The 68,748-nt window shown below is 57.6% G+C and overlaps 5 non-coding genes across 5 annotated transcripts; 1 reads left to right on the top strand and 4 right to left on the bottom strand.

Annotated features, from left to right (window-relative positions):
- Positions 1–37,129: 37,129 nt before the first annotated feature.
- TRNAS-AGA (transfer RNA serine (anticodon AGA)) lies at positions 37,130–37,211 on the bottom strand. Its single transcript has one exon. It is a non-coding gene; the product is annotated as a tRNA-Ser (tRNA).
- A 2,610-nt stretch (positions 37,212–39,821) lies between these two features.
- Positions 39,822–39,894, bottom strand: TRNAG-UCC (transfer RNA glycine (anticodon UCC)). Its single transcript has one exon. It is a non-coding gene; the product is annotated as a tRNA-Gly (tRNA).
- Positions 39,895–42,620: 2,726 nt separating this feature from the next.
- On the bottom strand, positions 42,621–42,702 carry TRNAS-GGA (transfer RNA serine (anticodon GGA)). The gene has a single exon. It is a non-coding gene; the product is annotated as a tRNA-Ser (tRNA).
- Positions 42,703–47,642: 4,940 nt separating this feature from the next.
- TRNAT-UGU (transfer RNA threonine (anticodon UGU)) lies at positions 47,643–47,716 on the bottom strand. The gene has a single exon. It is a non-coding gene; the product is annotated as a tRNA-Thr (tRNA).
- Positions 47,717–48,465: 749 nt separating this feature from the next.
- Positions 48,466–48,539, top strand: TRNAT-UGU (transfer RNA threonine (anticodon UGU)). Its single transcript has one exon. It is a non-coding gene; the product is annotated as a tRNA-Thr (tRNA).
- Positions 48,540–68,748: the final 20,209 nt, after the last annotated feature.

Below are 68,748 nucleotides of genomic sequence, written 5' to 3'. Positions count from 1 at the left end.
TCGGAGCTGGGGGTCAGGGCTGTGGGGGGATGGGGTCAGGGGGTATCCAGCTCAGAGGGACTGGGCTCGGAATTGGGGATCAGGGCTGTGGGGGGGACGGAGTCGAGGGGGTTTCCAGCTCAGAGGGGCTGGGCTCGGAGCTAGGGGTCAGGGCTGTGCGGGGGATGGGGTCAGGGGGTTTCCAGCTCAGAGGGGCTGGGCTCGGAGCTGGGAATCAGGGGAGTTGGGGGGATGGGGTCGAGGGGGTTTCCAGCTCAGAGGGACTGTGCCCAGAGCTGGGGGTCAGGGCTGTGGGGGGGATTGGGTGAGGGGGTTTCCAGCTCAGAGGGACTGGGCTCGGAGCGGGGGGTCAGGGCTGTGAGGGGGATGGGGTCGAGGGGGTTTCCAGCTCAGAGGGGTTGGGCTCGGAGCTGGGGGTCAGGGCTGTGGGGGAATGGGGTCGAGAGGGTTTCCAGCTCAGAGGGACTGGGCTCGGAGCTGGGGGTCAGGGCTGTGGGGGGGATGGGGTCAGGAGGTTTCCAGCTCAGAGGGTCTGGGGTCTGAGCTCGGGGTCAGGGCTGTGGGGGGGATGGGGTCGAGGGGGTTTCCAGCTCAGAGGGGTTGGGCTCGGAGCTGGGGGTCAGGGCTGTGGGGGAATGGGGTCGAGAGGGTTTCCAGCTCAGAGGGACTGGGCTCGGAGCTGGGAATCAGGGGAGTTGGGGGGGATGGGGTCGAGGGGGTTTCCAGCTCAGAGGGACTGTGCCCAGAGCTGGGGTTCAGGGCTGTGGGGGGGATTGGGTCAGGGGGTTTCCAGCTCAGAGGGACTGGGCTCGGAGCGAGGGGTCAGGGCTGTGGGGGGATGGGGTCGAGGGGGTTTCCAGCTCAAAGGGGCTGGGCTCGAAGCTGGGGGTCAGGGCTGCGGGGGGGATGGAGTCGAGGGGGTTTCCAGCTCAGAGGGACTGGGCTCGGAGCTGGGGATCAGGGCTTTGGGGGGGGTGGGGTCGAGGGGGTTTCCATCTCAGAGGGACTGGGCTCAGAGCTGGGGGTCAGGGCTGTGGGGGGGATGGAGTCGAGGGGGTTTCCAGCTCAGAGGGGCTGGGCTCTGAGCTGGGGGTCAGAGCTGTGGGGGGGATGGGGTCGAGGGGGTTTCCAGCGCAGAGGGGCTGGGCTCTGAGCTGGGGGTCAGAGCTGTGGGGGGGATGGGGTCGAGGGGGTTTCCAGCGCAGAGGGACTGGGCTCGGAGCTGGGGGTCAGGTCTGGGGAAGGATGGGATCGAGGGGGTTTCCAGCTCAGAGGGGCTGGGCTCGGAGCTGGGGGTCAGGGGTGTGGGGGGATGGGGTCGAGGGGATTTCCAGCTCAGAGGGACTGGGCTCGGAGCGGGGGATCAGGGCTGTGGGGGGATAGGGTCAGGGGGTTTCCAGCTCAGAGGGACTGGGCTCGGAGCTGGGGGTCAGGGCTGTCGGGGGGATGGGGTCGAGGGGGTTAACAGCTGAGAGGGACTGGGCTGAGAGCTGGGGATCACGGCTGTGGGGGGGTTGGGGTCAGGGGGTTTCCAGCTCAGAGGGACTGGGGTCAGAGCTGAGGGTCAGGGCTGTTGGGGGGATGGAGTCGAGTGGGTTTCCAGCTCAGAGGGACTGGGGTCGGAGCTTGGGGTCAGGGCTGTGGCGGGGATGGGGTCAGTGGGTTTCCAGCTCAGAGGGACTGGGCTCGGAGCTGGGGGTCAAGGCTGTGGGGGGATGGGGTCGAGGGGGTTTCCAGCTCAGAGGGACTGGGCTCAGACCTGGGGGTCAGGGCTGCGGGGGGGATGGAGTCGAGGGGGTTTCCAGCTCAGAGGGACTGGGCTCAGACCTGGGGGTCAGGCCTGTGGGGGGGATGGAGTCGAGGGGGTTTCCAGCTCAGAGGGACTGGACTCGGAGCTGGGGGTCAGGGCTGTGGCGGGATGGGGTCGAGGGGATTTCCAGCTCAGAGGGACTGGGCTCGGAGCTGGGGGTCAGGGCTGTGGGGGGATGGGGTCATGGGGTTTCCAGCTCAGAGGGACTGGGTTCGGAGCTGGGGGTCAGGGCTGTGGGGGGATGGGGTCAGGGGGTTTCCAGCTCAGAGGGACTGGGCTCGGAACTGGGGATCAGGGCTGTGGGGGGGATGGAGTCGAGGGGGTTTCCAGCTCAGAGGGGCTTGGCTCGGAGCTAGGGGTCAGGGCTGTGCGGGGGATGGGGTCAGGGGGTTTCCAGCTCAGAGGGGCTGGGCTCAGAGCTGGGAATCAGGGGAGTTGGGGGGATGGGGTCGAGGGGGTTTCCAGCTCAGAGGGACTGTGCCCAGAGCTGGGGGTCAGGGCTGTGGGGGGGATTGGGTCAGGGGGTTTCCAGCTCAGAGGGACTGGGCTCGGAGCGAGGGGTCAGGGCTGTGGGGGGATGGGGTCGAGGGGGTTTCCAGCTCAGAGGGGCTGGGCTCGAAGCTGGGGGTCAGGGCTGTGGTGGGGATGGAGTCGAGGGGGTTTCCAGCTCAGAGGGACTGGGCTCGGAGCTGGGGATCAGGGCTGTGGGGGGCGTGGGGTCGAGGGGGTTTCCATCTCAGAGGGACTGGGCTCAGAGCTGGGGGTCAGGGCTGTGGGGGGGATTGAGTCGAGGGGGTTTCCAGCTCAGAGGGGCTGGGCTCTGAGCTGGGGGTCAGAGCTGTGGGGGGGATGGGGTCGAGGGGGTTTCCAGCGCAGAGGGACTGGGCTCGGAGCTGGGGGTCAGGGCTGAGGAAGGATGGGATCGAGGGGGTTTCCAGCTCAGAGGGATTGGGCTCGGAGCTGGGGGTCAGGGCTGTGGGGGGATGGGGTCGAGGGGATTTCCAGCTCAGAGGGACTGGGCTCGGAGCTGGGGGTCAGGGCTGTGGGGGGGATGGGGTCAGGAGGTTTCCAGCTCAGAGGGACTGGGGTCTGAGCTCGGGGTCAGGGCTGTGGGGGGGATGGGGTCGAGGGGGTTTCCAGCTCAGAGGGGTTGGGCTCGGAGCTGGGGGTCAGGGCTGTGGGGGAATGGGGTCGAGAGGGTTTCCAGCTCAGAGGGATTGGGCTCGGAGCTGGGAATCAGGGGAGTTGGGGGGATGGGATCGAGGGGGTTTCCAGTTCAGAGGGACTGGGCTCGGAGCGGGGGTTCATGGCTGTGGGGGGGATGGGGTCGAGGGGGTTTCCAGCTCAGAGGGACTGGGCTCGGAGCGAGGGGTCAGGGCTGTGGGGGGATGGGGTCGAGGGGGTTTCCAGCTCAGAGGGGCTGGGCTCGAAGCTGGGGGTCAGGCCTGTGGGGGGGATGGAGTCGAGGGGTTTTCCAGCTCAGAGGGGCTGGGCTCGGAGCTGGGGATCAGGGCTGGTGTGGGATGAGATCAGGGGATTTCCAGCTCAGAGGGACTGGGCTCAGAGCTGGGGGTCAGGGCTGTGGGGGGGATGGAGTCGAGGGGGTTTCCAGCTCAGAGGGGCTGGGCTCTGAGCTGGGGGTCAGAGCTGTGGGGGGGATGGGGTCGAGGGGGTTTCCAGCGCAGAGGGACTGGGCTCGGAGCTGGGGGTCAGGGCTGGGGAAGGATGGGATCGAGGGGGTTTCCAGCTCAGAGGGACTGGGCTCGGAGCTGGGGGTCAAGGCTGTGGGGGGATGGGGTCGAGGGGATTTCCAGCTCAGAGGGACTGGGTTCGGAGCTTGGGGTCAGGGCTGTGGGGGGGATGGGGTCAGTGGGTTTCCAGCTCAGAGGGACTGGGCTCGGAGCTGGGGGTCAAGGCTGTGGGGGGATGGGGTCGAGGGGGTTTCCAGCTCAGAGGGGCTGTTCTCGGAGCTGGGGGTCAGGGCTGTGGGGGGGATTGGGTCGAGGGGGTTTCCAGCTCAGAGGGACTGGGCTCAGAGCTGGGGGTCAGGGCTGCGGGGGGGATGGGGTCGAGGGGGTTTCCATCTCAGAGGGACTGGGCTCAGACCTGGGGGTCAGGGCTGCGGGGGGGATGGAGTCGAGGGGGTTTCCAGCTCAGAGGGACTGGGGTCGGAGCTTGGGGTCAGGGCTGTGGGGGGGGTGGGGTCAGTGGGTTTCCAGCTCAGAGGGACTGGGCTCGGAGCTGGGGGTCAAGGCTGTGGGGGGATGGGGTCGAGGGGGTTTCCAGCGAAGAGGGACGGGGCTCGGAGCTGGGGGTCAGGGCAGAGGGGGGATGGAGTCGAGGGCGTTTCCAGCTCAGAGGGATTGGGCTCAGAGCTCGGGGTCAGGGCTGCGGGGGGGATGGGGTCGAGGGGGTTTCCATCTCAGAGGGACTGGGCTCAGACCTGGGGGTCAGGGCTGCGGCGGGGATAGAGTCGAGGGGGTTTCCAGCTCAGAGGGACTGGGCTCAGACCTGGGGGTCAGGCCTTTGGGGGGGATGGAGTCGAGGGGGTTTCCAGCTCAGAGGGACTGGGCTCGGAGCTGGGGGTCAGGGCTGTGGCGGGATGGGGTCGAGGGGATTTCCAGCTCAGAGGGACTGGGCTCGGAGCTGGGGGTCAAGGCTGTGGGGGGATGGGGTCATGGGGTTTCCAGCTCAGAGGGACTGGGTTCGGAGCTGGGGGTCAGGGCTGTGGGGGGATGGGGTCAGGGGGTTTCCAGCTCAGAGGGACTGGGCTCGGAACTGGGGATCAGAGCTGTGGGGGGGATGGAGTCGAGGGGGTTTCCAGCTCAGAGGGGCTGGGCTCGGAGCTAGGGGTCAGGGCTGTGCGGGGGATGGGGTCAGGGGGTTTCCAGCTCAGAGGGACTGGGCTCGGAGCTGGGAATCAGGGGAGTTGGGGAGATGGGGTCGAGGGGGTTTCCAGCTCAGAGGGACTGTGCCCAGAGCTGGGGGTCAGGGCTGTGGGGGGGATGGGGTCAGGGGGTTTCCAGCTCAGAGGGACTGGGCTCGGAGCGGGGGGTCAGGGCTCTGGGGGGGATGGGGTCAGGGGGTTTCCAGCTCAGAGGGACTGGGCTCGGAGCGGGCGGTCAGGGCTGTGGGGGGGATGGGGTCAGTGGGTTTCCAGCTCAGAGGGACTGGGCTCGGAGCTGGGGGTCAAGGCTGTGGGGGGATGGGGTCGAGGGGGTTTCCAGCTCAGAGGGGCTGGGCTCGGAGCTGGGGGTCAGGGCTGTGGGGGGGATGGGGTCGAGGGGGTTTCCATCTCAGAGGGACTGGGCTCAGACCTGGGGGTCAGGGCTGCGGGGGGGATGGAGTCGAGGGGGTTTCCAGCTCAGAGGGACTGGGGTCGGAGCTTGGGGTCAGGGCTGTGGGGGGGGTGGGGTCAGTGGGTTTCCAGCTCAGAGGGACTGGGCTCGGAGCTGGGGGTCAAGGCTGTGGGGGGATGGGGTCGAGGGGGTTTCCAGCTCAGAGGGGCTGGGCTCGGAGCTGGGGGTCAGGGCTGTGGGGGGGATGGCGTCAGGGGGTTTCCAGCTCAGAGGGGCTGGGCTCGGAGCTGGGGGTCAGGGCTCTGGGGGGTATGGGGTCGAGGGGGTTTCCAGCTCAGAGGAAGTGGGCTAGGAGCTGGGGTTCAGGGCTGTGGGGGAATGGGGTCGAGAGGGTTTCCAGCTCAGAGGGACTGGGCTCGGAGCTGGGGGTCAGGGCTGTGGGGGGGATGGGGTCAGGAGGTTTCCAGCTCAGAGGGACTGGGGTCTGAGCTCGGGGTCAGGGCTGTGGGGGGGATGGGGTCGAGGGGGTTTCCAGCTCAGAGGGACTGGGCTCAGAGCTGGGGGTCAGGGCTGTGGGGGGGATGGGGTCAGGAGGTTTCCAGCTCAGAGGGACTGGGGTCTGAGCTCGGGGTCAGGGCTGTGGGGGGGATGGGGTCGAGGGAGTTTCCAGCTCAGAGGGACTGGGCTCGGAGCTGGGGGTCAGGGCTGGGGAGGGATGGGATCGAGGGGGTTTCCAGCTCATAGGGACTTTGTTTGGAGCTGGGGGTCGGGGCTGTGGGGGGATGGGGTCAGGGGGTTTCCAGCTCAGAGGGACTGGGCTCGGATCTGGGGGTCAGGGCTATGGGGGGATGGGGTCAGGGGGTTTCCAGCTCAGAGGGACTATGCTCGGAGCTGGGGGTTAGGGCTGTGGGGGGGATGGGGTCGAGGGTGTTTCCAGCTCAGAGGGACTGGAATCGGAGCTGGGGGTCAGGGCTGGGGAGGGATGGGGTCGAGGGGGTTTCCAGCTCAGAGGGAATGGGCTCGGAGCTGGGAATCAGGGGAGTTGGGGGGATGGGGTCGAGGGGGTTTCCAGCTCAGAGGGACTGTGCCCGGAGCTGGGGGTCAGGGATGTGGGGGGGATTGGGTCAGGGGGTTTCCAGCTCAGAGGGACTGGGCTCGGAGCGGGGGGTCAGGGCTGTGAGGGGGATGGGGTCGAGGGGGTTTCCAGCTCAGAGGGGCTGGGCTCGCAGCTGGGGGTCAGGGCTCTGGGGGTGATGGGGTCAGGGGGTTTCCAGCTCAGAGGGGTTGGGCTCGGAGCTGGGGGTCAGGGCTGTGGGGGAATGGGGTCGAGAGGGTTTCCAGCTCAGAGGGACTGGGCTCGGAGCTGGGTGTCAGGGCTGTCGGGGGGATGGGGTCAGGAGGTTTCCAGCTCAGAGGGACTGCGGTCTGAGCTCGGGGTCAGGGCTGTGGGGGGGATGGGGTCGAGGGGGTTTCCAGCTCAGAGGGGTTGGGCTCGGAGCTGGGGGTCAGGGATGTGGGGGAATGGGGTCGAGAGGGTTTCCAGCTCAGAGGGACTGGGCTCGGAGCTGGGAATCAGGAGAGTTGGGGGGATGGGGTCGAGGGGGTTTCCAGCTCAGAGGGACTGTGCCCAGAGCTGGGGGTCACGGCTGTGGGGGGGATTGGGTCAGGCGGTTTCCAGCTCAGAGGGACTGGGCTCGGAGCGGGGGGTCAGGGCTGTGAGGGGGATGGGGTCGAGGGGGTTTCCAGCTCAGAGGGGCTGGGCTCGGAGCTGGGGGTCAGGGCTCTGGGGGGGATGGGGTCAGGGGGTTTCCAGCTCAGAGGGACTGGGCTCGGAGCGGGCGGTCAGGGCTGTGAGGGGGATGGGGTCGAGGAGGTTTCCAGCTCAGAGGGGTTGGGCTCGGAGCTGGGGGTCAGGGCTGTGGGGGAATGGGGTCGAGAGGGTTTCCAGCTCAGAGGGACTGGGCTCGGAGCTGGGGGTCAGGGCTGTGGGGGGGATGGGGTCAGTGGGTTTCCAGCTCAGAGGGACTGGGCTCGGAGCTGAGGGTCAGGGCTGCGGGGGGGATGGGGTCGAGGGGGTTTCCAGCTCAGAGGGACTGGGCTCGGAGCTGGGGGTCAGGGCTGTGGGAGGATGGGGTCGAGGGGATTTCCAGCTCAGAGGGACTGGGCTCGGAGCTGGGGGTCAGGGCTGTGGTATGATGGGGTCATGGGGTTTCCAGCTCAGAGGGACTGGGTTCGGAGCTGGGGGTCAGGGCTGTGGGGGGATGGGGTCAGGGGGTTTCCAGCTCAGAGGGGCTGTGCCCAGAGCTGGGGGTCAGGGCTGTGGGGGGGATTGGGTCAGGGGGTTTCCAGCTCAGAGGGACTGTGCCCAGAGCTGGGGGTCAGGGCTCTGGGGGGGATGGGGTCAGGGGGTTTCCAGCTCAGAGGGAATGGGCTCGGAGCGGGCGGTCAGGGCTGTGAGGGGGATGGGGTCGAGGGGGTTTCCAGCTCAGAGGGGTTGGGCTCGGAGCTGGGGGTCAGGGCTGTGGGGGAATGGGGTCGAGAGGGTTTCCAGCTCAGAGGGACTGGGCTCGGAGCTGGGGGTCAGGGCTGTGGGGGGGATGGGGTCAGGAGGTTTCCAGCTCAGAGGACTGGGGTCTGAGCTCGGGGTCAGGGCTGTGAGGGGGATGGGGTCGAGCGGGTTTCCAGCTCAGAGGGGTTGGGCTCGGAGCTGGGGGTCAGGGCTGTGGGGGAATGGGGTCGAGAGGGTTTCTAGCTCAGAGGGACTGGGCTCGGAGCTGGGAATCAGGGGAGTTTGGGGGATGGGGTCGAGGGGGTTTCCAGCTCAGAGGGAATGGGCTCGGAGCGGGGCTTCATGGCTGTGGGGGGGATGGGGTCGAGGGGGTTTCCAGTTCAGAGGGACTGGGCTCGGAGCTGGGGGTCAGGGCTGTGGGGGGATGGAGTCGAGGGGGCTTCCAGCTCAGAGGGACTGGGCTCGGAGCTGAGGGTCAGGGCTGTAGGGGGATGGGGTGAGAGGGTTTCCAGCTCAGAGGGACTGGGCGCAGAGCCGGGGGTCAGGACTGTGGGGGGATGGGGTGAGGGGGTTTCCAGCTCAGAGGGTCTGGGCTCGGAGCTGGGGGTCAGGGCTGGTGAGCGATGGGATCGAGGGGGTTTCCAGCTCAGAGGGACTGGGCTCAGAGCTGGAGGTCAGGGCTGTGGGGGGGATGGGGTCCAGGGGATTTCCAGCTCAGAGGGACTGGGCTCGGTGCTGGGGGTCAGGGGTGTGGGGGGATGGAGTCGAGGGGGTTTCCAGCTCATAGGGACTGGGTTCGGAGCTGGGGGTCAGGGCTGTGGGGGGATAGGGTCAGGGGGTTTCCAGCTCAGAGGGACTGGGTTCGGAGCTGGGGGTCAGGGCTGTGGGGGGATGGGGTCGAGGAGGTTTCCAGCTCAGAGGGGCTGGGCTCGGAGCTGGGGGTCAGGGCTGTGGAGGGGATGGGGTCGAGGGCGTATCCAGCTCAGAGGGCCTGGGCTCAGAGCTGGGGGTCAGGGCTGTGTGGGGGATGGAGTCGAGGGGGTTTCCAGCTCAGAGGGACTGGGCTCGAAGCTGGGGGTCAGGGCTGTGGGGGGATGGGGTCGAGGGGATTTCCAGCTCAGAGGGACTGGGCTCGGAGCTGGGGGTCAGGGCTGTGGGGGGATGGGGTCATGGGGTTTCGAGCTCAGAGGGACTGGGTTCGGAGCTGGGTGTCAGGGCTGTGGGAGGATGGGGTCAGGGGGTTTCCAGCTCAGAGGGACTGGGCTCAGAGCTGGGGATCAGGGCTGTGGGGGGGATGGAGTCGAGGGGGTTTCCAGCTCAGAGGGGCTGGGCTCGGAGCTAGGGGTCAGGGCTGTGCGGGGGATGAGGTCAGGGGGTTTCCAGCTCAGAGGGGCTGGGCTCGGAGCTGGGAATCAGGGGAGTTGGGGGGGATGGGGTCAGGAGGTTTCTAGCTCAGAGGGACTGGGGTCTGAGCTCGGGGTCAGAGCTGTGGGGGGGATGGCGTCGAGGGGGTTTCCAGCTCAGAGGGACTGTGCCCAGAGCTGGGGGTCAGCGCTGTGGGGGGGATTGGGTCAGGGGGTTTCCAGCTCAGAGGGACTGGGCTCGGAGCGGGGGGTCAGGGCTGTGAGGGGGATGGGGTCGAGGGGGTTTCCAGCTCAGAGGGGCTGGGCTCGGAGCTGGGGGTCAGGGCTGTGGGGGGGATGGGGTCGAGGGGGTTTCCAGCTCAGAGGGGTTGGGCTCGGAGCTGGGGGTCAGGGCTGTGGGGGAATGGGGTCGAGAGGGTTTCCAGCTCAGAGGGACTGGGCTCGGAGCTGGGGGTCAGGGCTGTGGGGGGGATGGGGTCAGGAGGTTTCCTGCTCAGAGGGACTGGGGTCTGAGCTCGGGGTCAGAGCTGTGGGGGGGATGGCGTCGAGGGGGTTTCCAGCTCAGAGGGACTGGGCTCGGAGCTGAGGGTCAGGGCTGTGGGGGGATCGGGTGAGAGGGTTTCCAGCTGAGAGGGACAGGGCGCAGAGCCGGGGGTCAGGACTGTGGGGGGATGTGGTGAGGGGGTTTCCAGCTCAGAGGGTCTGGGCTCGGAGCTGGGGGTCAGGGCTGAGGAGGGATGGGATCGAGGGGGTTTCCAGCTCAGAGGGACTGGGCTCAGAGCTTGAGGTCAGGGCTGTGGGGGGATGGGGTCCAGGGGATTTACAGCTCAGAGGGACTGGGCTCAGAGCTGGAGGTCAGGGCTGTGGGGGGATGGAGTCGAGGGGGTTTCCAGCTCAGAGGGACTGGGTTCGGAGCTGGGGGTCTGGGCTGTGGGGGGATAGGGTCAGGGGGTTTCCAGCTCAGAGGGACTGTGCTTGGAGCTGGGGATCAGGGTAGTTGGGGGGATGGGGTCGAGGGGGTTTCCAGCTCAGAGGGGCTGGGCTCGGAGCTGGGGATCAGGGCTGTGGGGGGGTTGGGGTTAGGGGGTTTCCAGCTCAGAAGGGATGGGCTCGGAGCTGGGGGTCAGGGCTGTGGGGGGGATTGGGTCAGGCGGTTTCCAGCTAAGAGGGACTGGGCTCGGAGCGGGGGGTCAGGGCTCTGGGGGGATGTGGTCAAGGGGTTTTCCAGCTCAGAGGGATTGGGCTCGGAGCTGGGGGTCAGGGCTGTGAGGGGGATGGAGTCGAGGGGGTTTCCAGCTCAGAGGGATTGGGCTCGGAGCTGGAGGTCAGGGCTGTGGGGGGGATGGATTCGAGGAGGTTTCCAGCTCAGAGGAACTGGGCTCGGAGCTGAGGGTCAAGGCTGGGGAGGGATGGGATCGAGGAAGTTTCCAGCTCAGAAGGATTGGGGGTCAGGGCTGTTGGGGGATGGGGTCAGGGGGTTTCCAGCTCAGAGGGACTGGGCTCGGAGCTGGGGGTCAGGGCTGTGGGCGGATGGGGTCAGGGGTTTTCCAGCTCAGAGGGACTGGAATCGGAGCTGGGGGTCAGGGCTGGGGAGGGATGGGATCGAGGGGGTTTCCAGCTCATAGGGACTGGGCTCGGAGCTGGGGGTCAGGGCTGTGGAGGGGATGGGGTCGAGGGCGTATCCAGCTCAGAGGGTCTGGGCTCAGAGCTGGGGGTTAGAGCTGTGTGGGGGATGGGGTCGAGGGGGTTTCCATAACAGAGGGACTGGGCTCAGAGCTGGGGGTCAGGGCTGTGAGGGGGATGGAGTCGAGGGGGTTTCCAGCTCAGAGGGATTGGGCTCGGAGCTGGGGGTCAGGGCTATGTGGGGAATGGGGTCGAGGGGGTTTCCAGCTCAAAGGGACTGGGCTCTGAGCTGGAGGTCAGGGCTGTGGGGGGGATGGATTCGAGGGGGTTTCCTGCTCAGAGGGACTGGGCTAAGAGCTGGGGGTCAGGGCTTTGGGGGGATGGTGTTGTAGGGTTTTCCAGCTCAGAGGGACTGGGCTCAGAGCTGGAGGTCAGGGCTGTGGGGGGATGGGGTCAGGGGGTTTCCAGCTCAGAGGGACTGGGCTCAGAGCTGGGGGTCAGGGCTGTGGGGGGGATGGAGTCGAGGAGGTTTCCAGCTCAGAGGGACTGGGTTCGGAGCTGGGGGTCAGGGCTGTGGGGGGATGGGCTCGAGGGGATTTCCAGCTCAGAGGTACTAGGCTCAGAGCTGGGGGTCAGGGCTGTGGGGGGATGGGGTCAGGGGTTTTCCAGCTCAGAGGGACTGGAATCGGAGCTGGGGGTCAGGGCTGGGGAGGGATGGGATCGAGGGGGTTTCCAGCTCATAGGGACTTTGTTTGGAGCTGGGGGTCAGGGCTGTGGGGGGATGGGGTCAGGGGGTTTCCAGCTCAGAGGGACTGGACTCAGAGCTGGGGATCAGGGCTGTGGGGGTGATGGGGTCGAGGGGGTATCCAGCTCAGAGGGACTGGGTTCGGAGCTAGGGGTCAGGGGTGTTGGGGGATGGGGTTGTCATAAGCAGATAGCTAAGGGTTAATGTCTCTTTCACCTGAAGCACCTGACCAGAGGACCAATGAGGAAACCGGATTTTTTGAACTCTGGGTGGAGGGAAGTTTGTGTCTGAGTCTTTGTCTGTCTGCCTGCTTTCTCTGAGCTTTGGAGAAGTAGTTCTGCTTTCTAATCTTCTGTTTCTAAGTGTAAGGACAAAGAGATCAGATAGTAAGTTCTATGGTTTCTTTTCTTTGGTATTTGCATGAATATAAGTGCTGGAGTGCTTTGATTTGTATTCTTTTTGAATAAGGCTGTTTATTCAATATTCTTTTAAGCAATTGACCCTGTATTTCGTCACCTTAATACAGAGAGACCATTTGTATGTATTTTTCTTTCTTTTTATATAAAGCTTTCTTTTAAGACCTGTTGAAGTTTTCTTTACTGGGAAATTTCAGGGAAATTGAGTCTGTACTCACCAGGGAATTGGTGGGAGGAAGAAATCAGGGGGGAGATCTGTGTGTGTTGGATTTACTAGCCTGATTTTGCATTCCCTCTGGGTGAAGAGGAAAGTACTTTTTGTTTCCAGGACTGGGAACAGAGAGGGGGAGTCACTCTGTGTAGTTTCACAGAGTTTGTGTCTGTGTATCTCTCCAGGAGCACCTGGAGGGGGGAAGGGAAAAAGGATTATTTCCCTTTGTTGTGAGACTCAAGGGATTTGGGTCTTGGGGTCCCCAGGGAAGGTTTTTCAGGGGGACCAGAGTGCCCCAAAACACTCTAATTTTTTGGGTGGTGGCAGCAAATACCAGGTCCAAGCTGGTAACTAAGCTTGGAGGTTTTCATGCTAACCCCCATATTTAGGACGCTAAGGTCCAAATCTGGGACTAAGGTTATGATAGGGGTCCAGGGGGTTTCCAGCTCAGAAGGGCTGGGCTCGGAGGTGGGGGTCAGGGCTGTGGGGGGATGGGGTCAGGGGGTTTCCAGCTCAGAGGGACTGGGATCAGAGCTGGGGGTCAGGGCTGTGGGAGGGATGGGGTCAGGGGGTTTCCAGCTCAGACCGACTGGGCTCGGAGCTAGGGGTCAGGGCTGTGGGGGGGATGGGGTCGAGGGTTTTTCCAGCTCAGAGGGACTGGGATCGGAGCTGGGGGTCAGGGCTGGGGAGGGATGGGATCGAGGGGGTTTCCAGCTCATAGGGACTGGGTTTGGAGCTGGTGGTCAGGGCTGTGGGGGGGATGGGGTCGAGGGGATTTCCAGCTCAGAGGGACTGGGCTCGGAGCTGGGGGTCAGGGCTGTGGGGGGATGGGGTGAGGGGGTTTCCAGCTCAGAGGGACTGGGCTAAGAGCTGGGGGTCAAGGCTGTGGGGGGATGGGGTTGTAGGGTTTTCCAGCTGAGAGGGACTGGGCTCGGAGCTGGAGGTCAGGGGTGTGGGGGGGGATGAGGTCGAGGGGCTTTCCAGCTCAGAGGGACTGGGCTCGGAGCTGGGGGTCCTGGCTGTGGGGGGATGGGATCGAGCGGGTTTCCAGCTCAGAGGGACTGGGCTCGGAGCTGGGGGTCAGGGCTGTGGGGGGGGGGATGGAGTTGAGGGGGTTCCCAGCTCAGAGGGGCTGGGCTCGGAGCTGGGGGTCAGGGCTGTGGGGGGATGGCGTCGAGGGCGTTTCCAGCTTAGAAGGACTGGGGTGTGACCTGGGGATCAGGGCTGTGGGGGGGATGGGCTGAGGGGGTTTCCAGCTCAGAGGGACTGGGCTCGGAGCTGGGATTCAGGGCTGTGAGGGAGATGGGGTCAAAGGGTTTCCAGCTCAGAGGGACTGGGCTCGGAGCTGGGGGTCAGGGCTGTGGGGGGAATTGGGTCGAGGGGGTTTCCAGCTCAGAGGGGCTGGGCTTGGAGCTGGGGGTCAGGGCTGTGGGGGGATGGGGTCTAGGGGGTTTCCAGCTCAGAGGGGCTGGGCTCGGAGCTGGGGTCTGGGCTGTGGGGGTGATGGGGTCGAGGGGGTTTACAGCTCAGAGGGACTGGGCTCGGAGCTGGGGATCAGGGCTGTGGGGGGTTGGGGTCGAGGGGGTATCCAGGTCAGAGGGACTGGACTCAGAGGTGGGGGTCAGGGCTGTAGGACGGATGGATTCGAGGGGGTTTCCAGCTCAGAGGGACTGGGCTCGGAGGTGGGGGTCTGGGCTGTGGGGGGGATGGGATCGAGGGTGTTTCCAGCTCAGAGGGACTGGGCTCGGAGCTGGGAGTCAGGGATGGGGAGGGATTGGATCGAGGGAGTTTCCAGCTCAGAGTGACTGGGTTCGGAGCTGGGGGTCAGGGCTGTGGGGGGGATGGGGTCAGGGGGTTTCCAGCTCAGAGGGACTGGGCTCGGATCTGGGGGTCAGGGCTGTGGGGGGATGGGGTCAGGGGGTTTCCAGCTCAGAGGGACTGGGCTCAGAGCTGTGGGTGAGAGCTGTGGGGGGATGGGGTCAGGGGGTTTCCAGCTCAGAGTGACTGGAATCGGAGCTGGGGGTCAGGGCTGGGGAGGGATGGGATCGAGGGTGTTTCCAGCTCAGAGGGACTGGAATCGAAGCTGGGGGTCAGGGCTGGGGAGGGATGGGATCGAGGGGGTTTCCAGCTCAGAGGGACTATGCCCGGAGCTGGGGGTCAGGGCTGTGGGGGGGATTGGGTCAGGGGGTTTCCAGCTCAGAGGGACTGGGCTCGGAGCGGGGGGTCAGGGCTGTGAGGGGGATGGGGTCGAGGGGGTTTCCAGCTCAGAGGGGCTGGGCTCGGAGCTGGGGGTCAGGGCTCTGGGGGGGATGGGGTCAGGGGGTTTCCAGCTCAGAGGGGTTGGGCTCGGAGCTGGGGGTCAGGGCTGTGGGGGAATGGGGTCGAGAGGGTTTCCAGCTCAGAGGGACTGGGCTCGGAGCTGGGGGTCAGGGCTGTGGGGGGGATGGGGTCAGGAGGTTTCCAGCTCAGAGGGACTGGGGTCTGAGCTCGGGGTCAGGGCTGTGGGGGGGATGGGGTCGAGGGGGTTTCCAGCTCAGAGGGGTTGGGCTCGGAGCTGGGGGTCAGGGCTGTGGGGGAATGGGGTCGAGAGGGTTTCCAGCTCAGAGGGACTGGGCTCGGAGCTGGGGGTCAGGGCTGTGGGGGGGATGGGGTCAGGAGGTGTCCAGCTCAAAGGGACTGGGGTCTGAGCTCGGGGTCAGGGCTGTGGGGGGGATGGGGTCGAGGGGGTTTCCAGCTCAGAGGGAGTGGGCTCGGAGCTGGGGGTCAGGGCTGTGGGGGGGATGGGGTCAGGGGGTTTCCAGCTCAGAGGGACTGGGATCAGAGCTGGGGGTCAGGGCTGTGGGAGGGATGGGGTCAGGGGGTTTCCAGCTCAGAGCGACTGGGCTCGGAGCTGGGGGTCAGGGCTGTGGGGGGGATGGGGTCGAGGGTTTTTCCAGCTCAAGAGGGACTGGGATCAGAGCTGGGGGTCAGGGCTGGGGAGGGATGGGATCGAGGGGGTTTCCAGCTCAGAGGGACTGGGCTCGGAGCTGGGGGTCAGGGCTGTGGGGGGGATGGGGTCAGGGGGTTTCCAGCTCAGAGGGACTGGGCTCGGAGCTGGGGGTCAGGGCTGTGGGGGGAATGGGGTGGAGGGGGGGTTTTCCAGCTCAAAGGGACTGGGCTCGGAGCTGGGGGTCAGGGCTGTGGGGCGGATGGGGTCGAGTGGGTTTCCAGCTCAGAGGGGCTGGGCTCGGAGCTGGGGGTCAGGGCTGTGGGGGGGATGGAGTCGAGGGGGTTTCCAGCTCAGAGGGGCTGGGCTCGGAGCTGGGGGTCAGGGCTGTGGCGGGATGAGGTCGAGGGGGTTCCCAGCTCAGAGGGGCTGGGCTCGGAGCTGGGGGTTAGGGCTGTGGGGGGATGGGGTCGAGGGGGTTTCAGCTCAGAGGGACTGGGCTCGGAGCTGGGAGTGAGGGCTGTGGGGGGATGGGGTCGAGGGGGTTTCCAGTTCAGAGGGGCTGGGCTCGGAGCTGGGGGTCAGGGCTGTGCGGGGGATGGGGTCGAGGGTGTTTCCAGCTCAGAAGGACTGCGGTCGGAGCTGGGGGTCAGGGCTGTGGGGGGGATGGAGTCGAGTGGGTTTCCAGCTCAGAGGGGCTGGGCTCAGAGCTGGGGGTCAGGGCTGTGGGGGAATGGGGTAGAGGGGGTTTCCAGCTCAGAGGGACTGGGCTCGGAGCTGAGGGTCAGGGCTGTGGGAGGTATGGGGTCAGGAGGTTTCCAGCTCAGAGGGACTGGGCTCGAAGGTGGGGGTCAGGGCTGTGGGGGGGATGGGGTCAGGGGGTTTCCAGCTCACAGGGACTGGGCTCGAAGGTGGGGGTCAGGGCTGTGGGGGGGATGGGGTCAGGGGGTTTCCAGCTCACAGGGACTGGGCTCGAAGGTGGGGGTCAGGCCTGTGGGGGGGATGGGGTCAGGGGGTTTCCAGCTCAGAGGGACTGGGCTCGGAGCTGGGGGTCAGGGCTGTGGGGGGGATGGGGTCGTTGGGGTTTCCAGCTCAGAGGGACTGGGCTCGGAGCTGGGGGTCAGGTCTGTGTGGGGATGGAGTCGAGGGGCTTTCCACCTCAGAGGGACAGGGCTCGGAGCTGGGGGTCAAGGCTGTAGGGGGATGAGGTCGAGGGGGCTTCCAGCAAAGAGGGACTGGGCTCAGAGCTGGGGGTCAGGTCCCTGGGGGGGGATGGGGCTAGGGGGTTTCCAGCTCAGCGGGGCTGGGCTCAGAGCTCGGGGTCAGGGCTGTGGGGGCGATGGGGTCGAGGGGGTTTCCAGCTGAGAGGGAATGGTCTCTGAGCTGGGGGTCAGGGATGTGAGGGGGATGGAGTCGACGGGGTTTCCAACTCAGAGGGACTGGGCTCGGAGCTGGGGGTCAGGGATGTAGGGGGGATGGAGTCGACGGGGTTTCCAACTCAGAGGGACTGGGCTCGGAGCTGGGGGTTAGGGCTGTGGGGGGATCCGGTCGAGAGGGTTTCCAGGTCAGAGGGACTGGGCTCGGAGCTGAGGGTCGGGGTGTGGGGAGGATGGGGTCAGGGGGTTTCCGGCTCAGAGGGACTGGGCTCGGAGCTGGGGGTCAGGGCTGTGGGGGGGATGGGGTCAGGGGGTTTCCAGCTCAGAGGGACTGGGCTCGGAGCTGGGGGTCAGGGCTGTGCGGGGGATGGGGTCAGGGGGTTTCCAGCTCAGAGGGACTGGGCTCGGAGCTGGGGGTCAGGGCTGTGGCGGGGATGGGGTCGAGGGGGTTTCCAGCTCAGAGAGACTGGGGTCGGAGCTGGGGGTCAGGGCTGTGTGGGGGATGGGGTCGCGGGGGTTTCCAGCTCAGAGGGACTGTGCTCAGAGCTGGGGGTCAGGGCTCTGGGGGGGATGGGGTCAGGGTGTTTCCAGCTCAGAGGGACTGGGCTCGGAGCTGGGGGTCATGGCTGTGGGGAGGATGGAGTCGAGGGGGTTTACAACTCAAAAGGACTGGGCTCGGAGCTGGAGGTCAGGGCTGTTGGAGGAATGGGGTCGAGGGGGTTTCCAGCTAAAAGGGCCTGGGCTCGGAGCTGGGGGTCAGGGCTGTGGGGCGAATGAGGTCGAGGGGGTTTCCAGCTCAGAGGGTCTGGGCTCGGAGCTAGGGGTCAGGGCTGTGGGGGGATGGGGTTGAGGGGGTTTCCAGCTCCGAGGGACTGGGCTCAGAGCTGGGGGTAAGGGCTATGGGGGGATGGGGTCGAGGGGTTTCCAGCTCAGAGGGACTGGGCTCGGAGCTAGGGGTCAGGGCTGTGGGGGGGATGGGGTCAGGGTGTTTCCAGCTCAGAGGGACTGGGCTCGGAGCTGGGGGTCATGGCTGTGGGGAGGATGGAGTCGAGGGGGTTTCTAGCTTAGAGGGACTGGGGTCGGAGCTGGGGTCAGGGCTGTGGGGGGATGGGGTCAGGGGGTTTCCAGCTCAGAGGGACTGGGCTCGGAGCTGGAGGTCAGGGCTGTGGGGTGGATGGGGTAGAGGGGGTTTCCAGCTCAGAGGCTCTGGGCTCGGAGCTAGGAGTCAGGTCTGTGGGGGGATGGGGTCGAGGGGGTTTCCAGCTCCGAGGGGCAGGGCTCGGAGCTGGGGGTCAGGGATGGGGAGGGATGGGGTCGAGGGGGTTTCTAGCTCAGAGGGGCTGGGCTCAGAGCTGGGGGTCAGGGGTGTGGGGTGGATGGGGTCGAAGGGGTTTCCAGCTCTACGGGATTGGGGTCGGAGCTGGGGGTCAGGGCTGTGGGGGGATGGGGTCTGGGGGTTTCCAGGTCAGAGGGGCTGGGCTCGGAGCTCGGGGTGAAGGCTGTGGGGGGAATAGGGTCAGGGGGTTTCATGCTCAGAGGGACTGAGCTCGGAGCTGGGGGTCAGGGCTGTGGGGGGGATGGGGTCGACGGGGATTCCAGCTCAGAGGGACTGGGCTCAGAGCTGGGGGTCAGGGCTGTGGGGGGGATGGGGTTAGGGGGTTTCCAGCTCAGAGGGAGTGGGTTCGGAGCTGGGGGTCAGGGCTGTGGGGGGATGGGGTCGATGGGGCTTCCAGCTCAGAGGGACTGGGCTCAGAGCTGGGGATCAGGTCCCTGGGGGGGGATGGGGCCAGGGGGTTTCCAGCTCAAAGGGGCTGGGCTCAGAGCTCGGGGTCAGGGCTGTGGGGGGTTGGGGTCGAGGGGGTTTCCAGCTGAGAGGGACTGGGCTCAGAGCTGGGGGTCAGGGATGTGGGGGGGATGGAGTCGAGGGGGTTTCCAGCTCAGAGGGACTGGCCTCGGAGCTGGGGGTCAGGGCTGTGGGGAGGATGGGGTCAGGGGGTTTAAAGCTTAGAGGGACTGGGATCAGAGCTGGGTGTCAGGGCTGTGGGGGGGATGGGGTCAGGGGGTTTCCAGCTCAGAGGGACTGGGCTCGGAGCTGGGGGTCAGGGCTGTGGGGGGGATGGAGTCGAGGGGGTTTCCAGCTTAGAGGGACTGGTCTCGGAGCTGGGGGTCAGGGCTGTGAGGGGGATGGAGTCAAGGGGGTTTCCAGCTCCGAGGGACTGGGCTCGGCGCTGGGGGTCAGGGCTGTGGGGGGATGGGGTCGAGTGGGTTTCCAGCTCAGACGTACTGGGCTCGGAGCTCGGGGTGATGGCTGTGGGGGGAATGGGGTCAGGGGGTTGCATGCTCAGAGGGACTGGGCTCGGAGCTGGGGGTCAGGGCTGTGGGGCGATGGAGTCGAAGTCGTTTCCAGCTCAGACGGACTGCGCCCGGAGCTGGGGGTCAGGGCTGTGGGGCGGATGGGGTTAGGGGGTTTCCAGCTCACAGGGACTGGGCTCGGAGCTGGGGGTCAGGGCTGTGGGGGGATGGGGTCAGGGGGTTTCCAGCTGAGAGGGACTGGGCTCAGAGCTGGGGGTCAGGGATGTGGGGGGGATGGAGTCGAGGGGGTTTCCAGCTCAGAGGGACTGGGATCAGAGCTGGGTGTCAGGGCTGTGGGGGGGATGGGGTCAGGGGGTTTCCAGCTTAGAGGGACTGGTCTCGGAGCTGGGGGTCAGGGCTGTGAGGGGGATGGGGTCAAGGGGGTTTCCAGCTCAGAGGGGCTGGGCTCGGAGCAGGGGGTCAGGGCTGTGGGGGGGATGGGGTCGAGGGGGTTTCCAGCTCAGAGGGGCTGGGCTCGGAGCAGGGGGTCAGGGCTGTGGGGGGGATGGGTTCGAAGGCGTTTCCAGCTCACAGGGGCTCGGCTCGGAGCTGGGGGTCAGGGCTGTGGGGGGATGAGGTCGAGGGGGTTTCCAGCTAAGAGGGACTGGGCGCGGAGCTGGAGGTCAGGGCCCTGGCGGGGGATGGGGTCGAGGGTGTTTCCAGCTCAGAAGAACTGGGCGCGGAGCTGTGGGTCAGGGCTGGGGCGGGGATGGGTTTAGGGGGTTTCCAGCTGAGAAGGACAGGGCTCAGAGCTGGGGGTGAGGAATGTGGGGGGGATGGGGTCGAGGGAGTTTCCAGCTCAGAGGGGCTAGGCTCGGAGCTTGGGGTCAGGGCTGTGGGGGGATGGGGTCAGGGGGTTTCCAGCTCAGAGGGACTGGGGTCGGAGCTGGGGGTCGGGGTGGTTGGGGGGATGGGGTCGAGGGGGTTTCCAGCTCAAAGGGCCTGGGCTCGGAGCTGGGGGTCAGGGCTGTGGGAGGGATGGGGTCAGGGCGTTTCCAGCTCAGAGGGGCTGGGCTCGGAGCTGGGGGTCAGAGCTGTGGGGGGAAGGGGTCAGTGGGTTTCCAGCTCAGAGGGACTGGTCTCGGAGCTGGGGGTCAGGGCTGTGGGGGGGATGGGGTCGAGGGGGTTTCCAGCTGAGAGGGACTGGGCTCGGAGCGGAAGGTCAGGGCTGTGGGGGGGATGGGGTCGAGGGGGTTTACAGCTCCGAGGAACTGGGCTCAGAGCTGGGGGTCAGGGCCCTGGCGGGGGATGGGGTCGTGGGGGTTTACAGCTCAGAGGGACTGGGCTCGGAGCTGGGGGTCGGGGTGTGGGGGGGATGGGGTCGAGTGGGTTTCCAGCTCAGAGGGACTCGGCTCGGAGGTGGGGGTCAGGACTGTCGGGGGGATGGGGTCAGGGGGTTTCCAGCTCAGAGGGACTGGGATCGGGGCTGGGGGTCAGGGCTGTGGGGGCGATGGGGTCGAGGGGGTTTCCATCTGAGAGGGTCTGGGCTCGGAGCTGGGGGTCAGGGATGTGGGGGGATGGGGTCGAGGGGTTTTCCAGCTCAGAGGGGCTAGGCTCAGAGCTGGGGGTGAGGACTGTGGGGGGGATGGGGTCGAGGGGGTTTCCAGCTCAGAGGGACTGGGCTCAGAGCTGGGGGTCAGGGCTGTGGGGGCGATGGGGTCGAGGGGGTTTACAGCTCAGAGGGACTGGGCTCAGAGCTGGGGGTCAGGGCTGTGGGGGCGATGGGGTCGAGGGGGTTTCCATCTGAGAGGGTCTGGGCTCGGAGCTTGGGGTCAGGGCTGTGGGGGGATGGGGTCGACGGGTTTTCCAGCTCAGAGGGGCTAGGCTCAGAGCTGGGGGTCAGGGCTGTGGGGGGGATGGGGTCGAGTGTGTTTCCAGCTCAGAGTTGCTGGGATCAAAGCTGGGGGTCAGGGCTGTGCGGGGGATGGAGTCTAGGGGGTTTCCAGCTCAGAGGGACTGGGCCCGGAGCTGGGGGTCAGGGCTGTGGGGGGGATGGGGTCGAGTGGGTTTCCAGCTCAGAGGGGCTGGGATCAAAGCTGGGGGTCAGGGCTGTGCGGGGGATGGAGTCTAGGGGGTTTCCAGCTCAGAGGGACTGGGCTCGGAGGTGGGGGTCAGGGCTGTGGGGAGGATGGAGTAGAGGGAGTTTCCACCTCAGAGGGACTGGGCTCAGAGGTGGGGGTCAGGGCTGTGGGGGGATGGGGTCAGTGGGTTTACAGCTCAGAGGGACTGGGCTCGGAGGTGGGGGTCAGGGCTGTGGGGGGATGGGGTCGAGGGGGTTTCCAGCTCAGAGAGACTGGCCTCGTAGCTGGGGGTCAGGGCTGTGGGGGGATGGGGTCGAAGTCGTTTCCAGCTCAGAGGGACTGTGCCCGGAGCCTGGGGTCAGGGCTGTGGGGTGGGTGGGGTTAGGGGGTTTCCAGCTCAGAGGGACTCAGCTTGGAGCTGGGGGTCAGGGCTGTGGGGGGGATGGGGTCAGGGAGTTTCCAGGTCAGAGGGACTGGGCTCGGAGCTGGGGGTCAGGGCTGTGGGGGGATGGGGTCAGGGAGTTTCCAGGTCAGAGGGACTGGGCTCGTAGCTGGGGGTCAGGGCTGTGGGGGGGATGGGGTCGAAGTGGTTTCTAGCTCTGAGGGACTGGGCCCGGAGCTGGGAGTCAGGGCTGTGGGGCGGATGGGGTAAGGGGGTTTCCAGCTCAGAGGGACTGGGTTCGGAGCGGGGGGTCAGGGCTGTGGGGAGGACGGGGTCGAGGGGGTTTCCAGTGAAGAGGGACTGGGCACGGAGCTGGGGGTCAGGGCCCTGGCGGGGGATGGGGTCGAGGGTGTTTCCAGCTCAGAAGAACTGGGCGCGGAGCTGGGGGTCAGGGCTGTGGGGGGGATGGGTTCAGGGGTTTTCCAGCTGAGCGGGACTGGGCTCAGAGCTGGGGGTCAGGGATGTGGGGGGGATGGGGTCGAGGGGGTTTCCAGCTCAGAGGGACTGGGCTCGGAGCTGGGGGTCGGGGCTGTTGGGGGGATGGGGTCGAGGGGGTTTCCAGCTCAGAGGGGCTGGGCTCGGAGCTTGGGGTCAGGGCTGTGGGGGGGATGGGGTCGAGGGTGTTTCCAGCTCAGAGGGACTGGGCTCGGAGCTGGGGATCAGGGCTGTGGGGGGATGGGGTCAGTGGGTTTCCAGCTCAGAGGGACTGGGCTCAGAGCTGGGGGTCAGGGCTGTGGGGTGATGCGGTCGAGGGGGTTTCCAGCTCAGAGGGACTGGGCTCGGAGCTGGGGGTCAGGGCTCTGGGGGCGATGGGGTCGAGGGGTTTTCCAGCTCAGAGGGACTGGGCTCGGAGCTGGGGGTCAGGGCTGTGGGGGCGATGGGGTCAGGGTGTTTCCAGCTCAGAGTGGCTGAGGTAGGAGCTGGGGGTCAGGGCTGTGAGGGGGATGGGGTCAGTGGGTTTCCAGCTCAGAGGGACTGCGCTCGAAGCTGGGGGTCATGGCCTTGGGGGGGATGGGGTCAGGGCGTTTCAAGCTGAGAGGGGCTGGGCTCGGAGCTGGGGATCAGGGGTGTGGGGGGATGGGGTCGAGGGGGTTTCCAGCTCAGAAGGACTGGGCTCGGAGCTGGGGATCAGGGCTGTGGGGGGATGGGGTCAGTGGGTTTCCAGCTCAGAGGGACTGGGCTCAGAGCTGGGGGTCAGGGCTGTGGGGGGATGCGGTCGAGGGGGTTTCCAGCTCAGAGGGACTGGGCTCGGAGCTGGGGGTCAGGGCTCTGGGGGCGATGGGGTCGAGGGGTTTTCCAGCTCAGAGGGACTGGGCTCTGAGCTGGGGGTCAGGGCTGTGGGGGCGATGGGGTCAGGGTGTTTCCAGCTCAGAGTGGCTGAGGTAGGAGCTGGGGGTCAGGGCTGTGAGGGGGATGGGGTCAGTGGGTTTCCAGCTCAGAGGGACTGCGCTCGAAGCTGGGGGACATGGCCTTGGGGGGGATGGGGTCAGGGCGTTTCAAGCTGAGAGGGGCTGGGCTCGGAGCTGGGGATCAGGGGTGTGGGGGGATGGGGTCGAGGGGGTTTCCAGCTCAGAGGGACTGGTCTCGCAGCTGGGTGTCAGGGCTGTGGTTGGGACGGGGTCGAGCGGGTTTCCATCTCAGAGGGACTGGGCTCGGAGCTGGGGGTCAGGGCTGTGGGGGGATGGGGTCAGGGGGTTTCCAGCGCTGAGGGACTGGGGTCGGATCTGGGGGTCAGTGTTGTGGGGGGGATGGAGTCGCGGGGCTTTCCAGCTCAGAGGGACTGTGGTCGAAGCTGGGGGTCAGGGTTGTGGGGGGATGGGGTCGAGGGGGTTTCCAGCTCAGAAGGACTGGGCTCGGAGCTAGGGGTCAGGGCTGTGGGGGGATGAGGTCGAGGGGGTTTCCAGCTCAGATGGACTGGGCTCGGAGCTGGGGGTCAGCGCTCTGGGGGGAATGGGGTCGAGGGGGTTTCCAGCTGAGAGGGAGTGGGCTCGGAGCTGGGGGTCTGGGCTGTGGGGGGGATGGGGTGGAAGGAGTTTCCAGCTCAGAGGGGCTGGACTCGGAGCTGGGGGTCAGGGCTGTCGGGGGATGTGGTCGAGGGGGTTTCCATCTCAGAAGGACTGGGCTCCGAGCGGGGGGTCAGGGCTGTGGGGGGATGGGGTCGAGGGGGTTTCCAGCTCAGAGGGGCTGGGCTCAGAGCTGGGGGTCAGGGATGTGGGGGGGATGGGGTCGAGGGGGTTTCCAGCTCAGAGGGACTGGGCTCGGAGCTGGGGGTCAGGGATGTGGGGGGGATGGAGTCGAGGGGTTTCCAGCTCAGAGGGACTGGGCTCGGAGCTGGGGGTCAGGGCTTGGGAGGGATGAGAGCGAGGGGGTTTCAAGCTCAGAGGGACTGGGCTCAGAACTGGGGGTCAGGGCTGTGGGGCGGGATGGGGTCGAGGGGGTTTCAAGCTCAGACGGACTGGGTTCGGAGCTGGGGGTCAGGGCTGTGGAGCGATGAGGTCGAGGGGGTTTCCAGCTCACAGGTACTGGGGTCGGAGCTGGGGGTCAGGGCTGTGGGGGGATGGGGTCGAGGGGGTTTGCAGCTCAGAGGGACTGGGCTCGGAGCTGGGGATCAGGGCTGTAGGGGGAATGGGGTCAGGGGGTTTCCAACTCAGAGGGACTGGGCTCGTAGCTGGGGGTCAGGGCTCTGTGCGGGTGATGGAGTCGAGGGGTTTCAAGCTCAGAGGGATTGGGCTGAGAGCTGGGGGTCAGGGCTGTGGGGGGGGTTCCAGGGGGTTTCCAACTCAGAGGGACTGGGCTCGCAGCTGGGGTCAGGGCTGTGGGGGGGATGGGGTCGAGGGGGTTTCCAGCTCAGAGGGACTGGGCTCGGAGCTGGGGGTCAGGGCTGAGGGGGGGATGGGGTCGAGGGGTTTTCCAGCTGATAGAGGCTTGGCTGAGAGCTGGGGGTCAGGGTTGTGGAGGGATGGGGTTAGAGGGTTTCCAGCTCAGAGGGGCTCAGCTCGGAGCTGTGGGTCAGGGCTGTGGGGGAGATGGGGTGAGGGGGTGTCCAGCTCAGAGGGACTGGGCTCGGAGCTCGGGGTCAGGGCTGTGTGGGGGGACGGGGTCGAGGGGGTTTCCAGCTCAGAGGGACTGGGTTCGGAGCTGGGGGTCGAGGCTGTTGGGGGAATGGGATCAGGGGGTTTCCAGCTCAGAGGGACTGGGCTCGGAGCTGGGGGGCAGGACTGTGGGGGGGATGGGTTCAGGGGGTTTCCACCTCAGAGGGGCTGGGCTCAGAGCTGGGGGTCACGGCTGTGGGGGGATGGGGTCAGAGGGTTTCCAGCTCAGAGGGGCTCAGCTCGGAGCTGAGGGTCAGGGCTGTGGGGGAGATGGGGTGAGGGGGTTTCCAGCTCAGAGGGGCTGGGTTCGGAGCTGGGGGTCAGGGATGTGGGGGGATGGGGTCGAGGGTGTTTCCATCTCGGAGGGGCTGGGTTCGGAGCTGGGGGTCAGGGCTGTGGGGGGGACAGGGTCGTTGGCGTTTCTAGCTCAGAGGGAATGGACTCGGAGCTAGGGGTCAGGGCTGTGGGGAGGATTAAGTCGAGGGCTTTCCAGCTCAGAGGGACAGGGCTCAGAGCTGGGGGTCAGGGCTGTGGGGGGGATGGGGTCGAGGGGGTTTCCAGCTCAGAGGGACTGGGCTCGGATCTGGGGGTCTGGGCTGTGGGGAGGATGAGGTCAGAGGGTTTCCAGCTCAGAGGGACTGGGCTCGGAGCTGGGGTTCAGGGCTGTGGGGGGGATGGGGTCGATGGGGTTCCCAGCTCAGAGGGACTGGGCTCAGAGCTGGGGGTCACGGCTGTGGGGGGATGAGGTCGAGGGAGTTTCCAGCTCAGAGGGGCTGGGCTTGGAGCTGGGGGTCAGGGCTGTGGTGGGGATGGGGTCGAGGGGGTTTCCAGCTCAGAGGGACTGGGCTCCAAGCTGGGGGTAAGGGCTGTGGGGGGATGGGTGTCGAGGGGTTGTCCAGCTCAGAGGGGCTGGGCTCGGAGCTGGGGGTTAGGGCTCTGGGGGGGATGGGGTCGAGGGGGTTTCCAGCTCAGAGGGGCTAGGTTCGGAGCTGGGGGTCAGGGCTGTGGGGGGGACGGGGTCGAGGGGGTTTCCAGCTCAGAGGGGCTGGGCTCGGAGCTGGGGGTCAGGGCTGTGGGGGGATGAGGTCGAGGGAGTTTCCAGCTCAGAGGGGCTGGGCTCGGAGCTGGGGGTCAGGGCTGTGGTGGGGATAGGGTCGAGGGGGTTTCCAGCTCAGAGGGATTGGGCTCAGAGCTGGGGGTCAGGGCTGTGGGGGGGATGAGGTCGAGGGGGTTTCCAGCTCAGAGGGACTGGGCTCGGAGCTGGGGGTCAGGGCTGTGGGAGGATGTGGTCGAGGGAGTTTCCAGCTCAGAGGGGCTGGGCTCGGAGCTGGGGGTCAGGGTTGTGGTGGGGATAGGGTCGAGGGGGTTTCCAGCTCAGAGGGATTGGGCTCAGAGCTGGGGGTCAGGGCTGTGGGGGGGATGAGGTCGAGGGGGTTTCCATCTCAGAGGGACTGGGCTCCAAGCTGGGGGTAAGGGCTGTGGGGGGATGGGGGTCGAGGGGTTGTCCAGCTCAGAGGGGCTGGTCTCGGAGCTGGGGGTCAGTGCTGTGGGGGGGATGGAGTCGAGGGGGCTTCCAGGTCAGAGGGGCTGGGCTCGGAGCTGCGGGTCAGGGCTGAGGGGGGGTTGGGGTCAGGGGGTTTTCAGCTCAGAGGGACTGGGCTCGGAGCTGGGGGTCAGGGCTGTGGGGGGGATGGGGTCAGGGGGTTTTCAGCTCAGAGGGACTGGGCTCGGAGCTGGGGTTCAGGGCTGTGGGGGGGATGGGGTCAGGGGGTTTTCAGCTCAGAGGGACTGGGCTCGGAGCTGGGGTTCAGGGCTGTGGGGGGGATGCGGTCAGGGGATTTTCAGCTCAGAGGGACTGTTCTCGGAGCTGGGGGTCAGGGCTGTGGGGGGGATGGGATCAGGGGGTTTCCAGCTCAGAGGGGCTGGGCTCGGAGCTGGGGGTCAGGGCTGTGGGGGGGATGGGGTGAGGGGGTTTCCAGCTCAGAGGGACAGGGCTCAGAGCTGGGGGTCAGGTCTGTGGGGGGGATGGGGTCGAGGGGGTTTACAGCTCAGAGGGACTGGGCTCAGAGCTGGGGGTCAGGGCCCTGGCTCGGGATGGGGTCGAGGGGTTTTACAGCTCAGAGAGACTGGACTCGGAGCTGTGGGTCAGGGCTGTGGGGGGGATGGGGTCAGTGGGTTTCCAGCTCAGAGGGACTGGGCTCGGAGCTGGGGGTCAGTGCTGTGGGGGGGATGGGGTCAGGCGGTTTCCAGCTTAGAGGGACTGAGCTCGGAGGTGGGGGTCAGGGCTGTGGGGGGATGGGGTCGAGGGGGCTTCCAGCTCAGAGGGACTGGGCTCAGAGCTGGGGATCAGGTCCCTCGGGGGGGATGGGGCAGGGGGTTTCCAGCTCAAAGGGGCTGGGCTCAGAGCTCGGGGTCAGGGCTGTAGGGGGTTGGGGTCGAGGGGGTTTCCAGCTCAGTGGGCCTTGGCTCGGAGCTGGGGGTCAGGGCTCTGGGGGGGATGGGGTCGAAGGGGTTTGCACCTCACAGGGGCTCGGCTCGGAGCTAGGGGTCAGGGCTGTGGGGGAGATTGGGTCAGGGCGTTTCCAGCTCAGAGGGGCTGGGCTCAGAGCTGGGGGTCAGAGCTGTGGGGAGGATGGGGTCGAGGGGGTTTCCAGCTAAGAAAGACTGGGCACGGAGCTGGGGGTCAGAGCTGTGGGGGGGATGGGTTCAGGGGGTTTCCAGCTGAGAGGGACTGGGCTCAGAGCTGGGGGTCAGGGATGTGGATTGGATGGAGTCGAGGGGGTTTCCAGCGAAGAGGGACTGGGCTTGGAGCTGGGGGTCAGGTCTGTGGGGGGGATGGGGTCGAGGGGGTTTCTAGCTCAGAAGGGCTGGGCTCGGAGCTTGGGGTCAGGGCTGTGGGGGGGATGGGGTCGAGGGGGTTTCCAGCTAAGAGGGACTGGGCTCAGAGCTGGGGGTCAGGACTGTGAGGGGGATGGGGTAGAGGGGGTGTCCAGCTCAGAGGGACTGGACTCGGAGCTGGAGGTCACGGCTGTGGGGAGGATGAAGTCTAGGGGTTTCCAGCTCAGAGGGACTGGGCTCGGATCTGGGGATCAGGGCTGTAGGGGGGATGGGGTCAGGGCGTTTCCAGCTCAGAGGGACTGGGGTCGGAGCTGGGGGTCAGGGTTGTGAGGGGGATGGGGTCAGTGGGTTTCCAGCTCAGAGGGACTGGGCTCAGAGCTGGGGGTCAGGGCTGTGGGGGGATGGTGTCGAGGGGGTTTCCAGCTCAGAGAGTCTGGGCTCAGAGCTGGGGGTCAGGACTGTGAGGGGGATGGGGTAGAGGGGGTTTCTAGCTCAGAGGGACTGGGGTCGGAGCTGGGGGTCAGGGCTGTGGGGGGGATGGGGTCAGGGGGTTTCCAGCTCAGAGGGGCTGGGCTCAGAGCTGGGGATCAGGGCTGTGGGGGGGTTGGGGTCAGGGGGTTTGCAGCTCAGAGGGGCTGGGCTCGAAGCTGGGGGTCATGGCATTGGGGGAGATGGGGTCAGGGGGTTTCCAGCTGAGAGGGACTGGGATCGGAGCTGGGGGTCAGGGCTGTTGGGGGGATGGAGTCGAAGGGGTATCCAGCTCACAGGGACAGGGCTCGGACCTGTGGGTCAGGCCTGTGGGGAGGATGGGGTCAGGGGTTTTCCAGGTCAGAGGGACTGGGCTCGGAGCTGGGGGTCAGGGCTGTGGGGGGATGGGATGAGGGGGTTTCCAGCTCTGAGGGACTTTGCTCGTACCTGGGGGTCAGGGCTGTGGGTGGGGGATGGAGTCGAGGGGGTTTCCAGCTCATAGGGACTGGGCTCAGAGCTGGAGGTCAGGGCTGTGGGGGGGATGGGGTCAGGGGGTTTCCAGCTGAGAGGGACTGGGCTCAGAGCTGGGGGTCAGGGCTGTGGGGGGGTGGGGTCGAGGGGGTTTCCAGCTCAGAGGGGCTGGGCTCAGAGCTGGGGGTCTGGGCTGTGGCGGGGATGGGGTCGAGGGGGTTTCCAGCTCAGAGGAACTGGGCTCAGAGCTGGGGGTCATGGCTGTGTGAGGGGGATGGGTCAGGGAGTTTCCAGCTCAGAGGGACTGGGCTCAGAGCTGGTTGTCAGGGCCGTGGAGGGGATGGGGTGAGGTGGTTTCCAGCTCAGAGGGGTTGGGCTCGGAGCTGGGGGTCAGGGTCGTGGGGGGAGTGGGGTCAGGGGGGTGCCTGGGGGCACTGGGGCAGCTCAGCTCTGCAGGCTGCTCTTCTCTCCAGCCGTGCAGGCACAAGGGGAGCAGCAGCAGGGACCAGCCAAGGACCAAGGGGGCAGGAGCACAGGCACCTGAGGCCAAGCTGTGGGGAATCACTTGCTCACCTTGCCCAGCGTATGAGCATCGGGGACCTCGTTCTTCCCCCGCTCCAGCAGACCACGGCTGAGTCTCTTTTCTTCTCCATGCCCCTCGCTGGGCTGACGTGGAGGCTGAGCCAGGGGGCAGCCCCCACTTTCCTCAAGAAGCCCTGGTGTCGTGCTGCCCTCGCAGGGCTCCTGCCACGTGCCCTAAGCAGAGCTGTGCAGCTCTGCCCAGCCGCCGGCGCCCCCGCCAGCAACGAAAAAAATGGCACAGGCTGGAGCCCCTGCTCTGGGAGGGAGAGGGATTCTGAGCCTCTGGCTGCAGCCCAGGGATTCCCTTGGGTCAGCGCGCCGCAGGCAGCCAGAACCTCTGGGCTGCCGCGGTGGTGCCCTGATCCAGGGGGGGCCTGGGCTGCCGGCTGCTGCTGGTGCACTGACCCAGGGGACCCCTGGGCTGCAGGCTGCCGTGGCAGCGCCCTGACCCAGGGGCCCCCTGGGCTTCCGGCTGCCGCAGCGACGTCCTAACCAGGGGGGGCCCTGGGCTGCCGGCTGCTGCTGGTGCGCTGACCCAGGGGACCCCTGGGCTGCAGGCTGCCGTGGCAGCGCCCTGACCCAGGGGCCCTCTGGGCTTCCGGCTGCCGCAGCGACGCCCTAACCAGGTGGGGCCCTGGGCTGCCGGCTGCCGCTGTGGCGCGCTGACCCAGGGGACCCCCTGAGCTGCCGGCTGCCACAGCGACGGCCTAACCCGGGGGGGCCCTGGGCTGCCAGCTGTCGCACGCTGACCCAGGGGACCCCCTGGGCTCCCGCCTGCTGCGGCGGCACCCTGACCCAGGGGACCCCCTGGGCTACCAGCTGCCCCGTCGGCGCCCTGACCCGGGGGGGCCGTGGGCTGCCGGCTGCCCCGTCGGCACCCTGACCCATGGGGGCCCTGGTCTGCCGGCTGCCCCGGTGGTGCCCTGACCCGGGGGCGGGCCCTGGGTTGCCGGCTGCCACGGCGGCGCCCTGACCCAGGGGACCCCTTGGGCTGTCAGCTGCTGCGGAGGCGCCCTGACCCAGGGGGGCCCTGGGCTGCCGGCTGCCGGGGCGGCGCGCTGACCCAGGGGACCCCTTGGGCTGTCAGCTGCTGCGGTGGCGCCCTGACCCAGGGGGGCCCTGGGTTGCCGGCTGCCACGGCGGCGCCCTGACCCAGGGGACCCCTTGGGCTGTCAGCTGCTGCGGTGGCGCCCTGACCCAGGGGGGCCCTGGGCTGCCGGCTGCCGCGGCGGCGTCCTGACCCAGGCCAGCAGCTCAGACTCCCTCTCTGTCCCAGCAGCAGCGGCTGCTCAACCATTTAAAAAAAAATTGGGGGGCGCCGCTTTTTGGCGCCCCCAAATCTTGGTGCCCTAGGCAACCGCCTAGTCCGCCTAAATGGTTGCACCGGCCCTGCTCATAGGTTTCAGAGGAGCAGCTGTGTTAGTCTGTATCCTCAAACAGAACAAGAGGACGTGTGGCACCCTAGAGACTAAGAAATTTCGTAGGGTCTGTTGCCATCATGTGGCCATTTCATTTCACTTCTTATTGTTAAAAGGTTTGGGTACTTCACACAGAAACGTTATTTCCTTGGGAGAGACGGAGAAGTGGAAGCTGCATTGATTTAATCCTCTGAAAATTAGATAAGGATTAAAATATTCCCCAGATAGTTCAGTCCCAACCGTTCTCCCTCACTGCTGCCAGTGAAGCTCAGTTCTGTCCCAGGGCCCCAAGAACTGCTGGGTGCAAGTCCTGGGTCTGATGTGAAGTAAGAAAAAATAGATAATGGAGGTACCCTATTTCCTAGAACTAGAAGGGACCATTCAGTCCAGCCCCCTGCCTTCGCTAGCAGGACTGAGTACTGATTTTGCCCCAGATTCTTGAGTGGCCCCCTCAATAATTGAACTCACAACCCTGCATTTAGTAAGATAATGCACAAACCACTGAGCTATCCCTTCGCTAAATAATGCAGAGGTGACTCTGCCTGCCTAGACTTTTCAGTAGCTAAACTGAGACACACCATGCTTGGAGAAGGAGATACAGATGTGTTGTTTGATTGTTTTTCTCATGTTAAATGTACTTGATCATTTCCATAGCAAAAATATTTGTACGAGACCATGAAAAAAGGAAGAAACTGTGAAAATACCCATGGGAGAAAGGGGGTTTCTGACAGTTGGGGTAGATATAGAGATTTTTATGAAAGGGGAGAGGCAAAAGTAGGGCCTTTAGCTGGAGCAAAGAGGAAGGGTTTTTTGTGCAGTTTCATTTTAGCCAGCTTCATATCCTGTATTCCCTACTTCCCCATCCCACCAACATCTGGCCTAGCGCCTTCCCACTGGCAAAGCCACCTCTGACTCCTGAGACAGCCCTATTGGACTGGCCCTCCAGATCCCCCAGCACTCCCTCTCCGAGCTGGATCCCCTGGCAACCAAAGCTCTCCGCAGAACTGCTGTGGTTGCTCCCCTGGGTCTCTGATCAACGACGGCTACTGACTACTCCTGAGAATGCAGCTGAGAAATGACTCACCCTTCTCTAGATCCTCACCTGTGGGCTCTGAGGAGCAGGATGGGGTCTGTGTGATAAAGTCTATGTAACACTCCCCTCTCATCCCAGCCCTGTTATGTTGCCAGTAGCCTACTGTCCTTGGGTGACAGCCAAGGATGTTTCCTACCCTTCAGGAGACCCCAGCCTGGGACTAAAGTCAGCTTCAGGCTTCTCCTCTCTCCCTTCTTGGAATCAAGTTCATATTTTTACCAACAGTTAAAGCAGCCCAAACCCCCAGAGGCTGGATCAATATTCTCTCCCCTCTTTCTTTATGCCCCTGTTGTTATTTCATGGAATTTCTGGGATGATAAAAAAATTGAGTTCACTCCAAGTGGAGGGTAAAGGAACTCTGAAAATCTCAGGCCCCAACCCCTGCTACCAGAATCACTGAGGTGCTGGGAATCTGCATGAGAAAGGGACTATGGGCTTGTCTACATCAGAAAGTTGCAGCGCTGGTGAGGGAGTTACAGCGCTGCAACTTAGGAGGTGTACACATCTGCAGGGCACCACCAGCGCTGCAACTCCCTGTTTGCAGCGCTGGCCGTACTCCCGTTTTGTCTCGGGTGTAGAGGATCCAGCGCTGGTGATCCAGCGCTGGTAATCAAGTATAGTCACTTACCAGCGCTTTTCTTGACCTCCGTGGAATAAGCAGGTATCCCAGCATACCTGAGGAAGCCTCCGGTAATCAAGCTGGTCTCCTTCCCCGGCTTGCTCTCGCGTTCCCCGAACAAGCAGGTCTCCGTCCCTGCGGTTTGCAGGGTGGTTCCGGGAACGCGAGAGCAAACCGGGGAAGGAGACCAGCTTCGCCGCGGTTTGCTCTCGCGTTCCGCGAACCACCCCGCAAACCGCAGGGAAGGAGACCTGCTTGCTCGGGGTTCGGGGAACGCGAGAGCAAAGCGGGGAAGGAGACCAGCTTCGCCGCGGTTTGCTCTCGCGTTCCGCGAACCACCCCGCAAACCGCAGGGAAGGAGACCTGCTTGTTCGGGGAACGCGAGAGCAAACCGGGGAAGGAGACCAGCTTCGCCGCGGTTTGCTCTCGCGTTCCCCGAACAAGCAGGTCTCCTTCCCTGCGGTTTGCACGGTGGTTCGCGGAACGCGAGAGCAAACCGCGGCGAAGCTGGTCTCCTTTCCCGGTTTGCTCTCGCGTTCCCCGAACCCGAGCAAGCAGGTCTCCTTCCCTCCGGTTTGCAGGGTGGTTCGGGGAACGCGAGAGCAAACCGCGGCGAAGCTGGTCTCCTTTCCCGGTTTGCTCTCGCGTTCCCCGAAACCCCTTGAAGCCGCCCAACAGCGCTGCAGTGTGGCCACATCTAACACCACTTGCAGCGCTGGTTGCTGTAAGTGTGGCCACTCTGCAGCGCTGGCCCTATACAGCTGTACAAATACAGCTGTAACAACCAGCGCTGCAAAATTTTAGATGTAGACATGGCCTATGTGAATTGTCAAGGTGGGGAATGAATAACAATTTACAACTAGATCCACCTCGTTAACCACCAACACAGACTAACCCTGCTGCAGATAAAAGGGAAACTGGGAGTGATTCTTTGCTGTTCAGCCATGGAAACAGTGACCCAACTGCACCACAGTGAATGTGCTGGGGAAAGCTGGACTTCACAGGCAAGTGGAAATAGTAAATCCTAGAAACAGCTGGAGCCTCCATCTCATCATTTCTGCCACCAGGGTCAGGGACTGAGCTGTTCACAGAGCCCCACCACCCTCATGACTTTCCAGCAGGCGGTGGCAGCACCACCCCCCCAATGCAGGGGAGAAGGCTGAGTGTATCTGACTGCCCCAACCCTTATCCACACCCCCGCACCCAGACAGAACCTCCCGGACTCCCGTGCCTATCCAACCGCTCCCCACCCCCTGACAGGAGCCCCAGAACTCTGGACCCATACACCCCCCCGCTCTCTGCCTGCCACAACCACTCTCCACACCCCTACCTCCTGACAGCCCCCCCAAACTCCTGACTCATCCAACCCCCCCAGCTCCTTGTTCCCTGACCCCCCCTGAGACCCCTAACTGTGCCCCCAGGACCCTCCTTGCTCCCTGTTCCCTGACTGCCCTGTCTCCTATCCACCCCCCACCCCTTAACAGACCCTAGGACTCCCAAGCCCCATCTATCCCCCCTGTTCCCTGACTGCCCCCTCCAGAGACCTCCGCTCCAACCACCCCCCCGGGATCCCACCCCCCATCCAACCCACCCTGCTCCCTGTCCTCTGATTGCCCCCTGCTGACTCCACCCCCCCCAACCCCGGCCCCCTTACCATGATGCTTCCCACTCAGTCGGAGCCCTGCTGCCACGCATGCAGCCCCGCCCCCAAAGTGCTGCGTGCAAGGTGGCAGGGCAACGGATGAGCGCGGATCATCTTTCACTCCCTGCAGAGCCAAATGCTGCTCCGCGGGAGTGCAGACCCCTGTCCCCCAGAGTGCTGCACGCGCGGCGGCAGGGCTCGGGGGGAAGGCGAGGAAGGGGCCAGCGGGTTGCCACGCCGGCAGGATTTCTAATGGCATACTGGAGTCCCGGCAGGCCCCAGCGTGCCATTAAAAATTGGCATAGGTTGCCGACCCCTGCTCCAGCCCAACCTTCTGCTGATGCATCTCAACGCACGGCTATGAAGGGTTTGAAGCTTTCATTGCTTAAGTTCCAGGACACTGAGGGATTTCAGCTCCCCTTTGTCCAGAGGAAACCTTCACCCCACTAACAACCACGTTCTTCTCCATGGGATCACTGTAGGGGGCTGGGTCCCTGTTTGTCTATTCTTGCTATCTAGGACAAGCCAGGGCGCCTCTACAGAAATCCATGGCACACCCACATCTTGAATACTGCGTGCAGATGTTGTCACCCCACTTGATAAAAGATATATTGTAATTGGAAAAGGTTCAGAAAAGGGCAACAAAAATGATTAGGGATATGGAGCAGCTTTCATATGAAGAGTGATTAATAAGACTGAGACTTTTCAGCTTGGAAAATAGATGATACAGGTCTATAAAACAATGATTGGGTTGGAGAAAGTAAATAAGGAAGCGTTATTTACTCCTCTAGACACAAAATCTAGGGCTCACCAAATGAAATGAAGAGGCAGCAGATTTAAACCAAACAAAAGGAAATATTTCTTCACATAACACACAGTCAACCTGTGGAACCCTGGGGCACCTTGGGTCGGCCACTGTAAGAAGACAGGGTACTAGGCTAGATGGACCTTTGATCTGACCCAGTGTGGCCAGTCTGATGTTGTATACTTATGAACTGGGCTGTATGAGCACCCAGGACCCTCTGTGGAGCTGCCCTTCTCCTTCTATGCTCTCATGTTTCATTGACTCCAGCCTTTTTTTTCTATTTATCATCAGCATCATTGTAAACAAGCTGGCCTCACCTCCTGTCCCCTCCAAGGGCCAGTGTCCCCTGTCTTGTGTAAATCACTGACCTCTTTCAGCACTGACTGCTCCTCCATGTCCTTGTCCCTCCCTTGGTGCTGATGGGACCCTTCTCTCCAGTCCTTCCTCATCAAGCAGCTCAGTGGATGGGAATCTTAGGGTCACCATGGTGCTTTAGGAGCAGAAACCCCTACAGAGCTTCCATGCAATTGGCACTTTGCCCTCACTGCTCAGGACTGAAACTTGTGCAGGGAGACTGGCTGGGCCACATGCCAGCTGGGCATGAGCAAAGCAGCAGAGGTGAAAGGCAAATGTGGGGAGTGAGCTCAGGGCCTGATACATGCAAAGCAGGCACTGTACCACTGAGCCACATCCCCAAACAGACCTTCTTTGCTGACTGTTACAGTCAGAGCTGCTCTTTCCAACGCATCCCGTGGCTTATACGCTTCATGGGAAACCCTTTCCCCCCAGTCATGCTCTCATGCAGGTTGCTGGTTCTTAGGGGTCACTTTGCAGCAGGGCCAGATTTGATGTGTGGGGCAGAGAATGTGTGCACCCTGGACTCAAGGTTAGCTCAAAAAAAAAAAAGACAAGAGAAAAACTGCTGGCTGGGAGCTAAATATGCTGGACAATGGGTTGGGATTCTTCTATGCTCAGATTTGTTATGGAGCTGGCGGTCTCCCAAATTATGGTCTGTTCCTTCCCTCAAAATGCCAGCTAAACCTCTCCTTTTGAATTTAAAGCTCCATGAAAGGAAAAAAAATAACGAGGAAGAAATCATAAAAGCTATGGATGTATTTGAGAAAAGACTTGGAGCAATAAGAGACCAAGAGAGAGAAAGCAGCACTGTTTCTGAACCAGGGACATTTTGCATATAAAGCAAATGTGATAACCACTACACAACAGAAACCAGCTACTGTGAAACCTGGAGCCCTTTTCTAAGGCTCTCTCAGTAGCTGCTACACCAGCTGATTTCCCTTTGAAGAACAGGAAAACAAAGGCCATCAAGAACGTATGTTTTTTGGATGAGCCAAGAAAAGGGAGTAGCATTGTGCCCCTCAGGTAGGCCCTGTTCATTTCCAGGTCAGAAAGCAAAACTCTTCTGCAAGAATATCCAAAGAATATTGTTTCACTTCACTTCAGAAGTACAGTTGTGTGGCAATTAAATGATGATTCTAAAGTTTCATAAAAGCAAAGAACTCTAAACACAATAGTGTGGGAAATATGGATGTATCTCAGAAAATGGCTTGGAATGAAGAAAGACAAAAATTGATCGGTCGAGAGAAGAGGCCCTGTTTCCCCCTGGTTTGGAGCTTCTCTCACAGCTACTGGAATAGAAAAGCTAAGCAAATAGGGTTCTATTGTTCCAAAGGAGATTGAAGTGAGGCCATTTTCTCCAGATATAATTAAATGGTAATATCAGGAGTGGGATTTGAAACCATGTTTCCATGCAGAGACCAGAACACCCAAAGGATTAGAAAAAATGAGTCTCATAACTAGCGCTTTAGAACCGTCCACCATCCTGATACTACAAAGAATGTGACTTATCAACCCTAGTTTTCATTAATAGTTGATGAACTCTTTAGGGAGGTTGAGATGGCACATCTCTTTCAACTCCTAGAGACCTTCCACAGCACAGCTGATTTTTAAACACACTCACCTGGACCTAAAGTTACAAGTTTCCTGGAGCTCCATGAGTTCTGTGGTGTTATAATCTCCCTGCTCGCATTTTAAGTGAACAAAAGATGGGTGCTGGCATTCTGAGACAGTAATGGTGAACCTCAAAATCCTGCCCTGTGGGCCAGACAGTTAAGCAATCAGCACCCATAACCTCTGCCATGATAGCATCCCATCTGGCAACAACTCACTGCTCAATAGCTTGGGGTGTGAAATCCTCATTTGTTTGTTGTTCTGTCACTGTAGTCCCCACTTTCCTATTGCTTGTCTGTATAATCTCTGTCTGGTTCTGTGATTGTTTCTGTCTGCTGTATAATTAATATGTTGGGGGTAAACCAATTAAGGCAGTGGGGTATAATTGGTTAGATAATCATGTTACAGTATGTTAGGATTGGTTAGTTACATTTCAGTAAAATGATTGGCTAAGGTATAGCTAAGCAGAACTCCAGTTTTACTGTATAGATTGCAGTCAATCAGAAAGTAAAGGGGGGGAATGGGAATGGGGCAGGGGAACTGGAATTATGTTTTGCTAAGAGGGGAATGGGAACAAGGACACAGACAATCCTCTGTGGTGTCAGAGCTGGGAAGGGGGATACAGAGGAAGGAAACTGGAATCATTGCTTGCTGGAAGTTTACCCCAATAAACATTGAATTGTTTGCACCTTTGAACTTCGGGTATTGCTGCTCTCTAGTCATGCAAGAAGGGCCAGGGAATGGGAGGGTGATGGGATAAACCCTCTAACTAGTACGTTTTTCAGGGTGTAAAAAACCCCAGAGCCAGTATAATTAAGCTGACCTAAGCCATGGTTAGATAGTGCTAAATGAAAGGAAAGACTGTTCTGTCAATGTAGCTATTACAGGGATGGAAAACCCCTCCCCTCACTGTAGCAGCTGTCTACTCCCCACTGCTACAGCAGTATTTTAAGTGTAGACAGCCTCAGAGTGAGACCAGATCTGGCTCCATGGACGCTCAGACACTAAGACACCAGCAATGACAATACACTAATGCTTCTGTAGTTGGCAACATTTGAACCTGCGTGGGGAAACCCCAATGGATTTCTAGTCCATCACCTTAACCACTCGGCCACAACTAGTTGATATACTGTCTCAGTCCCCTAATCATTTTTATTGCCCTCTGCTGGACTCTCTCCAGTTTGTCCATATCCCTTCTCATGTGGGTCCCAACCCCAAAAGTACTCACATTTCACCCCATTGGCCCCAAAATGCCAGCTTTTAATATGTAAATAGGGTGCTGCCATGGTCAAGTCACTCCTGAACTCTCCAGTGGATCCTGCTGGTGGAGAACAAGGTGAAAATTAGCCAGGATGTCACTCAGTCAAATCCCTGTGCTCCCCGCAGGTGGTATCGGAAAGCTCCAAGATGGCTCACTTCCCTTTCTCTCATCAGCTTCAGGCCCCAGGGTTAGAAATGCACAAACCAGCTGGGATTCTCCCCTGGCCTCAGGGTGTGGGGCTGCTCTGAGGGGATGGACTTGCACACTTGGGCTATTAGTGCAAAGATACAATTTCAATTTCTCATAGAGAAATTGGAGGGCAATTTATATTTGGTAAAAATCTTATTTAGTGAAAGGAAAGCTGCAGTGAGAGCCCGGTTACTGGGGTGCAAAACACCTTCCTCCTGGGAGAAACAAGAAACAATTTTCGTGGCACATGCACCACCTCTGCAACCAACCTTTGCTACCTCGCTCCATAACACCACACACACACAGAGCAGCCTTTTACTTCTCAGAACCAAAACACACCCTGAAAGAGATCCAACGGCATAAGATTAAGGCAAACAACTGAAGCACTAACAACAACTCAAAGAGATTCAAAAACGCTTCTGTCTTTACACACCAGGGACAGCAGGAAGGAAACCAGCAGGCACAAGCACGGGCCAGCAAGAACCAAACAATGCAGGGTTATGCAGATAAGTAGTGTCTGGCAGCAGTAGGGAGAGCAGTGAGATGAACCGAAGGAGCCGGGCAGAGAGAATTCTGTGTGTGTGGACAGAATCCGGTGTGGGGAGTTCGTGCGGGGAGTGCCTGCAGCGGAGTCACTTTGGGGCAGTGATTGCCACTGAGCTATGTAGTGACAAAAGGTGTGTGAATGGGGTGTGGTGCCTGGCTGGGAGCAGCTTGTGGTGATAAGAAAAGGGGTGGGAGCAAGAGGTCCTGTCCTAGCAGGGGGCATATACCCTGAGAGGGTGTTTTGTGGGTGCAAGTAGGTTTGGGGGTTTCTTGCAATGAGCAGGGTTGTCTGGTGGGTGCAGCTAGAGCCCTCCTAACCCTACTAGTTTTCTCTGTGTTGGGGGGGGCAGATTCTGTGATGTCACAGTCCCTGGGGGAGGAGTTTGAATCATAACTCCAAAGTGGGAGAACAACTCCCCCCACTCCTGCTCAGTCTCCACTAGGGGGCTGGGCTGGGCTCTCGAGGGAGGGAAGCACAGGGAAAAACAGTCTCCCCTATGGAACCCAGGAGTCCTGGATCCCAGTCCCCCTGCTCTAGACCCCTTCCACTTCCAGAGCCAAGGATAGAACCCAGGGGTCCTGGTGTCCAGCCTCTCCCTGCTCTGACCACTAAACCCCACTGCCCTCCCAGGGTGGTGCAGGGGTCACTGGGTCTGTGTCCCAGCTCTGCTAAGGGCCTTGACTGATTTTCCCAAAGTGCTTCCTTCTGAATCTAGCCGACGAAGTGGAGATTCACACACAAAAGCTCATGCTCCAATACATCTGTTGGTCTATAAGGTGCCACAGGACTCTTTGCTGCTTTTACAGATCCAGCACATCTGTCCCCGCTGCCCAGTCACTGCCCACCCCCGTGTGGGGGCACCAGCATTGTGCCGAGTCATGATGGGAAATTGTCCAAGCTGGCCCAGGGGAGACGTGTGTGTCCCTGCTGCCCTCTGCTGAGCCCTGCTCTGTGTGTGTGAGTCTGTGACACTGTTTGTATCAGTGTGTTGCTGGGCTAACCAGTAAGAAATGGCTTTGCAGGATTTTGTACTCTGCAGCAAGTGACACACACACACACACAAAGGGACTCACACAATCCCAAGAACGCTCACACACAACGCACCCAGAGGGACATGTTAGTCCAACCCCCAAAGAAACAATCACACCCGCAGCCACACTCACACTCACCCCCCCTACACACACCATACTATTCACAAAATTGTGCTCAGAGACACAAGTGCACGCAGTTCACTCCCACTGCTCCAAATACAAGGACCTCCTGCCCCATACAGCTGGACAGCTACGAATGAGAATGATCCCCTCATGCTGGATCATCTGCTTGGCCCCCCACTCCCCCTTGGGGCATGCTGTGTGGCAGAGGGCCTCCATGTGCTGCCTGGGGTAGGGGCAGTGCACAGAGCTGCCTTCCCTCCCGGGTCTATTACAGGAGGGGAGGGGGGGTCTTTTGGCCTGTAAGGTGCAGCAGGTCGGACTAGATGATCACATTGCTCCCTTCTGACCTTAAAGGCTCCAAGTCTAAAAGGGAGAGGAAAGTAAAGGAAGTTTAAAAAAAAAATAAACCAAACATTGTAATACCAGGATAACTCCACCTGCTCATTGTCTAGTCCCACCCCTTTCTTCCTCCATTGTGTGTTGAACGCCCTGCAGGACATTGATTCTCTCATTCTATTGCTAAACTGATACAATGTGACTGAAATTAAACCAATTCCCAGGGGAGAGAACATCACATCATTGCATTGGCTGGGAATTGAACCTAGGTCAACTGCTTGGAAGGCAGCTATGCTCACCACTATACCACCAATGGCTCTGGTGAAAGGGCCACTTATGCTTGCCCAATGAGGCTAGAGCAGCATTGAGGAGATTTTCAGCCTGTTAAAATGTACTGGATTCTCATCACTGAAAAAAAACACCTCCATCTTCACTTGAGTTTGAACCATCAGCCTTTCAATTAGCCACCAAAGCTGTTAATCACAGGGTATGTCTACACTACGAGTATCACAGCATTCCTTCTCAGATCTGAACCTTAGAGTTCAGAAAATGAGATACTAGCATCTGAATCCTCTAAGCTTAATTACCAGCTTAGATTTCATAGCGCTGCCACCACCTAAAAATATAGTGTTTTGGAGCACTCTGACCTCCCCAGCCTTCTCTGGGGACCCCAAGAACCCAGATCCCTTGGGTTCTTAAAACAAGGAGTAATAAACCATTCCCCCACCTTTCCCCCTCCTAGAGTTTCCCTCCCTGGGCTATCCTGAGAGATACTGATCCAACCTCTTAAATCACCATACAGAGAAGCATCTCCCTTCCTTTCCACAAAGAGGCAAACAGATTCAAGGAAAACAAAGAGAGATTCTTTCTCTCCCCCTCCCGTCTCCCCCCCACCTGTTCTGGTGAGTTATCCCAATCCCCTGGAATAACACAAGGGAAACAAGGAAAAAAAAATCAATCAGGTTCTCTAAAAAAAGAAATCTTTTAATAAAAGAAAGGAAAAAGTAAAGAATTAGCTCTGTAACTTCAAGATGTAAATATTACAGGGTTCATAGACTCATAGGTCAGAAGGGACCAATATGATCATCTAGTCTGACCTCCTGCACAAGGCAGGCCACAGAACCCTACCCATCCACTTTTATAACAACCCCTAACCCAGGACCGAGTTATTGAAATCCTCAAAATTGGTTTGAAGACCTCAAGCTGCAGAGAATCCACCAGCAAGCGACCCGTGCCCCACGCTGCAGGGGAAGGCAAAAAACCTCCAGGGCCCCTGCCAATCCGCCCTGGAGGAAAATTCCTTCCCGACCCCAAATATGGCGATCAGCTAAACCCTGAGCATGTGGGCAAGACTCACCAGCCAGCACCCAAGAAGGAGTTCTCTGCAGTAACTCTGTTCCCATCCCATTCAACATCTCCCTGCAGACCATTGAGCAGACCTATCTGGTGGTAATCCAATTGCCCAAATTAATGATCCTATCATAACATCCCCTCCATATACTTATCAAGCTTTGTCTTAAAGACAGAAAAGTCTTTTGCCCCCACTACTTCCCTCGGAAGGCTGTTCCAGAACTTCACTCCCCTAATGGTCAGAAACCTTCGCCTAATTTCAAGTCTAAACTTCCTAATATCCAGTTTATACCCATTCGTCCTCGTGCCTACATTAGTACTAAACTTAAATAATTCCTCTCCCTCCCTAACGTTAACCCCCCTGATATATTTATATAGAGCAAGCATATCCCCCCGCAGCCTTCTTTTGGCCAGGCTAAACAAGCCAAGCTCTTTGAGTCTCCTTTCATAAGGCAGGTTTTCCATTCCTCGGATCATCCTAGTAGCCCGTCTCTGAACCTGTTCCAGTTTGAATTCATCCTTCTTGAACATGGGACACCAGAACTGCACACAGTATTCCAGATGGGGTCTCACCAACGCCTTATATAACGGTACTAACACCTCCTTATCCTTGCTGGAAATACCTCGCCTGATGCATCCTAAAATCGCATTTGCTTTTTTAACAGCCGTATCACATTGGCGACTCATAGTCATCCTACTATCAACCAATACCCCAAGGTCCTTCTCCTCCTCTGTCGCTTCCAACTGATGCGCCCCCAACATATATCTAAAATTCTTATTATTAATCCCTAAGTGCATGACCTTGCACTTTTCACTATTGTATTTCATCCTATTACTATTACTCCAGTTTACAAGGTGGTCCAGATCTTCCTGAATAGTATCCCTGTCCTTCTCCGTGTTAGCAATACCCCCCAGCTTTGTGTCACCCGCAAACTTTAATAGCACATTCCCGCTCTTTGTGCCAAGGTCAGTAATAAAAAGGTTAAATAAGATCAGTCCCAAAACCGATTCTTGAGGGACTCCACTAGTGACCTCCTTCCAGCCTGACAGTTCACCCTTCAATACGACCCTCTGGAGTCTCCCCTTTAACCAGTTCCTTATCCACCTTACAACTTTCATATTCATCCCCATCTTTTCCAATTTAACTAGCAGTTCCCCATGCGGAACCATGTCAAACGCCTTACTGAAATCTAGGTAAATTATATCTACCTCATTTCCTTTATCTAAGTAATCCGTCACCTTCTCAAAGGAGGAGATCAGATTGGTTTGAAACGATCTACCTTTAGTAAATCCGTGTTGCAATTCATCCCAATTACCATTGACCTCTATGTCCTTAACTACTTTCTCCCATAAAATTTTTTCCAAGACCTTACATACTACAGACGTCAAGCTAACAGGCCTATAATTGGGACAAACCCTCTAACAAGTACGTCTTTCAGGGTGTGAAACTCCCCAGAACCAGTATAATTAAGCTGACCTAAGCCATGGTTAGATAGTGCTAAATGAAAGGAAAGATTGTTTTGCCAATGCAGCTATTACAGGGATGGAAAACCCCACCCCTCACTGTAGCAGCTGTCTACTCCACAGGGCTACAGCAGTATTTTAAGAATAGCCAGCCTCAGAGGGAGACTAGATCTGGCTCCATGGATGCTCAGGCACTAAGACAGCAGCAATGACAACACACTAATACTTCCGTAGTTGGCAGGATTCAAACCTGCATGGGGAGACCCCAATGGATTTCCAGTCCATCACCTTAACCACTCGGCTACAACTAGTTGATATACAGCTATTGCACTACACAATGGTTCTGTTCTCGCAGAATTGTCACTTCAAATGGCTCAGACCAGCTCCCCCAGCACACTCACGGCTGTGCATTAGTGTAATTCTGCCCATGGTGAACAGCAAGAGTTCCTGCCCATTTTCCTTCCAGCTGGAGCATGATTAGTGTGTTTGTGGCTAACGACATTGCTATAGATTGTTGTTCATTCCCCACACTGACAATTCAGACAGTCCCTTTCCTATTCGAATCTCCACCATATCATTCCAATAGCCGGGGGCAGGATTTCTCTGGGGCACTGAAATGTTTCAGGGGTTGGTGTGTGGGCTCAGCCTTGCATTCCATCCCTGATGTTTCATGGACTAACAACAGCAGCAGAAAGAAAGAGCCGAGCCAATATCTCCCTGGCAGGGATGCAGGTGACCACGTCCCCTCTGTCTGACCATTGCCATTGCAGGAGAGAAGGGTTCACTGCAATTGAATGCCCTGGCTCAGACAAGAGACACAAGGAGGTTTTACTGTTATTGGATCTGTGCAAAGGAAATTGTCTCTCTGTGTGAAATTGAGGAGGGAAATGAAACGTCCACATGGTGGCCCAGTGCCTTAAGGAATGTGGGCGATGGACTCTGTCTGAGAAATGATTTAACAGGAATTTGTATCAATATATTGCCCTGATTAAAAGCTATGGCTATAAGGCGCCACTGTTGTTAGTATTTGAACCTGCGTGGAGACATTCGAGTGGGTGTCAAGTCCATTATCTTAACAAGGGGTAGTTGATTATTTTGTCAAGATCCAAATTTCTTGGTCAAGATCTAGTCGATATCTAGATGACAGAGAAAATAATACACTGATGATAATAAGAAGAATATAGAAATATTTACAGTTGCTATGGGCATAACTATGATGATTGTTTCATGTTTCACTCTTTATATCTGACACCACCATCACCTTTCCCTTTAGCCTTGTAGTTTACCAAGGGTAAAACTAAACATCTCTTCAGATACAAGGGAGTGTTTGTGTTCATTCCTGTGAGTTACACAGGGGCTTGATGTAGCTGCTTTCAATCCTCCAGCTCTGCCCTGATAAGTAACGTTTCACGGTGTCACTGAACTGAAGGAGGGAGATCATTTTTTGACAGATTACACCTCCTCTTAAAGGTGTTTGTCTGGCTGGCAGCCCTGGTTCCCAGGTCTCTCCTGAGGGAAGAAAGTTTCTGTGCAAAATACTAAAACTTTTAACAGAGAGGAGGGAAAAGCAATGGCCACATGATGGGGCCAGTATGTACCACAACATGATTATTTTATGTGGGATGACTCTGAAGATTGACTGATCCTCACTTCCTTGGATTTGAAGAGATGTTTAGTTTCGTACTTGAGAACCTGTAAGGCTGAAGCAATTTTACAGATGATGACACTATGATCGCAGGGTTATTCAATGTTGTAGAAATCATTAAAAACACTTAGTTTCAACTTGAGCTGCCTGTTATTAAAGGCTGGTTTCCCCACGTCAGTTCCATAAGCTCTGCTAGAAAGGCCCTGGGTTCTCTCCTGCCTTGGTGGGAACTAAAGGCAATTGTCCCCTGCTGCCCTCGGCTTCAGGCTGATTTTTCTGGGGAGGGGATATGGAATTGGTTTGTTTGCTATTGAGAAGCGAGCCAGACCAGTTCTCAGGGAACGAGAACTCCTAGCATCTTCTCAGCCCAACCCAGGCTGCTGCCCTGTCCCAGCCTCTGTTCCCCTGGGAGCCCTGCTTGTTTGACTCTAGAGCAGGCTGGGAGCAGCAGCTGAGGCAGAGGACAGCCTGGGCTGGGCAGATGCTAGGAGCAGAGCACCAGAGCCCTGTACTGGCTCCCTCCTCAGCAGCAAACAATCAGTCCCCACACACACCCTGGGACAGCAGCCTGGAGCCAAGGGCAGTGCCCAGTGGGGGGTTCTCTTTTTCCTCTTCCTGGGGTGAGCAGGGACCTGGGGGTGCTTCTAGCAGGGCAGTTGGAACTGAATTGGGGAACAGGCTTTTAATAACAGGCAGCTCAAGTTCAGACTAATTTTGTTACAATTTTCTTTATAATGTAAAATAATTCAAAAGTAAATGGGCAGGAATGATTGGAACTCTTTTCCCCCTGTCACACAAAGAAATAGCTTTTTGGCTTTTCAGGATACAGGAGTCAGGTTCGTTCACTGTTCAGAATCAATGTGCACAGAAGCCTGTTGTGTTTCATTTCTTAGGTTCCACTGCCATCATGTGGCCATTTCCTTCCCCTCCTTTCTGTCCAAAGCGCAGAGCCCAGTTCCTCTAGGGAGAGAAGGACATCTTTCTTCTTTCCTTCCTCAACAGCCCCCTTCCTTGGAGAGCCCTTTGCTGGGGTCTGGGTGGGGAACAGCCATTCCTGAGGATTAATTTCACACCATATTTGGGGTTGATAGATAGATTTTACAGCCAGACTAGATCACTAGGTACCTCTGCTCTGACCTGATCCAGAACAGAGTGCAGAGAATTTTACCCAGTGACTCCTACACCCACCCCAAGATCTTCTGGCTGAACGAGGCGGGTTCATTCAGAAAGTCATCGTGTTTGGATGTGAAGGTGGGAAATGATGGGGAAATTGGCCCCTCTTTCAAGTTTCAATGTTGTAACTTCTACACCTAGACCGGGGTGGCCAATCTGAGCCTGAGAAGGAGCCAGAATTTCCCAATGTAACTGCCAAACGTGCACCTTTGTATGCAATTACTGAGTCAATTGTGAACCTTCCCATCATTATCATTATCTCTTTGATGGGCACCTTTGTTCTGTGCCTGAGTCTTGTACAGCTATGAAAGGCTGGTAGATGCCAATATTTCCCTGTCTTTTTAACCTGCACTAATACCAGGCTAGGCCAGGGCTGGGAAGAGAGACAGAGCAGCAGGTTTCCCATATTGTATCCATTTCCCTTTTTCTTGACTAGTTTCTCCTCTGCATAACTTGTACTTCTTTTGCTGTGAGATTGGCTAACTCAGCTGGTAGAATATCAGACTTTTAATCTGATGGTCCAGGGTTCAAAACCCTGGTCAGGTAATAAACTACTCACTATACCTTTAAAAATTGTTCTTCTGATGTCCTCTTTGGTGTTACTTTTTCTCTTCAAGACTGTGCCTTTCCTAAGAGGGGCCTTTGTGTGTGTGGGTTTGAAGGGGCAACTTCCTGACATCCTCTCTGTCCTTGCAGCCTGGAGGAATAAAGGCCTCTGGGCATACAGCATGTTCCTCCCCTGCATGCACACGCACACGCACACACAGAAAACACAACAGAATATCCCTAAGGAATTAGAATCACCTGCTGCCTTCCTCTATCATGCTGGATCCCCAAATGATGATGCTCTTCAGCCTAAACCCATGTCCTCTCTACTCTCAGTGCCCCTCAATCCCAATCCAGTGCCCCTCCTGTGCATACTGCTCCTCACTCCCAACCAGAACCTACTCCTCTTCACCCTTCTCCTCTGTCCCAACCCACAGCCCCCTCCTTTTTACACTGCTCCTCAATCCCAACGCACAGGTCCCTCCTATTCCCAGTGCCCCTCAATCCCAAACCACTGCTCCCTCCTTCCCTCCAGCAGCAGGTGCCTCAGACTCCCTCAGGAAGATTTTCTTGCAAGGTTTCGTGTATGAGTCCACATGTGGATTTTACAGTGCGTTGGAAATATGTTGCGTTGCTTGCCAAAATGATCAGTTTTGGCTTTTGTTGGATTCCCAGTCTCCTTGTTATTGAGACAGGAGAAATAAAGGGTTGTTATCCTTGTTGTGTGAAGCACGGGCAGCACAACTATGCTTGGCAGACCCCGACTGAGGGACTCACCTTCAATTCAATAGCACTTGCTAGGCAGGGGACAAGGGTTCCAAGGCCAAGTGGGCTGGGGTCCCAATACTAAAATTTAGGTGTTAAACCAGCTTTAAGACAGGGTGGCAGTGGAGGGATGAGTGAGTTCCTAGACAACACAGTGAATACGGTGCCTTCTTATTTTCCCCATTTTCCACTCAGGATGGCAGGTGAACTCTACAGAGGCACCTCTGGGCTTGCACTGACTAAGGACAACAGCTGTGAGTGGGGTGCAAGGGGGGGCTCATGTTTAAGGACTTTTGGTTGCTGGATTTACAAACCGTAGGGAAAAGGACACTGCCCAGCTTATTTGGGGGTGAGTCTTTTCCTCGTGGTTTATGTTTATGTGTTGGGGCTGCTGACATGACTTCTGCTAACCTTGGGCTTACATTGCAATGTAGACATATCCTAAGAGGGCATCTATACTGTGATAAAATCCCGCTGGCCTGGATGATCTGATTTGGGCTCCTGGGAATGGAACTGGAGCCCAGGCTTGGAAACCCTCACCCCTCATGGGGTCTCGGAGGCTGGGCTCCCAAGGCTTTGGCCGTGGGGTGGTAAATTTGCACTGTAGACATCTCAGCTCAAGCTCAATATTGGGCTCTGGGAGCCCTCAAGGTTGGGAGGGAGTTTAGCAAGCAAAAAATGTAAAATGGCAGTGGAGTAATACCCTGGACTCAATGGCATTTCTCCATTGGTCTGTCTGCTTTGGGGCAGGGACAATAACACGTCCTGCTGCATTTGTTATTTCAAAGGGTGGTTTAGGATTTTCATTCTCACACACGATGCATGAAGCAGGGCTCAACCCTTGGTGCAAACTAAATGAGCTGCTCACAGATTCTGGAAGCCACAATGAGCAATTGGTGTGAGAGCCCAGATCTGCCCCTGTCCCAAAGGGAGGGGGGTCATCTGTGAGAGGCTGGACCACTGACCTATCAGCTCTTAACTCCCAAACTTTCAGTAATTCTGTTATCAGTGCCTGTGAGTATAATTAAAACTGCCATACTGGGCTGGACCAAAGGCCCATCTAGCTCTGTGTTTTGTCCACTGACAGCAGCCAATACCAGGTGCCACAAGAGTTGATCAACAAGGCACCACTGGGAGTTGAACCCAGGATCTCCTACTTACAAGGCAAGGGCTTTAACCAGCTAAGCCATGGTGCCTACCTGTGGCTTAACTACAGTGTCTGCCCACACCTGACTCCCTGCCATCCTCACTGGGGCCTGACAAGCTTTGCTTGTGTTTGGATTCTGCAAAGCAGAGAAGCAGGTGAGCTTTTCCTTGCAAGCTCTGTGTGTGTGTGTGTGTGAATCTTTGGCCAGGTCTGCACTACAAAGTTATTTCAGCATCATTATATTGCTCAGGTGTGTGAAAAACACACAACGCTCCCTCGTTCAGCAGCTTTTGGCTGGTGCACACACTGCAATGCCACATCTGGCGACAAAACTGCCCTGTTTTGGTGACAAAATAAAACCACCTCGACGAGAGGCCTAGAGCTTTGTGCAGCAAACTTAAGGTGACAAATTGTCAGTGTAAATGCTGCTGGTCATTATATCACCATAACTGGCCTCCACCAGTATCCCATAATGCCCACTGTGAACTCACCTGCCCTGCATTCCTGCTACAGAGGCTGGGCCCCTCCCCTTTCATAGCTCCAGAAAGTTCTGACAGCTGAGCCGCTATCTGCCCTGGGATTAGGTTGATATACTGCATTGCCAGCCTAAGTAACGTAATTACACCAACCTAATTTTGTAGTGTAGACCTGTTCAAAGAATCACACACACACCTTGGGAGCAAAACTTCACCTGCTCCTCTGCTTTACAGAACCCAAACACAAGCAACGTTTGTCAGGGCCCAGTGGGGATTGGCAGACAGTCAGGTGTGGACAGACACGATGCTTTAAGTAACACCAGGCACCATGGCTTAGGTGGTTAAAGTACCTGTTTTGTAAACAGGAGATCCTGGATTCAACTCCCAGTGGTGCCTTGGGGAGTGGCTTTTGGGGCACCTGGCATTGGCTACTGTCAGAAGACAAGATTCAGAACTAGATGGACCTATGGTTTAAATTACACGCACAGGCACTGATAATAGAGTTACTGTAAGTTTGGGTGTTAAGAGCTGATAGGTCAGTGGTCCACTCCCCTCAATGCAGTTTTACTATTTCCACTTGCTAAACTCCCTCCCAACCTCTATAAAATTACAGTGCAGACATATGGGCTTGAGCCCAACCTCTGAGACCCCACGAGGGGTGAGGGTTTCTGAACCCAGGCTTCAGTGTGAACACAAATATCTGCACCACAGTTTTTAGCCCCTCAGCTTTATGTCCATGAGCCCAAGTCGGATGAGCCAGGCCAGCCCTGCTGCCATCTTTATCCCAGGAGAGATGGACTCTAAGGGTACGTCTCCATTGCAATGGAAGCCCAGGTGTGGCACCAGGTGTTTGGCATGGCAGGGATCAGCCTGGGTGGGTGTTTTTGTGCCTCTCTGAAGGCCACACACATAGGCATGGTCCTGCCCTCCTCTAGCCCTGACCTCAGTTGCTCTGTGGCTTTTAAGCCTTCCCTTGGAGCTATCAGCACCAGCTGCTTCTGCTCTAGGTGCCCAGAGGAGGAGAGGTGTGTGGGGTCACTTTTAGATACCCCTTCCCTGGTACTGCCCTTGCTCAGCTGCACAGAGGAGCTTCCATCCCCAATCCCTGCCTGTCACTGCCCAGCAGCCTCTGGCACCATTCCTGAGGACTACTCCTGCCTCACTTTCTTCCTGCCATGTTGGGAAAGACAGTTCTCATCATTAAAGGTGAGATGGGCCAACTAGGGGCAGAAGCCAATTTTATGCTTTCCTACTGCAGAGCCCAAGCTCAGGAACTCCCCTTGGGTGCAGACATTGCTGTGCTCCCAGAAAACAAGCCTTCCCTGCACAAACAGGGCCTGCCAAAGCCCAGGATTGAAAGAGGGACCTTCAGATCTTCAGTCTAACGCTCTCCCAACTGAGCTACTTTGACAGCTGCATGATAGCATTTTGGCCTGTTGCTTCTCTGTCTGGTTGCACACAAAACCACAAAAAGGACAGGAAAACGAACGGCTGCTTCACACCCCCACTGGAGGAACACGGCGCCCTTAGCTGTGGTGAGTAAGAAGTGTCTGTTGGCTGGCAGGACCTGTCCCCCAGGAGCTGGAACAGCAGTTGCTGCCTCCCTCTCGGCTCCAGGCTGTAGGAAATGCTCATTTCCTGGCTGCATGGGCGGACGCTGCTCCATGCTCTGGAGAGCGTCTGTATTTGTCTGTCAACCCCCCGTCTTCACTGTGCCAGTCTGGTAAGGTCTCAAGTGCCCCCTCCAGCCTGGCAGCTGAGAGTCTGTGCAGACATCAGCCCCCTGCCAGCCCCACAGGCAGCAGCAGCGCCAGCCCCCACCACCACAGGGGCACTCAATGCACTTCCTGTGGGGAAATGGCTCCTTGGCGTCCTGCTGCTAGAGTGAGAGCCAGGAGAGAGCAGTGTCTGGCTCACCTTGGGGGAGAGAAGAGACCTGATGAGTGTGGATCTCCCTCAGTCTCCCCCGCAATGCAGGTCAGTTGTATTGTCACTGTGATAGCCAGTGTTTCCCTTCAGGGCCGGTCTTAGATGGGTCTGGGGTCCGGGACAAATCCCTCCTTCGTCCCCAGGCCCTTTCCTCACCCCACCCCTTCCCTCAAGCCCCCATCCCTGTCCCATCTCTTCCCATCCTGCACCTCCCTGCCCCATTCCTCTCCCACCCCCACGTCTTCCCGTCCCTGCTCCTCCCCCTCCCCACCCAGCACCTCCTGCACCCCACTGAACAGCTGATCACTGGCAAGTGGGAGGTGCTGAAGGGGAAGAGGAGGAGCTTGTCAGCAAGGCCTGTAGTAGGCGGGGAGGGGGGGAGCTGGCTGCCAGTGGGAGCTGAGCACCTATTTTTTCTCTGTTGGTTCTGCAGTCCCATAGCTCCCATGGAGTCGCTGACTTGGCTCCTTTCGCACTCTAGAGAGAGGAACAGAACCAGGGCTATGGCTGATCTATGGGGCACTAGGTGAGTGCCAGAGGCTTCAGGTGCTGAAAGTTTGCCTGACCCCTCAGGGACACAGTGTGAGGTGTTGCCCCAGGGATCTCTATGAAAGGAGCAGAACAGGATTTACTTGGGGTGGGGAGAGAATTGAGAGTGTCTCAGGGGGTTGTACAGAGGTATTGCCTGGGTGAGATACTGGCTAAAACACAGGCCTCGCTATGAGCAAGTTTGGAACCCATGAAGGGGAACCCTATTGAAGTTCAACTCCAACGCCTTAACCACTCGGCCATCACAGCTGCAAGCAGAAAAATGCCCCAATGCCAGAGAAACTGGTAAAGAATCACAATGTTCAGGCTTGAAGTCATCTGAACTACAGAATTCCCACCGCAAACCTGGCTCCCAAAGCACAGGGGGGATTTGGGTTTGTTCTCTTTGCTTAGCCATGTGCACACAGAGAGCACGTTTAAAAGTCTCCCCTCCCGCAGAGTGGGAATGGGAAATGATTCTCAACTTGAAGCCTGATGTAGGGTGACCAGATTTCCCGATTTTATCAGGACTGTCCCGATATTTGCTTGTTTGTCCCACGTCCCGACCGATGTTTGGTCGGGACACTGGACAAAGAAATAATTTTGCTCTCTGCTCCGGCACACAGGCAGAGTCCGGAGGGACGCATGCCTCCACTCACCACGACTCCGCCCCTTCCTTCCCCCATTGGATCCCTCCCCAAATCCAGGCCCTGGCCTTTCCCCCAGCCCGACCCCCTCACTGCCCCATTGAATCCCTCCCCAAATCCTCGACCTGGCTCCACCTCTTCCCCAAGCACGTGGCATTCCTCCTCCCTCCCAGGTTTGCACATGGGCCATGGCCATGGCCGGGAGCACAGCGCGGAGCCTGCTCCAGCCCTGCAGCCTGTAGGGCAGCGCAGTGGGGCTGGGGGAAGGGCAGAGCAAGCAGGACGCATGTGGGCAGAGGGTGGAGACACATGTGGGGCGGACACGCTCCTGCTGGGATGGGCTGAGCCCGGCTGCCTGGTTCGCCCCTTGCCCCGGAGCTGCAGGAGGGGCCTGGATCATGGCTTGGCTGCACAGCTCAGAGCCCAAGCTGGGCCCAGGAGAGAGGGAAATGGGGGTGTATTGGGTGTCAGAGCCAAGAGTTGGTTGGAGACAGCGCTGTGCCACTGCCGCTTCGCAGCAGGGGGGGCCCTCTGGCTTTTTTTCTTGCTCTGCCCCCTGCGTCCCGATATTTCATCTTTGACATCTGGTCACCCTAGCCTGATATGAAGGAGGATGTCTGGACCAAGGGGCCAGGGACTGGCCTTTGCTAGAGAAACCACTGTCAAGTTTTAGCCAATTAGGACAAGTCAGCAAATAAGAACAACCTCAGGTATCAGTAACTGCTACAGGTTGCAAATTCCTACATGCAGCAGTTTCTGGTACTACACCTGCGCAGCTCTGCTCCCCGGCTCTTCTCGGGCTCGTGCTCTCTCCTTAGCTCTGCCCCACTCTCGCCCAGGCAGTTCCAGCTCACATGGAGGATAGGACCCCCTGGTCTGGTGACTCCCTCATTACATTGCCTGGCCTGTCAGTGCAGCTAACTTGGAGCTTTGGCCTCTCCCCATTGTCCCTGGGGACTGTCAGTCTTAGGGTCCTGATTTCCCATTGATCCTTCCCCCTTCTATTGGTGCTGGGAACTAGCCAACCAACCCCCCTCCACCCGCCCACCCACACTAAGTTTTAGTAAAGGGCCAAGAGCCCCCTTACACAAGCCAGCCCCATGAGGGTCACCGATGTGCAGAGAAGGCAGCACAAGCTGGTCCCATGGTGTAATGGGCAGCACTCAGGACTCTGAATCCTGTAATTTGAGTTCAGATCTTAGTGGGACCTTGTGGTAAAGCCCCAGAGCACACAGTGCTCAACTTCCCTGTCTCCAGCTGTGTAAGAATGAATCTTTCTCCTCCTGCTGGGTGACTCACACCTCCTAGAGCCAGGTCTTTGGCTGGGACGGCCACAATGGGTTAGGGCTCTAGAACTTGCTACCCTGATAGTTGGGATTCTTGCTGCTGCACCTGATGTTCACAAGCTTGGCCCTTGTGTTTCCTACCACACTTTTCCTCTGGCCCACATGGTGCTTGAAGAAAGGAGTGCCAGGGCTGGGATTAACAGTCAGGGCTTGGCAGGAGGGAGGAAGAGTCCCAGGCTGGAGCCCCACACAACTTCCCTCCTCTGGGCACCTAGAGCAGAGGCAGGCCAGCTCTGTCCGCTGGATACCTCGGCAGAGTAGGTGAGTTCATGTAAATACAGTCTGGTCCCAAAGCCTCCTCCCAACCCTGGTCATCACTAGCTGTCAGGGGAGAGCTCATTCACACCTCGCTTACAAATCATCATTTGAAATTCTAAGGTTGGCCAACACTGCTGAAGCCAATGCCCGACATTGTCAGCAAACACAACAGCTGGGTGAGGAAACCCGGCTTTGTCCAGACTTTCCAAACCTATTTTACTTTCTCAGGTACAAGTAGTTTTCATACGTTGTATCTGCTTTTAAAGTGTGAGTTAACGTTTCAATTTCCGTTCAAATTTACAACCAATGACAACATTGGCAGCGCTGCATGTAACTACCTGACCACTGAGGGAGGGGGTGTTGGGGAAATTCGGGGAAGGGGATGCACAGCCGCCTGGCTGGGGGGCGTATAGGGAATGCCCAGTTTCACTGAATTGAGTCCCCTACTGCAGCACCTCAGTAGGTTACATCAGAGAGGAGCTGCAGTGTCGAGGCAGTGGGATGCCTGTGCCTTTAAGAGCCCAGCCCTGGGAAGCCCATGCTGAGAGGTGCTGCCTGTGAGAGGGGAAATAAAAAAGCCCTCTGCCCTCCCGCCCCATGTTTGCAAACACTGGAGTCTCAGCCCACCGGGATAACTGTTACCCCTCTGCCCCTGCCTGTGCTGGGGTTTAACCCTCTGGCAGCGCCTCCCTCTGGGATTAACTCCGGCTCCTTTCCCCCTCCCTGACTTTGCCCTTCAGTCCCTCTCCTAACTCTGCCTCCAGTTGCTTGACCCCCCGACCGGTCAATTTCCACCCCCTGCTCAGACCCTGGCCACCCCCTCCTCTGATTTGCCCCCCTTCACCCCTTTTTAATCTCTGTAAAAAGTAGAGGTTGCTGGGTCCCACTCTCTGGAGGGAGGGATGGGCGCCTGGCCCCTGCCTGCCGAGTGCTCAGAGTGCCCCATGATCTTGTAGATGTTTGCCGAGTGCTGCAGGGTCACCCGAAGGGGAAGAGAGACGTGGTTAGGAGGTGATGCAGCCAAGGGTGCCTCACCCAACACTGAGATGCAGCCACCTCTGGGGTGAGTTACACAAGTCAGCAAATGAATTTGGAACAAGAAACGCACTGAAAGGACCGAGGCTGCTGCAGGAGGTGGAGAAAAACAGAAGAAGCAGGAGCCCTGGATCCCAGCCCTGTCCCTCCCCCACTCTACCCCCTAACCTCCACTCCCCTCCCACATTTGAGGGGAGAACCCAGGAGTCCTGGTCCCCAGCCTTGCCCACCCCCATATTTCTATATAGCTCCATCCAACAGCTGCCCCCACAATTGCAGGGCATTGCCTTGCGGCACACTGGGGCCTGCCTGTTTGCACAGGACGGGCAATGTCAGTACCCCAGGGTGGGGAGAGACGATGATAAGGGAGAAGCAGGCAGCAAACAGCTCCCATGACAGAGAAAGAAATGCTAGGGGGTGCCGTGCTGCAAGGAGTGAGGGGGGTTGGCAGGGAATGGGAGGATCTTCCCTCACAGCAGCTACCAGGGTTAAATTTGGCCTGGATTCCCCAGCTGCCGGGTGTGGGGCGTGTGGGTGGGAAGCATGAGCCTCTACTCTCCCTTCCCCAGACACAGTTGCATGGGCATTGACCAAAGGAGCCTGCAGCACTGCTGCCTAGAGGAAACTGAGTCACCAGCCAGTGACAGACACATCATGGCTCTCCTCATCCTCATCCTCTTTTCCATATACAACCTGGCCAGGGGAGGGGGGGTAAACTCAGGGCAGTTGCATAGTTAACCTGTGGAACTCCTTGCAAGAGCATGTTGTGAAGGCCAAGACTATAACAGGGTTCAAAAAAGAACTAGATAAGTTTATGGTGGATAGAACCATCAAGGGCTATTAGCCTGGGTGGGCAGGGATGGTGCCTGTAGCCTCTGTTTGCCAGAAGCTGGGAATGGGCAACAGGGGATGGATCACTTGATGAGTCCCTGCTCTGTTCATTCCCTCTGGGCACCTGGCACTGGCCACTGTCAGCAGACAGGAGGATACTGGGCTAGATGGACTTTGCGTCTGAACCAGTCTGGCCGTTCTTCTGCCTCCCTTGGAGCAGCAGTGACACCTAGTGGCCAATCAGGGTAACACACAGAGTATGTTTCCCTTGGAGCAGCAGTGTCACCTCATGGTCATTCAGGGTAATGCACAGAAGGTGTTTCCCTTGATACAGCAGTGACACCCACTGGTCAGGTGGCGTAATGCACAGCATGTGTTTGCCCTCTACGAGCAGTGACACCCACGGACCAGTCACAGTAAGGCACAGAGTGTGTTTCCCACCAGTCTGGCTAAGGCACAGAGCATGTTTCCTATGGAGCAGCAGTGACACCCAGTGACCAGCAGGGGTGGCATCAGACTCTTCTCCTTTAGTGGGGGACTGAGATGAGCTAGACAAATAAAATTAGGGGGGCTGTACCCCCCATCACCTGGCCCGACCCGTCACGGGGGCCATGCCTCTGCTCCTTCTCAGTTAAAGGCCAGCCTCATCTCCCCTCTCCCCAGCCAGTGTATAGAGCAATACAACCTTTATTAAACTAAAATAGTAAACAGGATTTACTTTAAATATTCTAAATCTGTCCAAATTTTAGTACTGAATCCAAAGTTCTCTTAAAGATCCCATCAGTAACCAAAACCTAAATGAAAAATTGAAACCAAAAACAAGGCTTAATTTAAAACCCAAACATTAAGAAAAACTTTGTTTGTAAAAATAAAAACTAACAAATGCTGTAAATTAATAATTTCAACATTTTATCAAAAAAGTCTGCTACAGCAGAATGATAAAATAACATCAAATAAATAAGCATGACCACTAAAATCTCCTATAAAGGAACTGAATCCTTGAGTACTGGCCAAATCTGTATACAAAATGCAGAACTATGTCAAAACTGGTGTTGCAGGTCAGGCATTTGAATCCAGCAAATGTCAATTAAAAGCTCCATTCCAACTAAAAAAACCAAAACAACCCAATAAACCAAAACGGTCACAGCCTGAAAGAAACCTACACAGAAGCAGAATTAAACCTGTACCAACACTGGAACAAACTATGTAAATTTCAAATTCTAACTTCTTGTTTCTCCCAGGAGGAAAGTATTTTGCACCCCAGTAACCACGCTGTCACTGCAGCTTTCCTTTCATTAAATAAGATTTTTACCAAATATAAATTGCCCTCCAATTTCTCTAAGAGAAATTGAAATTGTATCTTTGCACTAATAGCCCAAGTGTGCAAGTCCATCCCCTCAGAGCAGCCTCACACCCTGAGGCCAGGGGAGAATCCCAGCTGGTTTGTGCATTTGTAACCCTGGGGCCTGAAGCTGATGAGAGAAAGGGAAATGAGCCATCTTGGAGCTTTCCGACACCACCTGCAGGGAGCACAGGGATTTGACTGAGTGACATCCTGGCTAATTTTCATCTTGTTCTCCACCAGCAGGATCCACTGGAGAGCTCGGGAGTGGCTTGACCATGGCAGCACCCTATTTACATATTAAAAGCTGGCATTTTGGGGCCAATGGGGTGAAATGTGAGTACTTTTGGGCTTAGGACCCACATGAGAAGGGATGTGGACAAACTGGAGAGAGTCCAGAAGAGGGCAATAAAAATGATTAGGGGACTGAGACACATGACTTACGAGATCCTACAGGCCATATCCTGTAAGTTAAGCTAAGGCAAAGTTAGCATATCTATATTGTGACCTTTAACTCAGAGAGGAAAATCGACCTTTATCATGCTACTTAAATAGATAAGTACCCATGCCTGTCCAAGACTTTTACCTAGACCAATCGACAATGGAGAATGGCATAGGGGTTTTTTCATTGTTGTACCCACAGATTTAACAGGTACACTACAAGGTAACTTATGTGCATATGTACATGTCATCAACAAGCACAAACATACTAGCCTATGAAGTAAACGTATCCTAATGTTTTGTGGGTGAGGAATGAAATTTGGGCATAGGAGGAAGGATTTCCGGCCCTTGTGCCCTATAAAAGAGGTAACCCACCTCCCTAGAGCACTTTGCTCTATCATTCTGACTTACTTCCTCCACTCTCTCTCTATGTACTATCAGTAGGCTGTACTTGTTCTTAAACTTTAAGTTTCAAGGGAACTAGGCTAAGTTCGGTTTCCCTAAGTTTTTATTCTTTGTTTATTAGGTTTTGATTTTAAGTTTAACATATTCAAGTAAACCCTAAGTAACACTAGCTTTTTCTAAGCACTGCATCTTTCACTTAAGAATTGAGAAACCTGAACTGCAAGGCTGGTCCTGTGTCTCTTACCACCAGGTTATCAAGGAAGGCTGTGAGTATATTAACCAAAACTTTGTTGCATATAATGCCATATGTATCTTTTGAATAGCAGTAATGCTACTGTAACTTTGTAACTCAATTAAATTAAATAAAATGTAAGCTAATACATTAAATTTTCATGAAACTATCCAAATTAATATTATTAGTACACCGTAAATCAGGCTACATGGGACAGAGAGTTGGAGTGCAGAGGGATGAAGGCACTGGCTCTGGGGGTGCAGACTCTGAGGTGGGGTTAGACTGAGACATTCAGGGTGCAGTAGAGGACTCAGAGTTAGGATAGAGAATTGGGCTGTGAATGCTCTGGAATGAGGCCAGGAAAGAGAAAATTGAGATGCAAGAGAGAAATCAAGCTAGAGCAAAAAGCATAGAAGAAATGTGGGATTTGAGCTGCAGAGGGAAGAAAAAACCTCTGCCTGTCCCCTCTCACCAAAGCATCTAAGAACCAGATGAGAGACATCTCTCCCCCACTGCAACAATTCCAGTTGACCTGGACTGAGAAAGGAAATCTTCTCCTTTGCAGCACTAGCAGACCTGGACTGAATCATGAACACCTCATCCCCTCCCTCCAGTCTGGTGTTCCTGGCCTGGGACATGGGAGGGGCTCCTCTCTTCTCCATTTGGGACATGGCGGGATGAGATAAGTGGCAGGGGTTTACGGGAAATGATTATTTGCCTGATTCATGTGCAAGTCCTAGTCCTTGTTAACCCAAACAAACCGTTTATCCTGCATGCTGATGCCAGTTTGGAGGGTTTGGGAGCAGTCCCGTACCAGGAAGTGGAAGGAAATGTAAATTTGTAGGCTTTGCCAGCTGAAGACTGTCTAATAGCGAAACTCGCTATCCCATCCACCAGCAGCAGTTCTTGGTCTTGAAATGGGCCACCACTGAGAAATTTCGAGACTACTTGTGTGGTGCTCAGTTTCAGGTGTGGACAGAGAACAATCCACTGACTTCTGTGTTAACAAGGGCTAAGCTGGATGCTACAAGGCAGAGATGGGTGGCTACTTTTGCTAGCCATAACTTCGCATTCAATACCAATGAGTTGGTATAATAGGGAATGTGATTTATCAGGACCACCAATTCTTGGCTGGGGGGAGGATGTAAGCAGGGTGAGAATGAACTCTACCCTGACATCTATTGGTGATCTGTTGTAAAGGCCTTTTGTTGCTGATGTCACTCCCACCCCGGATTGCATGATGGGGGTGCTTGTCCAAAGGGTCATTTCGGCTGCTGGGGGATCCCCAGTCTCTTTCTTATTAGGGCAAGGGCAATAAAGTGCAGTTATTCCGGTGATATGAATCAAAGACAGTAGAACGGAACTTAGCAGTTCATGATTTCGGGACTCACCTGAACCTACATAAAACTCGTTAGGCAAGGGACATGGGTTCCAAAGCATAGTGAAATAAGAGAGATTGAAAAGGAATATTTGCATTTAGTAGTATGGATTTTTTGTAAAACTTCTAAATGCACATTTTATGTTCTTTGTATCTTTCTAGTTTAAAAACAGAACTTTTTATAGCTCTAATGTATATTTGGTTCTATGCCACAGATGTAAAATCATTAATGACTAAACACAATTTTTAGACATACATAAGCTGCTGAGCTTTGATCTTATTTCCACACTGAAAGTTGTGAACAACTCCATAGTTGGGGAAAATGTTCCTTACCACTCAGATAGCAAGAAAATTTTGCAGATTGGACTCTGGGAGATCAGCTGTGGGACACAGCTTTTGTGACACACGAACTATCTCTGCAACCAGATTCTTAGTCATAGGTCAGCAGGTGGCTTTATGCAAATTCTGGACTGTGGGACCAGAGCTGGGGTGGGCACAATTTTTGTGGCACATGCACCACCTCTGCAACCAACCTTTGTTTCCTCACTCCATAACACCACACACAGAGCAGCCTTTTATCTCTCAGAACCAAAATATACCCTGAAAGAGATCGAATGGCATAACCCTAAGGCAGTGGGGCTCCTCATGGTTGTGTGTTCCACACTTTGATTTCACCCACCACGTATCAAGTGTGAACTTCTCAGGCACAAGAATAGCCTTAACATGGAGTCATAGACATTCTCCTTGGGCATCCTGACTCTATCTTACCACCTATGTGTTGAAGCAGCCGGGATTCTTTCCATATGCTTAGAAGGCGTGTTGTCTCCCTGAAGTCCAAGCAGTATCCGGGGGGCGGGAAGCCAACAGTTTCTTCCTGACAGGGATTTTTATTCCATTCCCCCAGAGCTCAAGCTGATGGGGCAAGCGTTTGTGCAGATCTCTGCCTCCTCGTGGGTGTGTGAGGGGGAGCAATCAACCAGGTCTTTTGTCCACGGATGATCCACAGTGGCTTGTCTGATGTCTCAGTCAGGGCCTTCTCTTGTTGGAAAGGAGATGACGCCTCTTCTGGTAAACTAGCATTTCACATTTGGTAATGCTTCTCTCCTGACTGGTGGTAGGGTGGCGGCAAGGGGGTTTATAGCTTTAGTGTCAACGCTTATAGATCGCCTTACAACATGGGCTACGGCTATTATAGGTGAAAATAATGCATGCAGCAACTCATGAGCTTGTCACAAACTCTAAACACTAAACACATTTTTATGAATCTAATGCCTGTTTTAACAACACTAACAAACAGGTGAGCAAGACTAGTTTCCAGCTATGCGTTTGTCACTTTTCAGTAAGGCCTAGGGGCCTTGGCATGAGCTGGCACCTGGTCTGCCAGAGTCAGAAGAGGATCTTCCTTCTCTTATCCCCAGGTGTCTGTACTGGGAGCAGTACTGTTCAACTTATTCATAAATGATCTGGGGAAAGGAGTAAACAGTGAGGTGGCAAAATTTGCAGATGATACAAAATTGCTCAGGATAGTTAAGTCCCAGGCAGCCTGTGAAGAGCCACAAAAAGATCTCACAAAACTGGGTGACGGGACAACCAAATGGCAGATGAACGTCGGTGCTGTTAAGTGCAAAGTAATGCACATTGGAAAACATAATCCCAACTATCCCTATAAAACGATGGGGTCTAAATTAGCTATTACCACTCGAGAAAGAGATCTGGGAGTCGTTGTGGATAGTTCTCTGAAAATATCCACTCAATGTGCAGCGGAGTGTTGGGAATCATTAAGAAAGGGATAGGTAAGAAGACAGAAACTATCATATCGCCTCAATATCAATCCACGGTACGTCCACATCTTGAATAATGCGTGCTGATGCCGTCGCCCCAATCTCAAAAAAGATCTATTGGAATGGGAAAGATTCAGAAAAGGACAACAAAGCTGAGGAGGGGATATGGACCAGTTTCCGTCTAAGAAGAAATTCATAAGATTGGGACTTTTCATCTTGGAAAAGAGACGACTGAAGGGGGATACGACGGAGGTCTATAAAACCGTGACCGGTGTGGAGAAAGTAAATAAGAAAGAAAAAAAAGCTTTGGCTCTTCGGCGGCAGCTCAACCACACTGCTTCTTCTGTGGCAGTTCAGTGGCGAGTTCTCCCTCCTTTCCTCTTTGGTAGACATTTGGTGGCAGCTCAAAGACTAAGACAGGGAATGGGGGACCCGTCGCCGAATTTCCACCAAAGACCCAGACGTGCTGCCCCGATACCGGACGGGCCGTCCCTTTGAATTGGCTGCTCCAAGCACCTGCTTGCTACGCTGGTGCCTGGAGCCAGCCCTGCTCCCGTGACAAGCAGGGGCTGGTGCAGAGCGTGGCAGGGCAGGGAGATGACATCTCCTCTAATAGTGAGGCCCTTTCACAGCAAGGGCAGCACCTCCCCGCAGGAGTACAGACCCACCTACTTCTCCTGCTTTCTCCTGACACCAGCACCACCCTTCCTGGCACTGCCTCACGGCAGCACCTGCTTCCAGACTCGCACCAGAAATGGGAAGTCTGGGCCGGGCCTGGCAGCAGCTGTCAGGAAATGGAAGCAGGAGACACGACCACTCCCATGGTGCTGTGGGGTCTGTCCTGGCTGGTGGGAGATGGAGGCAGTGGACACTGCCACCACCATGGTGCCGTCGGGTTTTTAGGTGGGATGCCCTCCCCAAGGTTGGGCTCCAGGGGAGGTTTGGCATCTTAAGGGACGCGGGTGGCGGGGAGGCTTGGAGGAGGTTTGAAGACCAACAGTGAAGGGGAAGTTGGACACTGGCCAGAATACCAGAAAGACAAGGCAGGTGAGGTGATACCTGTTACTGGACCAGCTTTGGAGTCACACAGGGTCTTCTTCATGGAAGGGAAAGGTGCTCAGAGCATCATAGTTCAATAGAAGGTGAAACGCTCTGCCCCGAACACCAGACTTTCCCCTACTTCCTGGAATGGGGGGGCTGTCCCCACTGTCCTGTAAACAGCCCCATCACGTAACCCAGAGGTGGCTGCATCTTAGCACCAAGACACCAGTGGTCACTGCTCCAGAGGAGATGGTACATACAGGCCACTGCCCTACAGGGCCACCAGACATCACAGACTGTGCACTGTCTTAGCTGGCCACACACGTTACTGCACCAAGAGGTGAGGTAAACACAGGCTACTACTCAAACTGGGCACCTGAGGTCACTGCAGCAATGGTTGAGGGGGATATAGGCAGGGCACTGCCACACATGGCCACCAGGTGGCACTGCTGCAATGGTGCTGGTGGGTGGGGAGATGATTAATGGGCCATTGCCTAAAGTGGCCACTACCACAATGGCGTGGGGAGAGGGGGAGGGAGATACCAATAGGGCACTGCCACACCAGGGCACCCCGGGGACGTCACTGCTCCAATTAGTAGAGATACACATTGGGTAGTGCCCCAACTGGGGGCCCTACACCAGAGAGAGAGGGGGCTGGGGAGAGAAGAGGAGATCAAAGGCCACTGCCTCACTTAGCCATCGGGGTCACTACCTAAATAGGGGACACACACACACAGGGCACTGCCCCACCTGACCAGCAGGGGTCGGGGGGGAGTAAATATACACAGGGGACTGCCCCACCTGGGCAACACAAGTCACCAAGATGAGAGTAGGATACACAGAGGGCCCTGCCCCAATGGCTGATATACATACAGAGCCCTGCCTCACCTACCCACCAGCGCTCACAGGCACAATGGCAGTAGTGGGGTCACACAGGCAACTGACCTCAGTTGCCACCAGGGGTCACTGCAGCAGTGCTAGGGGGGATACATGCCAGACATTGCTGCCCCTCGCCACCAGGAGTCACTGCTCCTACAAGAAGGCACCTACAGGACACTCCCGTGCCTGGCCAGCAGGGGTCACTATCACTGGGGAGGGGCTATGGGGAAGCTGAGAAAGAGCAACTAACTGCAGTGGGGAAAATCATAATCTACCGGGGAGAAAGAACGGACTCTGCTAGGACATCGCACCAACTCCGGCCAGGCTGGATACCAGCAATTCAGGGCTGGAGCAGCTCCAGCTAGAGGCTGGCCAGAGACAGGTGACCTCAGTTTCTGCGCTGAGCAGGCTGCTTTGGCAGCAAGGAGGGACAGGGAACCCCCAGGCCAGGGTCTTGCTGCCCAAGGAGGGGGAGATCTGCGGCACTCTTTGGAGTAGCAGGTTCAGCAGCCGTGAGCCCCACGCTTCTCCCTGCCTGAGCTCTCCAGGAGCACATTACGTACAGGTGTGCGCTGGATGTAGGCACCAGTGTAACAACAGGGCCAGACTCTGCTGAGTGCTGCCTGTGAGAGACAGAGGCAGAGTCAGACGGGTAAATGGGGGAAGGACATGACAGAGCCAGCGGCCATGAGCTGAACCCATCACAAGTCCAGCCTGTGGCATCACCATCTGTCCCTACAGCTCTCCATCTGTCCCGCTGTCCATCCAACCCTCAACCCCCCATCGATCCCCAATGTATGTCACACACACCCCTTCACCCATCTGCCTCACACACTCATCTATTTCCTCATGCATCCTGCTGTCCCTCTGATTGTCCCTGCAGTGTCCAGCACAAGGAAGCATAGTGGACCCTGAGCGAGGCTTTTGGGTGATGCAGTAATGGAGCTAGCGGGTGAAAGGGGCATCTCTAATCCCAGCCCCACTTCTTCTCTGCCCAAAGCCATGACCGCGAGCCCACCCGTCTCAGTCTCAGACCTCCCAGCCCCAAAGACATGACTGGCCACTCACACTGTGACCCAGTTACAGCAATGAGGTCTACCCGAAGACAAGGGGTGAGAGGAGCAACCCCCTTATCCTGGCAGGCAGGACACATCCTTCCCAGTATAGCAGAGACCCTGCCCTTGGGCAGATAGACCAAGATGAGCCCATAGGAGACTGAGGGAGGGGGAGCAGAGGAAGAGAATGCAGGCAACTGAACATGACAGGTGTCCATGAAAGGAGAGAGAGAGAGAGTTTGAGTGAAAGTTGGCCAACACAGAGAGAGAAACCTAGGAGGACAAAAGAAATTCACAACAGGGAGTCACCCTCATGGATCCAACTTTCTGCTAGGGAGCACACACCACTCCTGGCCAGAGAGATGTTCAGCTCTCCCATATGGCAACATCATCTCCCCTGAAGCCACAGCTACTCTGGAAACCCACACCCAGGTAATGGGAAGTCCCTGCCTGGAGCCAGGACGGCTGTGACCAGAGCCCTTCCCAAACCAGACACACATCTCACCGACAGAGACGGTTACTCTTGTCTCAGTTGGGCAGGTCTTGCCTGGCATCAACAGGATTCACGCTGTCACTGCTCTCGATCACTTTCCATCTCACCTCAGGGCTGGACTCCATCCCCGTGACTTCTTTTCCCTTGGTATGAAACACAAGAGGAAAAGAAAAAGCAATGGTGGTGAGGCTCCTCTTCTCGCTACTCCCGCACCCCAGGCCTTCGGCTTCAACCCACCTCCCATTCTGCCATCACAGCTACAATTAGAAATCTGAGCCCGGGGCTCACACCTGGTTGTCTCCCCAATCCTAGGCCCTGTCCAGCATGTCTCCCTCCACAGAAGTTATCTGGCCTCATCTTAGACTCCATCGTCATATTGCTCTTCTCCTTCCCAGAGCTCCTGCTCTGCTCCTCAGACCTGTCTGTCTCAGCTCTGCAGGCAGAGGGGAAGGGGCATGATGGGAACACACACACTCCATTCCAGACACCACACAGCATCCACAGGGCTACCAAACACCTCGTCTTCGGCCAAAACCACACCTCACCCCGAGGGAGCAAAAAGCCTTTGTGAGCACAGCACACACAAGACAGGAAAAGATTAACACCCACACCCAGCCCAGCCAAAGTGGGAGCTTCCTCACCTTCCCGGCCACAGGTTCATGGGGCTCATGGATGGAGAAGTTTGCTGGGCTGTGGGGGTCCCTGAAGAACTGGCTCAGCATGTGAATGACTGGGATGTATGTGGGGGCCTGACTGTGGGCTGGGGTGTCCAGGAGGACCTGAGGGAAGGGAATAGGGGATTAGGGACAGAGGAGAGTGGCATTGCCAAGGTGCATTGTGGGAATGTGGGATTTAGAGAGCCCAAAGTGGATGGGTGTCGGCGGGTTGGACAACCCCACAGTGGTTGAAAAGGAGAACCTGGCAGGTTTGGGTGTTGCAGAGATTGAAGATGAGGAACCTCACACCCTGGGGAAGGACTGGGGGAGTGGGAGGATGGGAAAGTGGGGCCCAGCAATGAGAAATGGGTTGGAGGCAATTAGGGGTGGGGCACTGAGGACGGGGATGGGGGGAGGAGGAGGAAGGGGGGGCGGGGTGCTGAGGACGTGGATGGAGGGGAGGAGGGGGGGTTGCTGAGGACGGGAAGGAAGGTGTTTGGGGTGGGACGAGAGGAGGAGGTCAATGTCGAGGTGCTGAGGACGGGGGGGAGGAGGAGGTCGGGAGCGAAGGGAAAGGTCAGGTAGAGTGTACACGATGGGGAGGGGATTCTGGGGGCTGAGGGATCCCCACAGATGGGGGTGGGGCTGGCGAGAGGGTCACAACAGATGGGGGGACACTGGGGGGCAGGTTGTGGGGGTTGAAGGGGCTGCTGGGGCCCTACAGAGGGAGAGGAGGGGGCGGTGCTGGCAGGAGAGTCACAGCAGGTTGAACTCTGTCCTGTGCACCCCACGCGCCGAGTCTCTGTCCCGCGCTCTCTCCGCCAATCAGGGAGCGGGGAGGGGCACGGTGAACTGCCGAGCTACGGCCCCTCCTCCAATAGAGGCCGCGTGTGAGAGGGAGAACTACGCTTCCCAGTGTGCTCCGGGAGGGGCGGTGTTGCCTGAGCAACCTATCGTCACTTCCGCTGCTATACGAGCCAGGAACTACAACTCCCAGCCTGCCCCGGGGCGCTTCCGTCCTCTCGAGCCCAGAAGAGGGCGGGTCCCTGGGTCAATCGGACACCTCCTCCCTCCAGTGCGTGGGGGCTGCCGGGCGCCTGCTCCTCCCCTGGCCTTGTCTGTACCGCCGGATGTGCCCCGCGGGGCTGCCCCACTCGGGGGGGGGGGCGTTGGGTGGAGCCCTATGGAAGCACGGGGGTGGGCAGGGCTGGGAGCCAGGACTCCTGGGTTCTCCCCCAGCTCAGGGGACCTTGCTGGTGCTTTTTCTGTAGCCTGTGGTAAAATGAGGCAATTAACTAGATGCCTTGATGGAACTTCTCTGTGTACCCTCGGGGTACACGTACCCCTGGTTGAGAACCACTGATGTAGGGGAACCCAGGCCCACCCCCCTATTCTGACTTCCAACCCCGTACCCTGGGCAGCTGGTTCAGCTTTGCTTACCTTGCATCAGCCTCAAATCAGCTTCACTGGGTCACCAGTTCCAGCATGGCCAGGCGTCAGAGAGAGGAAGTTTCCTCTCAGCTGTAAAAGCAGCAAGGGCTCCATGAGGGGTCGGTGCTGCTGGAGAAATTATTGACACTTTCTCTAGTCTCCTTTTCAGATTTTGCCCCATTTTCTCTTTAATTCTCCAATGTTAATTTAACAATCTCAGATTTGGGATATTTTCACACCCTTTTGACCTGCAGCAAATTTTCTTCCTTTCTTTGGGAAATTGTCCTGAATCATTCCCCAAATGAGAAGGGGCTTAATGGGTGCAGTTTGCAGAGTCCTGAGACACAGCTGCCTCTGGGGTGGGCTGGGGTGGCCATTCTCTGCTGGCGAGGAAGGGGACAGGAGGAAAAAGTCCCCAGTGGAGACTGTCCAGCACAAGGTTACGCAGTCCTGGCTACTGCTACCCCCAACTGCCAGTCACCTGCCTGCCCCTGCTTCTGCCTCCTCCCCACTGCCAGGAAGTTTTCCTGCTCCACACTCCCCTCACGTACCCTCTTAAAGCACCTCCCCAAAGGGCTCCCTGCTGTCATGTGAATGGTGTGTGTGTGGTGGGGGGCTGGGAATTACTGCTGTCTGTTAATTGAACTTCCACTGTCCAATTACTCTCACTTAATATAAAATATCTTCATATTCGGGTGGTTTTCTCTCATTAGCAAATGTTTCTTTTTAGACCCATTTCTTCCCCAGCTCTCAAAGATAGATATAAAATATCCTGTGTGCAGCGCTGTAGTAGGCAGGGTGGTCCCAGGGTATTGGAGGCTTCCCCTTTGGTTTGTATACAAATGTTCGGTGTTATTCTCCAGCCCATTCCTTATGAATACTAACGTGATGTTAACTTTTTTGCTGGCAGCTGTGAATTGAGTGGAGCTTTTCACTGATCTATCTACAGCAACATGCAGATCCCGTTCTTGGGTTGTGTAGCCAATAATCTGTTCTGCTGCCGTCGCTAGGGGTAATGCATGTTCAGTAGGGGTTTCTCCCCTCTTCCCTTTTTGTATTTCCTCTCCCTACTAGTGTTGGGGTGTCCTTCTTCTCAGGTTAGTGTAATAATGATCTCATCTTGGGGTCATATGTGTCAATTCGTTGCTATGTCTTCAGAGAACTATCCATGATGACTCCAAGATCTCTTTCCTGATTAGTTGTAGCTAAATTAACCCCCATCGTATTGTATGTATAGTTGGGGTTATGTTTTTCCAACGTGACATTTATCCACACTAAATTTCATTTGCCATTTTGTTGCCCAATCACTTAGTTTTGTGAGATCTTTTTGAAGTTCTTCACAGTCTGCTTTGGTCTTAACTATCTTGAGCAGTTTAGTATCGTCTGTGAACTTTGCCACCTCACTGTTTACCCCTTTCTCCAAATCATTTATGAATAAGTTGAATAGGATTGGTCCTAGGGCTGACCTAGGAAAATCACAGCAGCAAGATGGAGTCTGGAGTCACATGGGCAGGTCACATGTCCATGCATGATTCAATTTGCAGGCCGTCGCCATTGTTTATATGTTAGTTTCAATGTTCCCAGGAAAGCTCAGATGTGGATTGCTTCAGGGCTGGAACCTCTTCTTGGCCGCTCTGACCAATGCTCTTGCTTCAGCTAGAGCCCTGGGAAGGAGTTCGGGGTTGGGTGTCACAAAGGCTGGGGCATGAGCCCCAGGTGCTTCCAGTCTAGCCTTTGCCATTCCTGACTTGCCAAAGATAATGGGCGGCTGCCCAGGCTGGCGTGTAGAGCAGTTTCCCTCTTCCAAGTGTGCACCTGCCCTGTGCTTGAGGGGGTTGGTAAATAGCACCTTAGGAGCCTGGGTGTTTCTCTGCTTCTCGCCAGCTGGGGAAAAGCCTCTTGGGGTAAAATCTTCTGCCCCACTGCAAAAGTGAGCACTGTGAGTGGGAACAGACAGAGGCCACACCAGGGGGCTGGTCCTGCTTTCCTACCTTCTTCTGATGTTGGCCACAGAGCATCAGCAGCTGCCCTGCATGCTGGTCTGTGGGTCGCTTTCAGTGGGTATTTGGCATGGCAGGGAGCAGCCTCGCCGAGGGTCTTTGTGGCTGTCTGCTGGCCATGCATAGGCATGGTTCTCCCCTCCTCTTGCCCTGCCTTCAGTTGCTCTGTGGCTTATAAACCTTCCCTTTGAGTTGTCAGCACCAGCCGCCTTTGCTCTAGGTGTGCGGAGGAGGGAAGGTGTGAGGGGCTTCAGGCTGGGCTCAACCTCCCTCCTGCCAAACCCTGACTATTAATCCCGGCCCTGGCACTCCTTTTGTCAAGCGCCATGTGGGTCAGAGGAAAGGTATGGCAGGAAGCACAAGGGCCACACTTGTGCGCCTTAGGTGAAGCAGCAAAAATCCCAACCAGGTCAAACCACAGGACTACAGGCAGCCATAGCCACCTCTGCACCCCAATCCATTGCAGCCATCTCAACCAAAGACCTGGCTCTAGTTTGTGTGAGTCACCCAGCAGGAGGGAAAAGACTCACTCTTAAACAACTGGAGACAGGAAAATTGAGCACTTTGAGCTCCAGGGCTTCACCACAATCCAACACAAGGTCCCACTGACATTTGAACTCTAACTGCAGGATTCAGAGTGCTGAGTGCTGCCCATTACACCATGAGTCCAGCTTGTGCTGCTTTCTCTGGCCATTGGTGACCCTCATGGGGCTGGCTCGTGTAAGGGACTGTTGGCCCTTTACTAAAATTTAGTGGAGATTTTGGTTGGCTAGTTCCCAGTCCCAATATAAGGGGGAAGGGTCAATGGGAAATCAGGCCCCTGAGACTGATAGCCCCTGGGGCAATGGTCACAAACTGGTAGGGAACACGTTAGAATTTGTTAATGGAGAAAAAATT

The sequence above is a fragment of the Gopherus flavomarginatus genome, assembly GCF_025201925.1.
Source record: "Gopherus flavomarginatus isolate rGopFla2 chromosome 13 unlocalized genomic scaffold, rGopFla2.mat.asm SUPER_13_unloc_1, whole genome shotgun sequence".
Lineage (NCBI taxonomy): Eukaryota > Metazoa > Chordata > Testudines > Testudinidae > Gopherus > Gopherus flavomarginatus.
Note: the sequence above shows the minus strand (reverse complement) of the source record. Positions and strands in the feature narration are given on the sequence as shown.